Raw genomic sequence first — 59,065 nt, 5'->3', positions numbered from 1 at the left:
GATAAATACTGCTGCTCCCACCACTACCACTCATGTTAGTGCTCTTCCTGCGGCTATTCCTGCTTTTGTCGCTGTCACTGCTATTACCACTGCTGAGAGGAGACCCTGGAAGCTACTCGTCAGTGAAATCTTCTCCTTGACAGTTTTCCTGGCAGTCCATCCGCACTGTGGTTATTTGGAACTTTGTGTTCTGTTCCCAGGTCTTGCAATACATTTCCCTGAACTGCTGGGTGGAGGCTGTTCTATCACAGCGCCTCAGTTACACATGGTATAATTCCCCTACCTTGGGAATGAGTGTAGTTCCGCATAAAGGCCATGAAGTGACACTGCCTTGTTGAGAACTAGTTTAGCAGCCAGTCTGCTTTGGAGAAAAACATGTCTTTTGGGATTAGAGAATCCTTTCCTTATGGGAGGCTTTTTAGTAATTATTACCAGGAATTCATTTCCAGGAATCTCGGCTACTTGTCCAATACTATTAATTTTGCGGGAAAGTGTAATTGTAGATACCAACAGAAAAGTGGCCTTTTTTTTGTAGGACTTTGAAATGATTAAGAAGTTCCCTTTTTTCAGAGGTTAAAGATACTGTTACTCAGTCTTGGAATTGCCCTGTTTGCCCCTTATCTCCTTCCCACTTTCCATCTTCTCCAGTATATCTACCTGACTAAATTAATTATAATGTAGAAGGAACATTTAAGTTGTACAGGTTTCTTTTCTTCATAAAATTTTTGAGAATACAATGGGATAATTCTATCTAGCAAATCTTCAGAGCCTTTGAGCATAAGAATTCTTTTAAGGTTTGTTTATTATTTGAGAGAGAGAGAGTGCACATACACGCAAGTGGAGGGGTGGGGCAGAGGAAGAAGGAGAGGGAGAATCACAGGCAGACTCCTTGCTGAGCGCGAAGCCTGATGCCAGGCTCAGTCCCACAGCCCCGAGGTGATGACCTGAGCTGAAACCAAGAGTGGGATGCCCAGCCAACTGAGCACCCGAGCACCCCTGTAGCATAAGAATTTTTGAGTGAATCAGTAAATATCTCAAGCTTAGAAAACTAGGCTATTTAACCAGTTGTTTTATTGATTAAATCAAATGTCCTAAAGACCACAATGTGAAGTGATTTTAAACAGTTGTCATTCTGAAAATAGTATCAGGAAGTACTGACTTGTTCATATTACAGAAACACTATCCTCCCTGCCCCAGTTTAGTCAAATCTGAGCATTTTCATTAATAAAAGATATGCATGATTTCAAAGCTGACTTCTGATCTGCGGACAAATAGGTAATCCTTATTCAGAGGCCTAAAACTGCATTATCTTCATAGGTGGCTTAAAATACATGTGGACATTGAAAAAAAATTAATGCGTGATCACACTGTTCGTTGTTCACAGGAATGGAAAACTGGAAAGCATCTTAGGGGTCGTTTCTTCCCAATTCAAATGGTGCAGGAAGCTCTTCTAAAATACCTCTTTTGAACAAAAACAGTTCCGATTGTTAGAGCCAGCCCATTCCTAGTCTTTCCATCTCCCTATCCTGCCCTCCCATCCAGGGGAGTTTGGTCCTTGGTTACCTACTCAGTCCCTGTCCCCAGGTTCTGGGCCTTTACCTGAGCAAATAGTGATTAAACCAGTTCAAGACCTGGCATCTACCATCAACTCCCAATTCATCTACTACTTAGTCCTAAATGGAGCAGGGGTGGAGCCCTTAGTCCCAGGCGCAGGAACACACCCTCCTCTTGGGCTTAAGAGAAATAGAGAAGAATAAGAGAAGTTAGCATTGTGACTAGCTCTGCAGTTAGATCTTGGTCATACCCTGCTCTAACCATGGGCAGCATTATGACCCTGGGCAAGCTACTTTGATCATCCAGTGCTTCACAGCTTATTGTGAGGATTATACATGATAGTCCATGTTAAGCACATAACTGAGTACTTGGTGTATAGTAAACAATGTTGGGCAACAGGGTGGCTCAGTTGGTTAAGCATCTGCCTTTAGCTCAGGTCATGATCCCAGGGTCCTGGGATCGAGTCCCACATTGGGCTCCCTGCTCAGTGGGGAGTTTCTTTCTCCCTCTGCCCCTCCCCTCTCCTCATGATCTGTCTCTCTCACAGTCTCAAATAAAATCTTTTTTTAAAAAGTTAGCTGCCATGGGGCACCTGGGTGGCTCAGTGGGTTAAGCTCCTGCTTTTTGCTCAGGTCATGATCTCAGGGTCCTGGGATCATGCCCCACGTCGGGCTCTCTGCTCAGCGGGGGGCCTGCTTCCTCCTCTCTCTCTGCCTGCCTCCCTGCCTACTTGTGATCTCTCTCTCCATCAAATAAATGAATAAAATCTTTTTTAAAAAAAATTAGCTGCCATTTATAATTGTATTATTTCAGTTGGAGGAATAGAGGTTGAAAACTAGGCTAGGTCTGATATTCTTCCCATATAATGACCTCCCTGGAAGGATAGGCAAAATCACAATACCTGGGGTGCATCCTCTTTATCTGAAACATTGGGATTTCCATCTGGGATTGGTGGGTAAGGATCAGGTGTGCCACATTTCTTATCCATTCTTTACCTGACGCTTCCTCCAGTACTTCAAAATTAAATGCAAAGAGTCACAGTACTTACTTTATCACTAGGAAAGGGATTAAGTACCAGCTATAGAGTCAGCTCAGGTCCTGAGGTCCATTTTGCAGTTCATTTCAGCTGGTGTAGAGGAATATTCTTGTGCCCTCAATGGTATCTTCTACGACTCTCAGGGTTCCTTACCTACCCAGCTTTAAAATCTAGCTCCCTGGGAAGGTGAGGTGCTTTGCAATGTCTCTTCTTCCTCCTTGCTGCCATGCTAGTAGGTCCTACCAGGGTCTGCAGATTTCCCTTGGGAGAGGTGAGCCCTAGTTTCGGTAGAGGTAGCTTACTTTGTAGAGTAACCCTTAACATGAGATCTCCCCTCTTAACAAATTTTAGGCATTCTTACCACACACACAAAAAATAAGGGCACAAAGAAACTTGGAGGTGATGGATATGTTTATTACCTTGATTGTGGTAATGATTTTATGGGTATGCCTATGCTCAAACTCATTACATTGTGTAAATTAAATATGTTCAGTTTTTTATATATCACTTATACCTCAATAAAGCTATTTTTTTAAAATTAGTAACCCTTCTAGTTTCAGGTGTCTATGTGCCCAGACTGAGACCAGGATTAGCTCCTTCTGTATGGGCTTCCAACCGAAGAAATGGTCAGTACCAGTCAGAAAAACTCCTACTGGTATACACTTTCCAAGCTTCATGAATTTTAACCAGCAGAGGGCACACAGCAGATGTGCAGTCTCTATTGAATTATCAATCTGTGTCTTGTATGGAGTGGTCCTCGGAGCGGCTGGGTTCTGTGATAGCCCAGATGACTAGTTTTGAAGCTCTGGCTTGGGAAAGGCAGTTTCTGATTTGAGAGTTCATCAGGAAACCTTGGGGACACCCGGCTACCCACAGAGAGAGAACATGCGCCAGAAAGAAGAGACCTGGGAGGCCCATGAGAAGCAATTATGGACATTCCTGAGCCCTGCCCTGAGATCTAGTAGATCAGAGTGTCTGGAGCTAATATCCCAGGAATCTGCATTTTAACAGTTTGCCAAGTGCGTTCATGCAGTTGGCTATGAGCCTACATTTGGGAGTTGCTAATCTAAGGGAATTTCTGGGACCCTTATCTTGGTCCTGTTGCCCCAGCACCAGTTGTTAGGGTCATGGATTTTCAAGGGGACTTGGAGTCAGAACAAGATCTGAAACCAGTGCAGCCTAGGCCAGACCTTCCAGAGAAAACAAGGCCTCTCTCCCAGTGCCGGCATGAGGGATGGTGAGTGGAGGAGAGCCTGTAAGTTAAAGCAGTGACTCTGTCCCCTCAGGTGTTACAAGAGGATAATCACTGACCTCTTTCTGCATCTTCCACTTGAAGTTGCTAGAGAAGCTGAGCCTTGTGATCCAGGGAGCTCTCAGCACATCTCCATACCCTCCATCCCCACCCCACACACAGGTTGGGCTTCTCCAGCTATTCTGGGCTGGGTATCCCTCCTGGCCACTGCTCTAGGTGGTGGTGCTCAGAGCAGCTTCTGCTCTTGGGCCCCTGACTGAAGGATCCCACTGAGACAGTCCTCAACTTCATTGAACTTGGCCAAAGCAAGTCATCAGGCTGAATCTGGGGGCCTGAGCAAATGCACAGATACTGGGAGAGGGATAGTTTTGGGGGTAGGGGACCAGTGACAATACCCTGCAGCCCCAAAGGCTGAGCAGCAGAATCCAGCTGTCTGTGTGGTTCCCAGCTCTTGTCCAAGGCAGGGCTATCTTGGGACTTCTTTAGCTCAGAGCTGACAATTCCGCTAGCCACTTGGGCTTCTTGCAGAGACCTGGTCGGGGCATCCCATTCAAGGAGGAATGTTCCCTCCTGGATATTGAATGACCTGCTTGCCAAACCCCCATGGGTCAGTGGGACCAGCTAGAGTGAACCCGCAATCCCTGCAAGGATTCTGGAGCTTGGAACTGGCTAGAAAGATAGTATAATATCATAGAAAGAACCTAGACTTAAGTAAGACAGATCTCGCTTTGCCACTCTTACTATATCGGACAAGTCACTAAATCTGTCAGCACATCTATATTCATATATGTAAAAAGGAAATCATTATCCCCACCTCATAGGGTTGAGGGAGCATTAAATGAGCTAGTGAAGGAACGTAGTGTTTTAGCACAGAGCCCAGCATACAATAGGCATTCAAATGTTGGTAGTTATTACTCTGGGTCCTGTCTCTGTTACACAGGTGAAGACTCAAGGGCATAGCTCTGAAAAGTAAAGAAGAGCTATACAGGAGACATCCTGGCCGTCATGGATCATTCCAGAGACATAATGAGGCTGAATGCGAGGCCTGGAAGTACCTCACTTCACTTGATTCTCTCTGCTTCTCATCACCCTCACGACAACAAGGGTGTCACGGTTCTCTGGCCTCCTGAGTCCCCTCCCTCTGGTTGCATTCTGGGAACAGCCCATTCCCAAATCCTTTTGCTCAATCTGATGGAGGCCTGAGCACCATTGTGCACCCTGCTGATGCCAGCAGAAAATTCTAGGGCTAGGAGACTGGGTGAAGCCTGGAGATTCTCAGGATTCTCTGTTCCCAGGTACCTGGGGGAGAGCACAGTCATTACTGCAGGAAAGGGCAGGATCAGGTAGGATCGGTGAGTGCCTCCTAGTCACAGCAAAATTACCAGAGCCTTGGCAGGACCAAAAGATGATAGTCTCGGGAAAGTTCAGAGTCTGGTTTTTCAAGATGGGGGCGAGCCAGCATGGAAATGACAGCCCTGAGGTGCATAGTCAGGAGTTACAGACGAAGGGTGTCTATTCCTCTCAGAGGAGCCCAGAAAAGTAGAGGCTTTTCCCTCTTTCTTGCTGGTCAGCAAGCCTGCTGAATCTTTGCAAAGGTTACTGGTTCTAGATTATGCTAAAACTTTCCACTGGCTTCCCACTGCACTTAAATAAAATCCCAGCCAATAGATCTGCCCTTACCTACTTCTCAACCTCTCCTCCCATATTTTCCCCCTTGCTCACACTAGACTCTTTGCTGTTCCTCAAACATGCCAACCTCACTTCTGCCTCAGGGCCTTGGCATTTGCTCTTTCCTCCACTTAGGGTTCTCTTTCTGATGTCATTCCTGGTTGCTTTGCTTCATTTGGGTCTCAGCTCAAACATTATCACTTCAAAGGTATCTTTTGTGTTCACTTTGTCTAATACATTGCCCTCCCACCCACTTCCTCACTTCCTATCCATTTACCCTATTTTATGGCCCTCAGACTCCTTATTACTCTCAAATTCTCTCATTATGGATCTCATTTCTTTTTTAGTATCTACCTCCTTTATGAGAGCAGGATTTTATATTGTTCATCTACATATCCCAAGGGCTTAGCACACTGGCTTATAGTAGATCCTCAATACATGTTTGTTGAATGCCTAAAAGGTGTCAGAGGCAATTCAGGTCTAGAAGAGGCAATCCTGGTTAGAGGACTTGGAATGTTATTTGTCCCTGTTACAGCAAAGAAGGTCCTTGACCAACACAGGTCAGGACCCAGACTGAAATGTCAACGCACTAGAATGGACAAGTGTACCTGCGGCCACTGAGAGATGGCCCGGCCCTGCAGCCAAGTCAGGAGCCAAAAGACACCACAAGAGCAGTCCTGGGTAAGGAGCCAGTATCTGAGTCTGAGACAAGACCCAAGGTGGTTCTGTTGGGGAGAAGCATAGCAACAGGGGTTTCAGCAGGCAGTTCGCCAACAGACAACAGGCTCCCAGCACCTTGGGTGAGATTTCAGGGTAGGGCATTGGGAAGGGACAACTAGTAAGAAAACACAGCCCTAACCAGGGTACAAGGCAGGCTCCAAAGGTGGATCCAGGCAGAAGCCAAGTGATGAAAACCAGACTGGGGGCTTAGCCTGAGGCCAGGTGGGGATTGGGGTGGAGATGGGGTGGGGAGTTAGCCACCTCTGGAGGAAGAGCATTGTAGGGACAACTAGGCAAGACCAGGCAGGCTACTTTGTTTGGGTGGGAAGCACATCTGGTATGTATTAACTTTCACTGGGCCGACGGGGAGGAGGACGGGAGACAGATCTGAATTCACCTACCAGAGGAAAGTGCTTGGGGGCTGTCAGCCTGGGACCCTCTTTCTGTGGGCTTCTGACAAGAGAGGAGCCTTACGGAGCACCCCTGAAACAACGAAGTCTACCTGGGGCTATGGTAGCTATGCCGTCATAGCCATTCTTAGTTGCTTTAACAATTGGACAAGGGGCTTTCACATCCATAGGACCAGACATTTTGGAAATAACCTACAGGACTCCTGCTGGAAAGCCACCAAAAACTCCCAGTGACTCAAAAAGCAACAAACTGTCCTGCATCTTGTGTAGGCTTCCTCATCCTTAGCTCCCCACTAGGGCTGCTCAGCTCTTGTCCTTTCACTCAACCCCCAAAGTCACTTTGTCCCAGTCCCCTCCTCTTTACCAATCCAAATGTAACATTTTACTCAATATACAAAATAAGGTCAGTTATTTTTCAGTGACTCCTTCCTAATGTTGAGTACATAACACTCTCAATTCCCAGAGCACAGACTCGAACTTGGTGAGGTCATTGTCTAATTTTTGTTCACAAGTAGTTCGTGTCTTTTCCCACAAGATCAGAGGGTTTTTGAACATAGGGGACAAATCCTTTTCTTGCTGTTTCCTCCATAGCACCCAGCACGGATCTGGGGGCATAACAGATTGTTGGCTTGAGCCCTGCCCTCTTCAAGAAATACCACTCCGGGTGTCAGAGACTGTGTGGTAAAATATGGGAAGCAGGATTTAGCTACTTTGGAAGCAACTGAGCCCCTTGGGAAATCTATACTTCTTATTTTTAAGCTTTGGGAGATAAGGAGAGAGCCACCTACTCTCGACATCCAGGCAACCTAGGAAATATTTATGAGTCAACATCTCCTTTCAAGACTTCTCTATCCTCCACTTCCATGGGCGCCATAGAAAAACATATCTGGCCTGTATCCCACCCCCTCTGGGTGTTTTTGCCCACTGATAACACTGAGTGACAGAGCGAATTAGTCCTGAAGAAGTGACTCAAATGATTCAGGTGACATAGAAGGCTGGTAGGGAGGGTGCCTTGGCCAAGTGTACCGCTCTAGGAGGGCGGGCTGCTCTTCTACTCAGCACAGTCAGAAATGTCTTCCTGGAGGAAAGCAAGACATGAAGGCATGTGATAATCTATACAAATTTTATTTTAATATCAATTTGTATGGAAACAAGCAGGTGTCAGCGTTAGGCGGGCACGGAAAAAAAGGGAAAGAAAAAACTCCAGTAATAATGGATCTTGTATTTACACCATTTGGTTTCAACAGGGACAGGAAGTCTTACTGTTAGCTTCCTGTGGGAACTCCAGTTTCTGCACCTTCCCCTGCTGCCTCTCAGCATCACGATAGAGCAGGGATTTCTGAGCCTTTAATCGGCAAGCCAGGCACATGAAAATTGACTCCACATTCTGGCTCTCTTTGGGGTCCTTGGCTGAAGTCTCAAACAAGAGCATGTTGTGGGCATCGGCAAATTTCAGGGCTAAGTTGGAGGGCACCTGGATCTGTTCCCTCAAGTCACACTTGTTGCCCACAAGCACTTTGGGGACTAGTGGGGGCACAGCATGCCCATTGCATTCTTGGATCCACATCTTGAGGTTGGTGAAGGACGTCATCTTGGTGACGTCATAGACGAAGACCACTGCATGCACATTGCGGTAGTAATGCTCCACCATGCTTTTGCGGAAGCGTTCCTGACCTGCTGTGTCCCACACCTGAACCTGGAAGATACAAAACCCATATGTGGAGTCAGTAAAGAAAACAAGAATACATAGAAGAAAACTCGATTCTGTTATCTTAAACGTGGTAAGAGGGACGCCTGGGTGGCTCAGTCAGTTAAGTGTCTGCCTTCAGCTTGGGTCTTGATCCCAGAGTCCTGGGATGAATCTGGAGTTGGGCTCCTTGCTCAGCAGGGAGGCTGCTTCTCCCTCTGCCTGCTGCTCCCCCCTGCTTGATGCACTTGCTCGTTCTCTCTCTGACAAATACAAATCTTTAAAAAACAAAAATGTGGTGAGAAGCCCTGACACAGACTGGCAGAGTAGACATATCAAAGTGTAGAGAGAAGTTTCTCTCAGGGTTTATAAAATTTTTCTTAAAAGTTCCAGTTGAGGGGCGCCTGGGTGGCTCAGTGGGTTAAAGCCTCTGCCTTTAGCTCATGTCATGATCCCGGGGTTCTGGGATCGAGCCCTGCATCGGGCTCTCTGCTCAGCAGGAAGCCCGCTTCCCCCATCTCTCTCTGCCTGCCTCTCTGCCTACTTGTGATCTCTCTCTCTCTCTCTGTCAAATAAATAAATAGATAGATAGATCATTCTAGTTGAAAATCTTGAGTCAAAAAATCTTAAGGCACCTGGGTGGCTCAGTTGGTTAAGCGTCTGCCTTTGGCTCAGGTCATGATCCCAGGGTCCTGGAATTGAGCCCCATGTCAGGCTCCTTGCTCAGCGGGACCCTGCTTCTCCCCCAGCTTGTATTCTCTCTGTATGTGTCAAATAAATAAATAAATAAATGGTTTTTTTTAAATCTTAAGGCTTTTATTTGAAAAATGAGTGTAAATTGGTGAACTTTTCTGGAGGGCAATTTGGCAATATTATCCAGAACCTTAAAAATATTCAAAATTCTTCAAGCCAATAATCTCACTTCCAGATATCTATATGAAATAGCAGAGATGTGGTCAAAATTCTGTACAAAAGTCTTAACTGCAGTATTATTTATACTTTTTAAAAAACAGGAAATAATCTAAAAGCTCAGTAAGAGAATAGCTAAAGTGTATGTACATATCTATACAATGGACCATTATGCAGACATTAAAAATGATGTTTTCAAGGAATAAATGGTGGAAATTTTCAAAAAATATCAGGAATGAAAAAAGCAGGATACAAAGTTTTCATGTACTATGGTTCCAGTTTTTCAGAAAAATATTAAATATAGACCTATGCCTAGGAAAGACTGGAAGTGTACTTACCAGGAGATTAATGGTTATTTATGGGTCATGGGTGATAAATGATATTTTTTTTGTATTTTCCAAATTTTCTACTAAAAACATATCACTTTGTCTTGCGGTTTTTGCATGACTTTTTAAAGTTAGTGTTAAAAATCTCACCTCTTAGCTTATTTTAGCTTATTGTTTGGTATATAAAAGGTAATTTAGTTCACTGGATTTTTCTTCTGCCTCTCACCTTTTGGGATGAAGGCCAAATTATGAAGGAAAAATGCTGATATCAGTAACAAAGTTTCCAAAGATGCAACTCCCAAGGGATACCCTCGAATTGACACACATTCAGCCCCATCTATTTCCCTTTATACATCCAAAGTCTTGGACAAGAGAAATTCATACTCAGAATGATGGTCCCAAGGCCCTATATAATTTTCAGTTATTAAAGAGAATTGGGTTATGGTCACTAATTGACTACTACAGCTCTTAAAACCAAGTATAGCCTTTATTTGGAGTTAGCAGTCAGTCAGTCAGTATCTGGTAAATATAATTGAATCTCTTTGCTGAATGAAGATCTTACAGGGCCCCAGAGTCCTCATCATTTTGAACACCAGTTTTCATTGTCCAGGCTCCCCTTCTCCTCTAGGGACATGACTGCCACATTCCTTTGGCATGATTGTCAAATTCTCCCATTCTATTTTGATTTTCATGTCTCTAGGCCAGACCCTCCTCTCCTCACTGCTGGACTACAGCAGAGTCTTTTGGATTCTAGAAGTCTCCACTCCAGTGCTTCCTACATACTGCTTCCAAACTATACTTCCTAAAACCCTGCTCCTATAAGCATGACATCCCCCTCTTCAGGAAACCATGACAGCCCTCTTCTGCATGTGGCATCAAATGGAAAAATCTCTGTCATAATTTGGCCCCATCCAGCCTGGTTTTGGACTGTTGGGCTACACCCAGTTCATTCCCTCGTGCTAGTCTGTCCTTCCCCAGCAGAAACTGGGCACCGCCTCATCGGCCTGCGTCTCACTCATCCTTCAAGGCTCAGCTCACATCTGCCTTCTTCCTAAAACTCCACTTTTCTCCAACTTCTCTTTAATTTTCTTTTCTTAAAACTTTCTATTGCACTTTGAGTCTGTACCACACCATTTTTTTTTTAAGATTTTATTTATTTACTGTGGGTGGAGAGAACAAGCAGGAGGGAAGAGGTGGGGGAAAGGGAAAAACAGGATCTCTGCTGAGCAGGGAGCCTGACACAGGCCTCAATCTCAGAACCCCAAGATCATAACCTGAGCCAAAGGCTGATGCTTAACGACTGAGCCACCCTGGCACTCCAGTAACACACCACTTAGAATATATTATTTGTTCTCTGGTTATTTCATCAGTGCTCTTGGCATTTCTCCACCCAAACTTGTAAGCAGTTGTTTTTCTGCATCAGATCACTTGTCACCATTGTTGCCATCACCATCATCATCATCGTCATCCTCATCATAATCATCATCAAAAAGCAGTACTGGCCTGAGCCACCAAAACTACGTATCTGCCAAGGTGATTTCAGAGAGAACATTCGAGTTTGGTTAAGCCGAAAAACAGGTCCTTGAACACTGATTTGCATCAGAAAGCAGAGACAGAAAAGATTTCATTTCTTCCACCTTGCCAGTGCTCTGAGCAGGGAGAAAGGGAGAGCGGGCCAGGAAAGGAATAGAGGTCAGTGGGAAGAGAGCGGGTATAGCACAAGAATATCATTACCGCTTGGCTCCAGATCCCCACCCCCACCCTCCAGTAGTCCTAACTCCTGCCTCTGAGTAAGGCTGAATCCCGACCAGCCCTCAGGCATGTGGCAGATGCTTTAACACCATGAGCTCAGAACTCTAAAAATACCTGCCACTAGCAGGAACACGGGTGGGCGTGTGTGAGGTGTTTGGGGCTGAGTAGGTTGGCTGTTTGGCTTTTCTTTGGCTCCAGAATTGTATACCCCATCCAAACTGCCGGAGCTGCGGGGAAGACCCTTTCTGCTATAGACCTCCCTCACCTTTCCAATGCCATGAGGAGCCCTGAAGCTTTCGTTTGGAGGCTCAGAATTTAAACTGTAGTACTGCTCCCACTAAACCTCCTTGTAAACCCCACCCTAAAGTTCTCTGCACCCCTGTCTATGGCCAGCAGTGAGCCAGTTAGCAGGTTGCTCACAGCAGAAAATCGGAATGGATGGTGTGGCCTCAGAACCATCAATCACAAAGGGAGAGCACAGCAGCCGGATGGCTGCACACAAATGACCTCATTTTGTTTGGGGGTTTGGTGTCCGCGTTCTTAGCATCCTCCCAAACCTCCCATCCCTGCCAGACAGTGAAAACATCTCCTTACGCTTCCCAGGGGGTACTCTCGTCCATTCTTCCTTTCCTGTGGGCACTGTGTCCGCACAGTAGCCAGGGGTGGTGACTGCCCCTTAGCCACACACTGCTCCCCATCTTCTGTCCTCTCCAAAGCCTAGTGGGGGCGTAGTGGAGGAAAACCAACTTGGGCACAAACCTCAGCACAGTCTCGTGCTATTACTAGTCAAGTGTCCTCAGTCAAGTTACTCTATCTTCAGTGTCCTCCCTTGCAAACTGAGGATAACCTCAGCAGTCTTGTGGAGATGCTGTAAGGATTAGTGTTTCTTGTAAGTACAAGACACAATGCCTAATACACATTCTCCCTTCCTCCCTGGCCCAAAACCAAGTCTGGTCTGACAACTAATTGAGCAGGTGCTATGGGAAATGCAGCAGCAGTAGCCTTGGAATTGAGAGACCTGGTTTCCACCTCCTTTACTTAGTAGTGGAGTAAATGACTAGGCAAATTAACACACAAGAAAGAGCGTTTGCAAAATACAAGTGTTCTGCAAGTGCCAGTTGTTGCCATTGTCTCAGAAGACCCATTGGCCATCCTAGTGGCACCAGTCCTTGGATCCACTGTTCTCCTCCTGGAAAGCACGGGAAGTTTGGTTTCTTGATGACTGGCTAGAGCCAAAGCAAAGGCAGCCACTTGGGAGGGGGAGAAGAGAGTAATGCTAGCAACATGCCATGGGTGGCTTGGGGGTAGGCCCAAAGTGACAGGGGTGTTCGAGGAGGGTGGAGGGGCGCAGTGTGGGGAGCTGCCAAAGATAAATCTAGTCTTTTAAACCATTTTCCTGGGGTTATCGCTGCCTGAGCAAGTTTCAGCAAGTCCCCCACCCCTGCACGTGCTCTTAGCTGACATGGGTATTTCTTTTCCCTGAGGAACATATCTGGCATCTTTCTATAGATGAGAGATGAATGTCCTTTTGTTGGAGGCCGGTGGGGGAGGGTAGAAGTAGAAAAAGGGAGACAAATACATCTGTAACCTTTGGAGGATGCCCGAGTGGATGATGGGAAAAGTCTAAAACAAATCTTTTTTTGAACTAGCTGGACTGTCCCATATGCATCTAAGATACACACCCATTCACACAAGAGACTGACACAGAGAATGGCAAAGGAGGAGAGAGACAAAGAGAAACTCACGCGCAGAAGGAGAGGCAGCAAGGCAGACAGAAAACACACACTGATAGATAATTAGCCATTAAGTGAACTGCCAGAAGATGGAAGTTCAGAAGCCCTAAGGAAGACATGATGTCATTCTGACTGCAGGCAGCTTCTGAGGGAACACTTAGCTCAGCCTCCATCCGCTCAGTAATGTAACACAGGAAGGTGTTGGTCCAAGTGCTCCCAGAAGAAGAGAGTCCGCAGTCCTGGGCAGCACCTGCCCACAGCCATGGCTACATGCAGTTTGCCTGGTCTGGAGGGCTAGGGCAGAGGGGGTGCCCAGCTGTTGGGGGGGACCAAACTAGCCAGAAGCATGGGTAAATTCCATGAGAATTTACAAAGAATGGCTCAAAAATTAGTTCTGAGCCTCCCCTCTCTTACCTCCCCATTCCATCCCACACACACTCCTATTTGGCATTTTCCAGTGCTTTTAGGCTGAGGCAAGCTCAGCATGATTGAGCTAAACCTGTAGGAGATGGACATATCATGTCAGTAAAGGAAGCTCCACTCTTCCTTAGGGGTCGAGGAATGCCTCCACACTTCCTAGGCTGTCAGGAAGAGCTGTGATCTTTCCTACATCATGCCCCTCTGTGTTCCTGTCACAGGTAACTGCATGGGTTGGGCACACCATGGGACTAGCCCAAATTGCGAGAGAAGAGCACTGGCCAGGGAATGGGGAGACCTGAGTAGTAGGCCTGTCCCTGTGTGATCTTGGGCAAGTCACTTTCCCTCTCTGAGCCTCAGTTTCCTATCTGTTAAGTGAGGACATTGGATTAGAGATTCTTTAAGGTCTCTTCCATCTCTGAACATTCTCTGATTCTCCACATGCAAAGGGAGACAGTCAAGATGCAAAAAGTAAAACCCAGGCACTCAATTCGGTATCTGGGGTGGAGCTGAAGGAGACGTCTTGAAGGCTCCTCAGTTCTAGGGCTATAACCCTGGGCCCCTGGCCTACAAGAGCCCACAAGGCTGGCTGCCCCGCCTGCCACCACCCTCTGAGCACACTGCCCTGGGCCAGAGATCACCCCCAGAGCAGAGGGCAGTAGTAAAGAGCACGGGCTCTGAATCCATGCAGAAATCCTGACCCTGTCCCAGGGAAAGCAGGGTAGTGAGACAGAGAAGTGCTTGGGCTCAGCGTTCAAAGACTGGAGCTCCGATCCAGGCGCCTTTTAGGCAAGGTATTTAACCTACCTTTGGTCTCTGCATCTATAAAATAGGAATGATAATAATAGCCTGATTTGCATAAGGCAGCTGTGAAGATCAAATTAGACAGTTCATGCAAAGCGCCTAGCCGGGGCTCTTGGTTTAGTAAATAAATAGCAGTTGTTGTTATTATTATTATTACTATTATTATGAACTCATTGGAAGCTTTCCTGGATGTTCATGTTAACCAGGAAACACTGGATTATAAATATTGTGATCAAAAGGGGGCAGGGATCCATGGACTGGAGACACCAAATGGGGCTTTGAAGCCCTAAAAATGGCTCTGGTAATTATGAGAGCAGCCCCCAATCCGATAACTCAGTCATCCATCCCCCTGCACAGGTTGGGACCTAGGGAGACAGCCCAGTAGAGGCCACACCCCACCCCTGGGCCGAAGGAAGAGCCAGCAGAGACCTCTCCACCATTCGTCTGTGGATGCTGGCACTTGCGGCCTCCCAGCCTCTTATCTCTGGCTATGGTCTAGGGCAACTTCAGCCTGTCACACTGCACTTCTCTCCCTCCCCCAAATGGGAAAGGCTTTCACAGTCACCTCCTAGCAGGGGTTTTGCATTTGTTCCCTAAAAATCTCCAAGCCAGCCAGAGTGTGGGGCAAAATCTCCTCCTCTCTAGATCATGTGCTAGCTGCTGCGCCCTGCCATCTTCCCACGGACATGCTGCTCTCACCGGCTGCCTTGGGCCCTGGCTGCAACGGCTTCACAGGGGACAGGGTCACCCAGTCCCTACCCCCGCCCGTACCCTGAGCTTCTTCAGAATCTGCACTCGGAGGGCTCCTCTGTGAGCAGTGTCACAAGGCTCTGCCCTCTTGAAAATATCATCTTCCCAAAAAAGCCTGTATTAAGCACTTATCAGCACATGGTGTTATGCTGAGCTCTGTATCTGGTGAGTCACACTGTCACAGGCTCTGTCTGCCCTCTGGGAAAAAGCCTGGAATCTTTGGCCAAGACTGTGAAATCCAGTTTCACTAAATACTGGGGTGTTAGAAGGGAAGGAGTCTTAAAAATCTCTCCAAGGCCACTGGGCAGTGGCCCTCTTCCACTTCTTTTGCCCTTCCCATTTCCCACTTTCAGGCTTCCTCCTCTCCTCTCCTCTCCTCTCCTCTCCTCTCCTCTCCTCCCATCTTCTCTCCTCCCTCCGTCCCCCAAACTCCCAAACACTTCCTTTTTCTGCCATATGAATTTCAGGTAGACTTATTTCCCCTCTTTTAAATCCAGAAAACTCTTTGCCTCAATGGGACACTTGATTTTAAGCAAGCAATAGCATTAAGTGTTAAGGTCTTTGAGGGTTTAAGAGCACATCCATAAGTATATTCCCACTTTGGATTTTTAAAAAAGGCATGTTTTAGAAATTCCAGAATCTTAGAACCTTGCATGAAAGAAGTTAGACACACCACAGAAAGTCCAAACGAAGTAAACCTCAACAGATGAGCTCTAGGAAAGGATAGAGACAGATAGCTACTTTTGACTTAGAAAGGAAATGTAGAAATTCCCTTCAAAATGCAAGGGACAAAAAGGTCACTATCTCAAAACAGTGCCCTATTTTCCTGACCCTAGGACTCACTTGTTCTCCAGAGCTCTCCCTTACCAGGACTGAGCTGCCCATCTTCCTGACGTCTAGTGCCTTGGCCCAGTCTCTGAAGCCATTTTAAAACACATTCATTCAAGAAATAATAATAATAAAATAAAACATATTCATTTTAATAATCAAGGAATCCAGAGCTATGTACAGTTCAGAGGGTTTCATCCTTCTCCCTAATACTACTCAGCCCTTCTCTTCACATCACCCAGAAGAGGGGCCTTGGGGTCACTTGGGCTCTTTGACCAGCAGGAGGGATACTGACCTTCACCTGATAGGGTCAGACCATAGCCTTGAGAAAAGCCCAGCTGTGGGCCTAGGGGAGTTGGCCTTTAGTACCCAATGCCTTTTGAGGTACATTCCTGCCCATCATCCTGCCCCCTGTGCTCTCCTGTCACAGGAAGCTGCCCTTGCCATGTCCTCCTTCTGCACATAGAAATATTTCTGCATATTGAACTATTTCTGTCCTATCGGGTTTCTACCTTTTCTGAACTAAAGTGAGCATAAGTGGTCAGACAAGAATATCTGTACTTAGCCTACTTGATAAATAAACTAATGAGGGGGGAGGAGCAAGACACTTTTCCTTGGCCTCCAGATAAGTTGCTCTGCATTTTTACAAAGGCCTGCTGAAGACAATACCAACAGAATGAGTAATGAAGCAGTTCATTCATTGGGTATCACAGACAAATGAAGATATCATTGGAGAGAGACTGCTCCAAGAGAACAAGTTTGTTATGTGGGGCTGGTGGTGTTATGCAGGGCTCTATTTTGAAATAAAGGGGTTCTCATTCACTACGGATTTCTGTCTTTTCCCCCTCTCTAATGCCTCAGGGCTAAACCCAAGTAGGTTCTTGCAGCCCATTTGCACCCAAGAGGTAGAAGAGACCTCAGGATGTGTAAAGGGCTTTGGGATCCATCCCACAGACCAGAACCAAGAGATGCCTCATGCCTCCCTCTGCCCACAGGTGCCACTGCTCCTGGCTCAGGGTCAAGGATGGTATCAGACAAGATTTTCCTGTGGCAGATGTCAGGCAGGGGCAAAGGGCAGGAGTGTAACCACTCCCGCCAGCCCTAAAAAAACAAAAAAAAAAACAAAAAAAAAACACACAAACAAAAAAAAAAAAGGGTGAGGTGGGAACCAGGCCACTGAGAGAGGCGAAAGGGATCTGAGGAGCTGCCAGGTCTTGGGCTCAGCCAGCGGCGACACAACCACGCGCTGGACGTTTACAACCACCAGAGCGATGCCTCAGCGGAGGCCCCCTCCCAGATCCCTCCCTTCCCGGACCTGACCGTCTGGATCACCTTGATCTTCTCGCCCTCGATTTCCACTGTCTTCTCCCTGAAGTCCACGCCAATGGTGGCCTCAGTCTTGTCCGGGAAGGTCCCCCCGCAGAAACGGAAGGTCAGGCAGGTCTTGCCCACGTTGGAGTCCCCAATCACGATGATTTTGAAGATGCGAATTTGCACGTACTGGTCCAGCGACGAGTCGAGCTCCAGGGACGCCAGGCCAGTGGCCGAGGCGGGCTGCAGGCTCCCATGGCCCAGGATGGGCTGCGCCATCTCCCCCGGACCGGACCCGGGCCCCAACCCCCCTCGAGGGCTCCACACAAAGAAAACGGCCACGTTAGTGCGCTCGAGGCGAGCGAGCTTTGTGCGTGTGTGTGTGCGTGTCTGTGAGTGTATGTCCGCGCGTGTGTGCGTGCGCCGGTAACGTGTGCGCGCGCGCGTGAAGGGGGTGCCTCTCTCCCCAGGCCCCCCTCCTCCGTCAGCGCACCCTCCTTGCAGCTCACAAAAGCCGGCGAGCGGGAGAGAGATGGAGGAGAGTGGGACGGCCGCGAGCCGCCTCCTCCTGCCTGCGCCCTCCGACAGGACGCTCGGGCGGGCGGTCCTTTGGCGCTCCCCAAGCGCCTGCCGCCGCGCCTTTGCCTAGACCCTTCCCTGCCTGGACCCCAGGGACACACCGGAGGGAGGAAGCCTAAGGAGGGAAGGGAGGGGGTGAGGAGAGCGGCACACGCCGCCCCGGGAAGGTCTTCCTTCCTCCTTGCCCCCATTTATTTTATAGGTTGCGGGCTCCCCGCCCCCACGTCTCGGAGCGCGCGGGGTCAGTGGGCAGGGAGCACAGCTGGAGAAGACAAAGAGAGCTGCACCCTAAGGCATCTCTGGAGCACTTCGGCCCCGAAGCGGCACGACTCGGCGGGGGCGTGGGGAGGGGCAGAGATACCGCTTTCACCTCCCGCGCCTCCTCGGCCCCCTCCAAAGCCCTGGGATAAAGGGATGCTCTGTCTTATTGAGTAAGCAGGTGCACTCGCGCGCCCTAGGGAGCCAGGGAGGGCGCTGCCAAGATACGCCCGTGGGCCGTGGGGGCCAGCCAGCTGACAGGAGGGAGCTGGGGGCACGGGGTGTGCGTGTGTAGGGGGAGTTACTGTCTCTGTCACCGACTTGCCAGATGTAGGGGGGCGCGTGCCAGGCGCCAACCTCCCCTCATCACACCACGAGCACCCATCCTCTGAATGTTCAGGAGAGCGGCTTCCATTGGCTGTCGCAGTCGGTTGTGTTTGGCTAGCCAATAGGGAAGTCCCGCCGCCGGAGACGGCCAAACGCGGGGTAGGAGAAGGGGGGAAGCTGGTGGTGGCAGCGCCAGCCAAAGGGAACCTTGTTTCCGGGGCTAACCGTTACAGACCCAGGTGGAGGGATCTTGGGACATGGCATAAACCTCACAGTGTCTCCCATAGGATATAATGTCCATATAACCATAAGTCCTTCCAGAATAGTGGAGTTTCTAAAAGAATTGGAAACCCCTAGGAGGGTTCACCCCTCTGCAACTGAGTGTAGAGCAAAGTGGTTGGGTCTAATTTGCCAGAAGCCTAGATTATGCTTGGAAGATGATAAATGAACAGAACTTTCTTACGATATTAGGGGGCAGCTTCCCAAAGCTTACTAAGCATCACACGTCTTGGTGGAGACCTGCATTCCTTCTCTTGAGGGTGATTCAGGTTCAGAATTTACTTGTTTGAAATCAACTTTACTGAGGTACCAATTAACATACAATAAAATGCACCCATTTTTAGCTTTTAAGACTTTATCCCTCCTCTCACACATTTCATAGGCAATATTGACATATGTCAGTAGCACCGACATATGGGTTATTTACTAATGCCAGCAGAAGTCAGGGATTCCAGCGGTGCACATGAGCTGCCATCTTATTTGTGTGTGAGGCTGAGCGGCCAAAGAGACAAACGTGACCAATTCCCTTCCCACTATGAGAAAAACCATTCAGTGACTCGGTCATATATCTGTAAGCAAATTGGAATGTGACTGCTCAGCCAAGTTGAACTTACTCAGAATGGCTGAGAAAACTTGGGGTCTTCTAGTTAATAAGCTGTTTAGCTGAGTTAGCATATTTACAGATCTTTCCCAATATATGTGAGTCACCCATTTCTAAAACCCTAGATTATACTATTCAATATTAAAACCATCTTGAGGGGTGCCTGGGTGGCTCAGTGGGTTAAGCCTCTGCCTTCAGCTCAGGTCATGATCCTAGGGTCCTGGAATCGAGCCCCACATCTGGGAGCCTGCCTCTCCCTCTCTCTCTCTGCCTGGTTCTCTGCCTACTTGTGATCTCTCTGTCAAATAAATAAATAAAATCTTAAAATAAAATAAAACCATCTCAAGAAGGATTTAATCTTAAGTGGGTAATCCAAGGTCATCATTATGAACACCAATTATTATTGTACAGTGTGAATAGCAATCTCATTGTATAGTATTTTGGTTTTTTGATTGGCTGATACCTAAATACAGTTTGCTGCATCATTCTCCTCTGTATTTGTAATGCTCCTGGTGATCATTATCTACAGAAGAGTAGTTATAAAAGGGGGGGAGGGTAACTATTAATTAGGCATACCCACTAGGCAGAATGGAAAGAAGCTTTGCCAACTCATAGCCAGAATCAATGCTAACTTTCTGAGAGATACAAAAACTGTTACATCCACATGAGATTATTGAATCTCATCTGATGTGAATCAGATGTGCACTTCCAGCAAAAACTTGTAACTGAGTCTGAGAGTTTATATTATAGCTCTAAGGTAGAAACACTGATTTCTGGAAGTATGGTATCTTAAAATGGCACCATGACCTTATAATAAAAATGGCTTCTTACTTATGTGGGGTGAGGTTTTGGGGACATTTCACTTATATTTCTGGAGTTAGTTTGTTGTGTGTGTATTGTTTTTGCAAAAAAAAAAAGATGAACTATAGTTTTTAATTAATTAGATTTTTTAAGAGATTTTTTTAAGTGCCTCATTGCACCTATTGCAAAAATAAATGTGCTATACAGCACCTTTTCTTTGTGTTAATTGTGCATCACTAAATGATTGTCTTTCAAATATACCCAGCCCTTTTCATAGGCACCTGATCATCATGATTTTGACAGGGTTTTCCAAAGCCTTTTTCACCAACAGATATGATTAATTTTGTATTCCATGTTTATTGTTGTTATTGCTTTTAGAAATAGCAAGAAATATCAATGTCCATGAGGCCTTTAATGTATTAATATAAATAATTTTACCTTATTGTGAAATTGATATTTTCAATATTTATCCCCCAAAACAGCCCTAGGTAAAAAGTCACCCATTACCTGCACTTCTGAACGTTAAGAGAACCCTGATCTTTTTCACCCAAATAAGACTGTTTCCTGAGTTAAACTTCCTAAAATGAGGTCTTGTGATTTCATTCTCTACCCCTATTGCACTAGAAAAAAAAATAAAACTTCATCACCTACAAGATTAGAACCAAATTCTCTTGCCAGGTCAGCTCTAGCCCCAGAATATTAACCTGTACTTATCTACTTCCTAGTATGTATTCTCTGCCCTTATCCCCCCAAAATGTGCTGGGGCTTCTTTGTTTTATACCTCTAAGCCTTTTAAACAGCATGGTGCTTCCTCTAAAATACTTGACAAATATTAGCTCATTCAATTTTCATAACAACAACCCTAGGAGATTGGTAGATGAGGAATGTGAGGCACAGTTAAGTGACCTGCCCAGGTGATAGCCAGGATTCAACCTGGGCAAGACTGGATCCAATGTCAAGGGGTGCTTAACCACTAAAAATATTGCCTTTGGTCTCAATGTATTCACCATCTGAAATGTCATTGCTCCTCCTCCACTGTCTATTTGAATTTTACTATACATCCCTCCAGACACAGCTCAAGTAACACTTGCATGAAGTCTTTCCTTAGCTACTCCATCCTATACACTTTCTCTTGCTCTGGCACTTTAGGAAACACTCTGTATTGTTTAAATGTTAATATGTGTCATCTCCCCAACTAGTAACTACTTCCTATACTTTCCACATGCCCCAAAGACCCTTACATAGTATAGTCCAAGTGGCAAGTACTCGTTAAATACCTGCTAAAAAAATATGTAACCCCAAACTTTGAAAGAGGCCTATGTTCATGTTTTGCAAAGAGTAAAAAAAAAAAAATTATTTCCAACTTATCTTACATTTGGGAGAGTCAGAACACCTATTTACACTCAGCCCCTCACCCTACTCCTCCCACAACTCAAAAGTCCTGCTTAGAATTTCTCTGCAAAGGACAAATTCTTTTTGCCAGCATCCTTGCTCTCATGCACAGAAGCCATAATAGTAAGAAATTATCCGCATCCCCTGATACAGCATCGAGGAATAGAATTGCACAATATAAAAAAACGGTACGGGGAAAGAGAGCAAGGAATGATTACTTCTAGAAAAAGGGGCTAGGTGGGAAAGTGCCAGCAATTTGCAAAAGACGGAAGTGCATTCCAAATCTGGGAAGCCAGGTGTTCTGGCTTGGACCTCATGGAAAGACTGGAAGTGGAATATAGCCAGAGAATCCGGAAGGCTTAGTACCTAGTAGCCTAAAACAGGAGAACAAAATGTGGTACTATGGCCAAGCTTTGTAAGGTGTTGTTATCAGTTCCCGCCCTCGACACAGCGGCAGCACCGGCCACAACCGCCAAGCAAAGAGGCCCCATGGCTCCCTCCTTGGACAGCTTTCTAAACTCGCTCAGCGGAAAGCGATGCTACCAAGCCGTGGAAACTGGCTAACACCTCCCGCCGCGGTCTTTGCAACCGAGCCGGCAGCAAGGCGCAGGCGCAAATCTCTCGCCGTAAGAGCCAATCGCAATGCGGCGCTGAGTATTACGCCTGCGCAGTAAGCCTCCAGCCGCGCTTCCCCTTCCCCTGCTCTAGCAGGCCAGTTTAACTGGCCAATGCCCTCCCGGAGCTGGAAGGAGGAGCCTGCGTAGAGTGCGTGTGAGGGGAGCTGGGGGGTGGAACGGGCTGGGGCCCATGGTGTTTGACCCGTCGGTCGATCCGTGAGAAGAAAGGCAAGGAGGTGGTACAGAGTACCGGTTGCCGAAATGTTCCGGTGTGGAAGCCTGGCAGCAGGTGCTTTCAAGCAGAAGCTGGCACCCTTGGTGCGGACAGTGTGCGTCCGAGGCCCGAGGCAACGGAACCGGCTCCCAGGTGACTGACCCATTCCGGGCAACCCCAACCTCGCAGACCAAGGGCCTGGGTTCCGTAGGCTCCCTGTGCCTCGTAGTCCTTCCCCCTGCCTCCTTCCCGGGAAAAACTTAACCCACTCACAGCCGCGTGAATTCTGAATTGGCGGGATCCAGACCATGAGTTTCGCAAGCCGTGCCGACCTGACCTTCAAGGGATTTGAACCCAGTAGTCCACTTGAGGCCTTTTCCTGGTAGGGTTTGCTCTTCAGGGGTAACAGAACAGTTGGCTTTCTCATATTGTCCAGTATCACCTCCCGGCCACCTCCAGTCTGTCTTTTTAGAGCAATGAGGTCAAGTAGACTTTGTCGTTTACCGATTGCGAGACTTGAAACAAGGCATTTAAGCCCGATGTCTTAGTTCCTTCTGTAAATGAGTATATTACCTGTTCTGCTTCCCAAACTCCAGATGAGATCCATAGATTTGAATGCCCTGTAAAAGAGAAACAGTGCAGTTCAAGTAAGGAGTCAGTCGATTGTGCGCCAGAAACCAGGAGAGTCCGCCCAGAATTAAACCAGAAACGTCTGGTCCTTGTAATTCTTGGTGGTCTTTAATGCTTCAACGAAGCAGTTTGCAGCACGCATTGTATTTGCTCTCCGTGAAGTTGTTGCACCAGATTTTAGAGCCGGAAGGGATTTTGTGGTGAAGCTCAACCCACTCACTTTATAGATAATAAATGGAGACGCAGAGAGGTGAAATTATTTGCCCAAGGTCACATACCTAATTAATGGGTAGAGCAAAGGATAGTTTGCCAGTCTCTCGGCCCCTAATCCATTTGCCACAACTTTACATGCTTCCTAAATTTTGACCTCAAAAGGTTAAGAATGTGTCCAATTCCCCTTTAGCCCACTGTGCATGAGATATCCACGAACTTAATCTTGAGCATGTCTTGGGCTTGCTCATTTTCAAACTGCACAATTTCATGGGGTAATGAATTATCCACCCGTAGGAGGTGCTGGGTTTTTTAAAATCTATTTTTTAATGACCACCTGGGGACATTCACATTTGCCATGTCAGAAGTTATCCTTGAGGCCTTTCCAATGTGGAACCACCTTCTGGGTGCTTTAAAAAAATAAAATGTGGAAAAATACTCCTTAGAGTGTTCGCCAATGTGCATTTGAACAGTTTTTCCAGTTGCTATGCCTCAAGAAAACGTTTCCTAATTTGTGTATCTGAGGACATACCCTAAAACAAATTGTTCTTGGAACTTAAAAACCTCTGCCTTAGCTTTTAAAGTAATATCCCATCTATGGTGTCATCTGTATGGATTTTATGCGTTGAAAATGCATTGAAATGATAGTGCTCTATGTAAGCTGTATAGAAATTTACACAGAAGCTTAGGTAACCTGAAGATTTTCATCCATGCTAGCCTTTCAGACTTTGTGTGCTTATTTTGATTAGAACTCACAACTTTTACCAGCGCTCAGAAGCCTAACCAAAAGTTCTTATGTAAATAAGTATAGATTTTTAAAGTTATCTTGATTTATTAGATATTTGAAGGTGGTTGGTGATATTAGAACTACTGAAAAATACAGACCCAAAATGGTTTTTTCCACTGCGTGATTTTGTTTGAAGACAGTCTGCTGTAGAATGTATTTTGACTTCTTGACATAACCCATCCATCTCTTTGCATACACTTATTCTTTGTCCTTTGGACATCATACGCCTTTAGAAATGGGCGGGATGGGGTTACAATTCAAAAAGAAATGATTCTGTCATTTTGGGGAACTAACCCTGTTTTGTAGCTTGATTAATAATGGCTTATAATCTAATTTCTTTTTCACATTGTAGCAACTGCCATATGTTTTTGCATAGATAGGGGAGAGGCGCTTTTTGTTTATATGCCATTTCCCCTCCTCTTTTTTCTACTCCCATCTCTAATTCTTTGTCAGGATGTTAGCAAACTTGACACCCACCTTGAAATGATCTCATCCACATCTGTCAGCATTGTCAGATTCATTTTCATTATACGCTGCCTTTTGCCTTAAAACCTAATTGTTATTATTTGTTTACTTACTTTATTTGGATGCTCTGCCTCTTTCCAGAAATGATTGAAGGCGATTGATAGTGACTACTTTATGTCTGCATTGGGCACTGAGGAGCAGATAGGTTAAGTAATAGATATTTTCTGTTCTGTGGTATTTTATTTGGTTACCAAACATTGTGCTGCCCGTGTGATCAAACTGATCACTGACCCCTGACCTGAGGGTCAAATGTTTAAACATTTTTCTCTACTCCAGAATCCTTCTCACCTCCCTAAAAAGGAAGCTGGACTCCTCGTGGGCAAGGATCCAGACTCCTGGGAACTGCCAAATGACACTTTTTTTCCAAAGCCTAGAAGCCCCACTTTTTCTGCTGAGGCAAAGCTTTCCAAAAGAAAATCTGTGGCAAGTCAGCCTTTTCTGCATCCAGTTAATAAGTTGTATTTTCTAGACATTTCCTAACATTTTAAGGGAGTTGCTGCATATTGTAACTTTTTTCTAGATCATGTTTCCAAAAGTTACCTGGCCCAGTAAATCAAGTAGAGAGCTGACCCCAAACCTACTGAATGCGAATGTCCTGGAAAGAGCCCTGGGAATTTTTATTTTAACAGGCCCTTGATGTAATTCTTATGATCAGGCAAGTTTAGAAAATACCGTTCTAAGGCTTAAACAGATTGAGCAACCTTGAGTCTCTAGTGATTTGTATTAAGCCCATTTTCTGATACTCAGTATAATGGCAGCTGTTGTCCCCTCCTATACTGCACGTTACCTGAGACCAAGGATTAGGTCCTGTTTTTGTGTCCTCAGTGCTTTGGATAGTCTCTGGCACATGATAAATTCTTAGTAGCTGAACCTAGTACTTTGAAGGACTTAACTTTGTAGAACACAGTGAGATTGCTTTTTTGTCATCTAAATCATTTTTCTTCTGGTGCCTTTATTCAGAGTGGTTCACACTACACTCTAGTTATTACTACTGTGATTCATCTAAAATAACAGCAAGGGGGGCGCCTGGGTGGCTCAGTGGGTTAAAGCCTCTGCCTCTGGCTCGGGTCATGGTCTCAGGGTCCTGGGATCGAGCCCCGCATCAGGCTGTCTGCTCAGCGGGGAGCCTGTTTCCCTCTCTCTCTCTCTCTGCCTGCCTCTCTGCCTACTTGTGATCCCTAGCTGTCAAATAAATAAATAAAATCCTTAAAAAAATAAAATAAAAATAAAATAACAGCAAGGGTGATGCTAAAGAAAAGTTGGGGAGATGATAAAGGGATATAGTTGCTACATTCCTTATAGAGGTACATAGTTACAGTAGGCAGGTCAGTAGGCTTGTCCTGTCTTGTGTTTTATCCATCTCAAAAACAGTTTGACATTCAGAAAACAAGACTCAAGAGCACATGGACCTCTTAACGATTTGAGAATCCTAGGAGCCTCGACTGTGTGGAGGTATTTCTGGAAAAGGCTTTCTGGGAGTATGAAAAAACCCAGGAGATTATGAAATCTACAAAAATGAACTTGCTAATTTAGGTACTATTCTAATGCTAGTCACTAGTGTTTGAGGTTACTAATTCATTATTAAGCAACCTGAGATAAATGAGACCTGACTAAACTTCTTTGCAAAGAATTCTTCAAATGTGCAATCCTTATCATAGAATTGGAAGGAATTTGTTTCCTTCCTTCCTTAATTAGCCCAACAAATATTTATCAAGCAAACACCTACTATGTGTTAGGCACTCAATACAGTTATAACAAGAATTGAGTCCTTGAGCAATATAGTGAATATAGACAGAAATACTGTATTCTAGTCAGACTTCCTAAGAGACTAGATCTTAATTATTCCAGCCACTAAAAAGAAATGATAACTATGTGATAGAGGTGCTAATTATTGCTACAATGGCAATCATAATATAAATGTGTCAAATTAAAAAAAATTAAATCCCAAGTGTGAGGAAGAAAGTGCCACCTCTCTGTGTGGTCTGACTGTGGAAAATCTAAAGGAGAATCTAAAAGAGACTGGTGCTGTAATGAGAAGTCAAGGAGTGAGTTGGCTTCCCACCTAAGCAAGACAAGTGAAAAGACATGTTTAGCCATGATACGAAGTTTTCTAGAATCTTGAAGCAATGGGGGAAAGGTGTAGGAGTAATTTTATGGGTAAAAGAAAACTGGGGGTGGGAGGCAGGGAATATAAACATCCATATAACACTTACCACCTCTTACAAAATTAAAGTCAATTGGTAAGTATGTAAAAATTCGGTTTCTTTTTATTAATTTTTTTAATTAACATATAATGTATTATTTGCCCCAGGCATACAGGTCTATGAATCGCCAGGCTTACACACTTCACCATACGCACTCACCATATCACATACCCTCCCCAATGTCCATAACCCAAAAAAATTTGGGTTTCTTAATAATAATAGTATATTACATTTCTTTTCAAGCAGTAGTTTAAATGTTAACCAATTTACTTTTTTAAAAATTAATTTACTTTTAAATGTCTTTTTTTTGATAAATCAAGGCAGAAACTGCTGAACTTTCCCAAATCTACACTCAGTTTTATTTGTGAAAAGCGAGCAAAAACAGAATAAACATACTAGTATTACATTAAAACTAAGTTGTTGCATCTGGATTTAGGATCTTCTAGAAATTTTTTGAACTACTTATTTTCAGTAAATAAACTTGGGATAGAGGTGGGGGGACACAACTAAATTCATGGAACTAAACCACGTGGGATTTTTTTCTACCCAGTTTCATTTATCAAGCTCTGAAAGTTGACAGTCTCTACTTCTGGTGCTTAATCATTTTATGGGTTTCTGAAAATCAAAAGCTTGCCCAGATCAAGATAAGTTTCTCCATCCTTGCATATTTTCATTTTCATGACTTGTTATTTCCAAATATAAACCATTTTTTTTTCATGTGGTGATGAAGGATTCTAAAGCAGGTAAGAAAAGTAGTAAAGAAAAATACATTTTCACTTCTAAGAGTGTAAGTTTATAGTCTCTTTTCTGTAGTTCAGAAATGAAAATAGAACTAAAAATCAGGTTTTTATAACTCATTTGCCACTGAAACCTGACCTAAACTGGACAGAAAGGCTCCTTGTAATCTTTTGTTCATACCACTCTGAAATTTTTCACGGAGACATTAATGTGTGTGACTGTGGATTGCTGCTTCTTACTGTGCTGGGTGTTATTTACTGTATGGTGTATATACTATATACTTAAAACCAAACAATTCTGAGCTCTGGAATATCCATGTTCCCAAGGATTTCAGGTAAGAGACTGCAGACCTGGTTTGGACCTGGTTTTACTCTTCTGTGCCCTGAAATTGTGAAAGCAAGGGGGAAAGCTCCATATTTCTAATATGAAATGCTACTTCTGTTGCCTATTCTGTTTACCTTTTAATGCCTGGTCAGACCAGGAATCTACCTCTAGACCGTTGGTTCTCAAAGCAGGATAAGCATCACCTGGGAACCTGTTAAAAATGCAAATTCTTGGGCCCCCATTCTAGATATCCTGACTCAGAAACTGTGGGGGTGGGTCTGGCCATCTGTGTTTTAACAAACACTCCAGAGGGTTCTGATACATGTTCAAGTATTAGAACCACTGCCCTAGATCAGGATTGGCAAATTGCAGCCCACAGGCCAAACCCATGTGCTTTTTGTATGCAAGCCCCTTGAGCTAAGATTGGTTTTTACATTTTTTTAAAGTGGGTGAAAAAAATTAAAAATAACTTTTGAGACACATGAAAATTATTTAAACTCCACATTTTGGTGCCCATAAAGTTTTCCTAGAAGACAACCGTGCCCGTTCATTTATAAATTGTCTGTGGCTGCTTTTGCACATCAGCAGAGACCATATGGCCTGAAAAGCTGAAAACATTTACTATCTGCTCCTCTACAGAAAGAGTTTGCAAACCCCTGCTCTAAGTCACAATCAACATGAGGAGTATCATAAGCAGAGAAGGTAGTACTGAGACCTTCCTTCATTTCCATGTGTGAGAGTTGTTCTAATCATCAGAAATTCTTTAGTTCTTTGGAAAAGATAGATCCACCTAAATTTTTTTTTAAATGTTGTGCTTTAGCATTTCTATCTTCCAGGATATGTTAGCTTTCATGAAAGACTGAACTGTGTCCTGGTTAGGTTGTGTTGCAGGGTTTTACTATTTTGTGCAAGGTTTGAGCCAGCTCTTTAAATTACCCCTTACATGGTGGTTATAATGCCCCCAGGTGGTCTGTAGTTAACTTTTTGTATCTGTTCAGCCATCTCTCTGTGATTACTTCATTTATGGTGAGGATGTGAAGAGAGAAGTGTTCTGATGAACTGCCCATTTGTTTTTCATTATCTTTTCTGGGAAGCTGTGAATTTCCTCCTGTTAAATTATATTATACATTAAAAACTCCCAACAATTAAAGTGTGTGGAATCTGATATCTGCAGTTATTTGTACAGTTTTGATTACTTTTTTTCTTAGTCATTTAAAAGTGAACATCATGTAGCCCAGTGGGCAGTAAGTCTTTACGTGTACAATGCAATGCCCTCTAGTCATAAACATGTATTAACTATTTTATTTTTGTATGTGTGTGTGTCTTAATAAATTGTGTTCCTTAGGCAACTTGTTCCAGCGATGGCATGTTCCTCTAGAACTCCAGCTGACAAGACAAATGGCTAGCTCTGGTGCATCAGGGGGCAAAATCGATAATTCTGTGTTAGTCCTTATTGTGGGCTTATCAACAATAGGAGCTGGTGCATATGTAAGTAGAAAAGCGGCTTGTGTAAAGAAGCTGCCAAACAGCTCCCATTAGTAGACTTGGTACTACTCTGCTTTAAAACTTCTGCAACTAATTCCCCTTTCTCCTTTTGGAAAAATTTCCAAAAGCCTTCTTTAAAGTGCCTACTGTCTAATAATCCTGTGAGAGCCAATTTGGGAATGACTGAAATTTAATCTCCTGTTGGTTAGCTTTGCTCTTTTCACTTGTCTTTTTACTCATTACTTGGAAGCCACTGTGTTTTCTTAGATTTGACTAATCCACAAAATTGTTACCTTTTTCTCTTGGATATGACATACTAACCTGTGAATAGGTGAGAATTCATTGCAGCTCCTTAGCACAATATTTGATTTTGCCCCATTCATTAAATATTTTATTTTTTCCTCAGCTTGGGATAGACATTAAACAACAATAACAACAGCTTTCAGTCCAAAATATTAAGTCTTCCTAAAAGAAAAGCTATCCCTGAATCTCACCCAAAGAATCTCACCCAAAGACTAAATTATAGAAGTTGGCCTAGTATCTCCAATTTTAGAATGGAATCTGTGTGAGGTGAGAAATACGGTTTTAAATGCTATGTAATATTAACACAGTTATATCTCCTTAAATGAACTCTGAGCAGCTTAGTTGGTCACAGAGGAATTACTCTGTGGTGCTCTTTTTTTTTTTTTTTAAACTTAGCAGGGTTTACCGTGACTAAGCAGATCAGTCTAAAGTTGGAGCATGTAAGGTTGAGTGAACCAACTTAGATAACACCTAATAACACCCTTGATTGAAGGAAGCTGTTTGTTTCACTCCTCAAGAGCAAATGGTTGGATGCCATTATAATTTTAGTTCTTTCCACATTGGTAAGACGGTGAAATTATCTCGTTCCTTGGTCACTAGGTTGTAAAACAGGGAGGTGAAAACGACTTGAAGTTACGTAGATTGTCATTCGCTCACCTGACTCCCAAATGCACAAAGAGACAGTTTTTGCCTGTTGTGAATCAGCCCAGAGTAAGCAGGTGAGCTCTGTCCACTAACAGACTCTGGGGAAGTACACATCCTCCTGCAGTCCTGGAGCAGCACTTTTTTCTTTTGTAGCACAGGGTAACCAAAACTGCTTCCCTGCCTTTGTGTTGAATGTTTCTTCATTAATACTTAGTGCTTTTTCTGTTTCCTTTTGTTTCTTTCTTGGCCTTATCTTTACCTACAGTTGTGCAGTGTCATCATCTAGGATCCCCTTCTAGATCACTAGCGTCTACAGGTGCTTCTGTGAAAGATGGCAGCAGCCTAGTATACTTCTTAATTGTAGGAGCAACAGTCACTGGGGCAGGAGTTTATTATGTAAGATGCTTACACTAACATATATTTCGGGGTAGGGTGGGTGAGACCATGGCACTAATGAAAACTTGATCCATTAGAATACAACGAAATATTCACAGCATGTGCTTTCTAAGTATTTATTAAAGGGACATTGTCAGTCACTAGGAAGCCCTCAAACCTCATCTTTCAAACTGTTGGAAGTCCTAACAGTTATATGTAAAGCCATACATTTAATGATTATTTTTAAATCCTCATCATTAACCATTCCTTTGAAACTTTTACCGAGTTCATAATTCTTTTTAAGATGCTAAATTATATTGTGCTCTAGTGCTGCATACCTAACAAGATAGTCTCAAAGAGTAAATGTCAAATAAGCAAGTAAAAGTAACCTGAATACCATCCATTTTGGATCCTTTTAGGTAAAATGTCATTTTTGTGTTTTGTCAGAAACAATCAACCCTGCTTTTATTGTGAAAAGGCATTTTATTGAATGCTTCTGAGGAGGTCCAAAAAGCCATAGAATGCAGTATTCTCCCCACCCACCCCCCGCCTCTGTTTCAAAGTAAATTCATTTGGCAGTGTCCCTTTTGTAATCTCTAATTTGGTCAAACTAGTGGCTGAAGTGCTACAAGCTAACACATTCGTGTAGACTGCTTTGGTAAATGCCTCTCATTCATAATTTAGATACTACCCTCCAAGCCTTATTGCATTCCATTTCCTAGCTCTCAACTTTTGCCATCAGTTCCACCTCATTCATTCAAAAATAGATATAAAGTGTTTGCATCTGATACATTTGTAACAGCTGAAACCTATTAAACCTCTGGTTTATGTTGCTGTACCAGAGTTGGATGGCCTTCGCAGAGCTGGCCAGGCAAATCTCTTGATGCCAGGCCACAAGACAGGGCCACAAGACACTGTTGCTTTCTTCCACCTTGGAAATATCTACGAAGCGCAAGTTCCTCTCAAGCCATTCACTTAAATGCCTCATTGCCCTCTGTGTTTATCCAACACTGGTAATAGTAAAGCTACTAGATTATAGTGGTTTCAGGTTAAATGATAAGCTTTTGTCTACCTACAGCTGTTACTGAACTATTCTGTAAAGTTTTATATTGGGTTTTAAGTTGTTTCAAATGTGATCTGAGGTAGCTTAGGTTTTTAATCCTCTGAAATTGGTCGTAGTCTCACAAGAACCGTTAAAACTGTGGAGTTCAGATTTGATGAGATGTGGCTTTAAGCTATTTAGTTTTTGTTAGCCTGCTCTGACTGCCATAACAAAATAGCACAGATTGGGTGGCTTAAACAACAGAAATGTATTTTCTCACACTCTGGACACTTGGAAGTCCAAGATCAGGCTGCCAGCATGGTCAGGTTCTGATAGGAGCTCTCTCCCTGGCTTGACCACCTTCTCCTATGTCCTCACACAGGAAAGAGAGAAGGAGGGTGAGCATGAGCTCTGGAGTCTCTTATTCTTTTTTTTTTTTAAATTTATTTGACAGAGATCACAAGTAGGCAGAGAGTCAGGTGGCGGGGGGGAAGCAGGCTCCCCGCTGAGCAGAGAGCCCGAGCGGGTTCGATCCCAGGACCCCGAGATCATGACCTGAGTCGAAGGCAGAGGCTTAACCCACTGAGCCACCCGGGTGCCCCTGGAGTCTCTTATTCTTATAAGGGCACCAGCCCTATCAAATTAAGCCCTCCACTTATTTAACTTTTATCACCTCCCTAATGCTCCATCTGCAGATACCATCACATTGGGACTTAGGACTTTGACCTGTGAATTGGAGGGGGACACAGATGTTCAGTCCACAGTGGTGTTCCTTCATAACCTTTCTCTCTCACATGAGGAAGTGGTCCTAATTTGAGTACAAATACTACTTTAGCGACTCCTGAGTTGGGAGCTCTTTACCACTACCACCACCCCCAACCCTCCCAAACTACGAGAGCAGAACTAAGGAACAAGGGAAATTTTTCTGAAATGTTTGCTCTGGGTCTGTACTTTTTTTTTTTTAAGATTTTTTTAAAGACTTTATTTGTTTACTTGAAAGAGAGTGAGTGAGGGAGAGCACAAGCAGGGCAAGAAGCAAAGGGAGAGGGATAAGCAGACTCCCAGCGTGGGACTCCATCCCAGAACCCTGGGATCATGACCTGAGCCAAAGGCAGACATTTAAGTAATTGAGCCACCCAGGTGCCCCTAGATTTTTATTTACTTATTTGAGAGAGAGAGAGAGAGAATGCAAGCAGGGGGGGAGGGGAGAGGGAGAAGCAGACTCCCCACTGAGCAGGGAGCAGGACGTGGACTCTGGATCATGACCTGAGCCAAAGGCAGACCCTTAACCAACTGAGCCACCCATACGCCCCTGCGGTCTGTACTTTAAATGAGTGGTTTTTATGTTTTTTACCATAGTTCACAGAAAATTATGTTTTATCTGGCAACCCGTTAAATAACTATAAATATATAAAACTCAAAATTCAAAAATAACACTTAGTAGGTGTGATATACTTTGATAGTTTTATTCGTGTTTTTTTTTAAAGATTTTATTTATTTATTTGACAGGCAGATATCACAAGTAGGCAGAGAGGCAGGTGGGGGGGTGGGGGAGCAGGCTCCCTGCTGAGCAGAGAGCCCGATGTGGGGCTCCATCCCAGGACCCTGAGATCATGACCTGAGCTGAAGGCAGAGGCCCCACCCACTGAGCCACCCAGGCACCCCTCATTCGTGTTTTTTAATGCTGTTTATAGCCTTACTTAATTGATTTGACAGTCCCTAATGGGTTGCTACCCCAGTTTGAAAAGCACTGATCTGAACAGCACTTCTTTGGCTTAGGCTGCAAATAGGAACTCCTGATTGGCTTGGATGTGGGCATTCCTCCTCATCTTGCTTGTGACTTTCTCTACGATTGTAGACAGATCTGATCTCAGTCCTATTATTTGTCAGTGAGCAGAGCCTAAGTGGCCTTTAGACTATTTTTTAAAGATATTATTTATTTATTTGACAGACAGAGATCACAAATAGACATAGAGGCAGGCAGAGAGGGGGGGAAGCAGGCTCCCTGCTGAGCAGAGAGCCCAATGCAGGGCTTGATCCCAGGATGCCGATGCTGGGATCATGACCTGAGCCAAAGGCAGAGGCTTTAGACTATTTAATGAGATTTAGTATTGGGGCCCTTTGCCCAACTTGTTCAGCTGGTGGTTTAACTGGTAAAATCATATTGCCTCATTAAATGACTTTTTTCTTTTCAGATTTCTTGAAGGGAAATAAACACCACCATATTACTCTGTTAGAAAAGTTGTCTCCAGTGTATTTTTCACAGATTTGTAGTTTTTCTTAATCCAACATGTATTCATATCACTAATTCAAAATCTGTGCAAACTTGGAATACAGTAACACTTGGGGGAAAAGTAACTTTTTATTTAGTATGTCTATAAACATTTTTGTATCAGAATATTTACTTAAAAACTAGATATATAAACATATATGTATATAAATATATGACAACCCTCATTTTTGTCCTTTCTCCATTAAACCTCAAGATATTTGGTGTGTGTGTGTATACACATACATACATATACATATACATCTGCTCTACTCACACGTGAAGCTCTTGGGTCTAGCTTTTTTGATCTCTCTCTAGCGATAGAGATCTCGATTATCTCTAGATAAATCTAGGGATCTAGATTTTTTGATATCTCTCTCCATCTGAACATGACCCCAGTTCATTTCTCTGTTCACTCATGTTGACTAGCTTAAGCCATCCTTTTAGGTAAAATTCCATTTCTCAAAAGAAATTTTTTTTTTAGGTGTGGGTAAATACTGGAATCGTGTATAGTATCTGATGGCAAGGTAAAAACTTTTTTCCTGAAATTGATGTCAGTTGAATTCAGTTTATTAATGTGATGAATTTAGTGGTGAATTCATGGAACAGCCATTCACTTTCAATATAGTGTACTTAGTTTTCTAACCCATTCATACCGTATGGTAGATATTTCTAGGCTGAAAACTGTTAAGTCCTCATCTTAGGGTCCAGTTTCCTCATTACAGCCCACTGCTTAATGTGCTGCTCTGTAAAGGGCTCATAGAACTGTTCTTCAGGGGGACCTGGGTGGCTCAGTCACGTAAGCGTCTGCCTCTGGCTCAGGTCATGATCCCAGGGTCCTGGGATGGAGCCCCACGTCAGGGTCCCTGCTCCATGGGGAGCCTGCTTCTCCCTCTCCCTCTGCCTCTCCCCCGGCTTGTGTTCGCTCCCTCTCTGTCAAATAAATAATAAATGAAATCTTTAAAAAAATATTCTTCAGACATGTTTTGTGACACTTCTGATGTCCTTACTTTCTCCTCCAATTAGTTAATGGCCTGTGATTTCAGTTAACATCTGTTACTTAAATTTTCATCTTGTTGAGCCTTTGGAGTACAAAACAGCAGAAGTAATTAAAACCAGTCATTCTTGCCTGCTCTTTTTAAAATCTCCAATAAACTCAAACACTGTATGTTAAATAAAAATAGTCATAATGCTAATAGACCCTTCTTCAAGTTGAACAGCTGGGGAAGATACAGAGTTGAAATAGGTGATTAAGCAAAGTGTTTGACTCTTGGCAAATATCTAAGTGTCAAAAGCAGGATAGACCATTGAGGGAAAGATGAGTTACTCTATAAGACTAGGAAACAGGTGTCATGTTTCAGGGCATTAGCAGAGTAGCCAGCAAAACTTGAGACGTCTACCAAGAACATATAATGTCCCAGAACTGTATAACTTGGTTTCACAGCTAGTATCCACCATAGTCCCAAACCCCTTTTACAGAATTTTAACCCTGGGGCTTCTGGATGGCTCAGTCGGTCAAGTCTTTGACTCCAGTGCAGGTCATGGTCTCGGGGTTCTGGAACTGAGCCCCACATTGGGCTCCCTGCTCAGCAGGGAGTCTGCTTCTCCCTCCCCCTCCCCCTCTGCCACTCCACCAACCCTGCTCGTGCTGTCTCTCTCTCTCTCTCTTAAAAATAAATAAGTAAAACCTTTAAAAATAATAAAGTTTATCCCTTTATCCTTCTAGTATAAAATAATTTTCTTAAAAACAAAGATTTAAAAAAGATGGTAAAGACTGTTTAAGAGGGGAGGAAAGTCATTCAGGTATTCATGAATATACATTTGTTGATTTTCTTTTTTTCTTTAGCTGTACCTTCAGACTTAAATATAAGGAAAATTCTTTACATAGCTCCTAAGGAAATTTGAAGCTGGCACCTCTTCTTCTGCATGCCTATGTTCTTTCTAGGCCAAGTGTGTACATACCCACTATTTTTTTTCTTGAGAAAATAATTTTAGCATAGAACTTACTTCATGTAGACAAAAGCTTCTCATTTAATTAAAAGATAATGATATTACTTATGGTATAAGCTAGATTTATGATGACATTTTCTCCATGTTTGGATCTGCAGGCCTACAGGACTATAAAAGACGATCAAAAAAGATATGATGAAAGAATGTCAGGGTTAGGGCTGACACCAGAAGAGAAACAGAAAAGGGCCACATCACCTGGTGAGTACTATTTGAGACTCAATATATGAAGGGCAAGTTAAAAACAGTTTGGGAGCTGTGCTTTACAGATGTCTTACAGACGTGACAACACTCTGAGATTGTAAGTTTCCAGAAACTGTGGAATTACCCCAGACCTGGGAGCAATTTGTTAAGGTATTTGACTGGAATTTGAGTTTGAGAATAGTCCCTAATGATGATGGTGATTGATTGGTTGTTTTTTTTTTATATTAGACTCTTAAAAGGCAAGTTTTAAACTCAGAAGACAAGATTGGTGAGGAAAGTTATTGGAAAAGACATAAAGGCCCTTTTTTTTTTTTCAATGAGAAAATTCTTTTGGTCTGTTTTTTTCCCCTTTAGAGTCTTTGGAGTTTTCAAGTTGTTAAAGATAAATTTGTTTTCCTAAAGCATATAGCACTGGCCGTCACTTCTATCCCCATAACTGGCTTGATTTTTCAGAGAGGAATGTTTTAATCCCTTAATAAGCCCCACAGCTCTGCGCGGGTGATTTATGTTGCTTTCTTCAAAACATGTCCTGTTTCTTAAACATTGTGTAATAATCCCCAATTGACCTGCTGGGTTTTCCCCCTTTACTGCTAACAAAAGGTGAAACTGAAGTTGATATTTTCCTATTGGTCATTAGGAAGTTAATGGGAAGAGGAGAAGCTTTCTGATACATGTTTTCTGATGTATTTTAGAAATAGCTAGACATTTAAGCTAGGTTCTAGTTCTGACAGACATAATGGATGAATGATGTTGGCCAAATCATTTGCCTCTTTGGGGGGTATTTTTCACTTACGAAATGAAAAAGATACTTGCTTTTCTTGTCCCATCAGGCTGCTGTGAAGTTTGTCAAGATTAATGTAGGTACAGTGTTTGCTACCTCTATGTGTAGGATTGAAACAAGTGCAAGGTGATTTTTTTTTTCTTAATAGTGGCCAGGAGAGGCGCCTGGCTGACTGGCTCAGTTGGAGGAGCCTGCGACTCTTGATCTTGGGGTCAGGAGTTGAAGCCCCATGTTGGGTGTAGAGATGACTAAATAAATAAATAAACTAAATAGTGGCAAGGAGTCATCTGCGATTTTCAGAAAATTCATCCTGTCTGGTGTGTTGCTTACAGCTCCAGAAGGAGAACCAGTTCCTCAAGTCAGGGTACCAAGTCACGTTCCATTCCTGCTTATCGGGGGAGGCACCGCTGCTTTTGCTGCAGCCAGATCCATCCGGGCCCGGGATCCTGGGGCCAGGGTAAGGCACACACTCTTCTGCTTGGCACGGAGGGCAGTCTGCTAGCACTTAGCCAGGGGCAGCGCTTTCACATCCCGCCTCTTAAATGACTCAGCTGTGATGAGTATCATTATTTTCTATCCCAAGGTCCTGATTGTGTCTGAAGATCCCGAGCTGCCGTACATGCGACCTCCTCTTTCAAAAGAACTGTGGTTTTCAGACGATCCGAATGTCACAAAGACGCTGCGATTCAGACAGTGGAATGGAAAAGAGAGAAGGTGCGTTCACCTCTGTAAAATGGGCCTGACCGGCACCTTGAACAAAGCACAGGGCATTGGTCAGGAGTCTGCACAGACCATGTGTGGCGCATAGGAGAGCTGCCTTGGCTGCACACCAGAGTCCGCTGTGGTGCACACTCGGCACAGCGTAGAGGCAGCAGGCTCCCGTGCAGGCGTCCTGGATCCTGTTACCCGATCTGCTGACAAGTGCAGCTGTAAGGTTGGCCTCTGCAGGACTAATGCGCCTATTTCCAGGACCTTTCTTTTAGACTTCTGCCATGAAGATCGGCTTGGCTGTGTTGTCACTTCTTATGTTACACTTGCTGAGGCGTCTCCAGTAAAAGCAAAAGACAAGACACTGTTCTCTGGCATTTTCCTTGACACCCTAGCAGGCATGCAGAATTGTGGTAGTAGAGCGGGAACACCGTTGGGAAGAGCCTCTTTATTAAAATGTCTGCCTGAAAGACTTGGAAAGATGGGTCCAGAAACCTTCTCCCTCTATAGGACTCCATGAATCTCTTGATTCCAGTACCATGTTTTTGGGTTCCAGTTTTTTTCTTACTAGTGATCCCTTTGATACCGGACTAAGTTTTACAGATCTACCCACCTTCCTCACCCCCATTATCATGTTCTATTCTCAAGCAGGATGCGTACTGTCAATTATGTTAACCATCCCTTAATTAGTATCTCACAGCTAATGTGTGCTCTTTGAGGCAAACTCCTCTCAGGACCTAGACCTAGCTATCCTTTCACCAGCACCATTCCGAACAACTCATTTAGGTGGATGTGTGAATACCAGCTCCCTGGGTGGTGTTCTTTTCTAATTTGGGGTGGGGGGGTTGTTATTTTCTTTCAGATTTATTTAAGAAAAAGAGAGTGTGCAGTGGACAGAGGGGCGGGGGAGAGAGAGAATCTCAAGCAGACTCTGTGCTGAGCACAGAGCCTGACACAAGGCTTGATCTCATGACTCTGAGATCATGACCTGATCCGAAAACAGTAGTCAGACACTCAACCAGCTGAGCCACCCAGGTGCCCTTTCTTGTTCTAATTTTGAACCTAAATCCAGAGCAGGGTTTCTCAACCTTGGTGCTATCGGCATTTAGGGCTGGATAATTCTTTGTTGTGGGGGCTGCTCTGTGCATTGTACCATCTACAATGGTATCTAGTGGGTATCTCTACCCACTAGATACCAGAAGACTCCCTCCCCTTAAGCTGTTACAGTCAGAAGTGTCTCTAGACATTGCCAAATTGTCCCCAGGTGAGAACCACTAGTCTAAAATACCTCTGTGTAAATAAGGCATGACCAAGATTTAGTGGGCTTGGAAACTTACTCTGCAAAATGTTCCTAAAAGTTTTCATGATTGAAACAACTTTACTAAAGCTATGGGAGAAGTTGATGGCAGTTCCAGGTGTTTATGGTATTTTCTCCCTCTTCTCTGTACAGCATATATTTCCAGCCACCTTCTTTCTATGTCTCTGCTCAGGACCTGCCTCATATTGAGAATGGTGGTGTGGCTGTCCTCACTGGGAAGAAGGTGAGCTAGTAAGCCATTTCCCTTGTCAAACTCCATGTGGGCCACAAGAATGGAGACTTGTATTCCCACTACCATTTATGTCTGTCCTGCCATTGTAGTTCATTAAAGAAAGATCGAGTCATTTTAGATTTGCTCTTGCCTGTCTTCACTGCTTATTTTTTCTTCCTGGGGTAAGCACTAATCTCAAAGCCTAGAGTAGCATGTCAACTAAACTTTCCCAGGGAAGTCAAACCACTGGGGTCATTGACCCTGAACCTGTTCCTTCTCCAGGTTTGCTCCTCTGCCCTTCCTTTGTCTTCCTATTTTCCACACTAACATTTCTTTGGGATTATTGATGACAAGAGATTGACAGCGGTATATTATTCAGGGTAGTAAAATAATTTAGGCATTATGTCAGCATGGGAAATATCGTTAGACTTTACAAAAGTGAATGCCTGAGTAATGGGGGCAGTTACTGGAGGGCATTTGTGGGGTCCAAGGTGGGTTTTATTTTGCTGTGGTATGTTTCATTTTTGTTAATGGGAGGTGCTAGAGTGTATTTGTAAACTAATGGCGGCGTTCCGGTGGAGAGGGAAGGGTTATCAGCAGGAGTAAAGTCCAGAGTAGATGGGATCCAGAGCACAAGTAGAGGAATTGACCTTTGCTAGGCATAAGCCTACTTCTTCTATGAGGAGACATAGGCAGATGAGGTGGATATAGGTTTATGGATAAGCTGGTAATGAGACGTTAGGTATTAAGTATGTTCTGTGTGTAAATAACACACCGGCCCTGCCCTCTAGTGCCTAACAGTATTTAAGCAAAAACGAACAGATAATCATAACACATAGATATGGAGTAAAAAAAGATAGGCACAGTGTATTGTGGGAATTACTGGGAAACAAGCCCGGTATAGAGGTGATTTCAGGGAAGGCTTCCTGGAGGATGAGGTCTTATAGGATGGAAAATTGTATGGAATGACGAAGAATTCACCAGTGGTAAGTGAAGCGAATTCAAGTAGAAAACAGCATAAGCAAAGATACGGGGGTATGAAAAAGCACCTTTGGTGCAGAGAAACAAGCAGCTAGCTACTGACAGAGCAGCAAGTATAATAAGCTAAAGAATGGCAAAAGATGAAACTGAGAAGTTATGCTGGGGCCTGACTGTGGAGAGCTCTCTTGTATAGAAGAGCTTGACCTTTACCTCATGGGCACTGAGGGTCTCTTGCATTTTAAACACGGTTATAAAACAGACTGAATTTTAAGTAATCCTTCTGTTGGTTCTGAGGAGGATGGACCAGACTAGAGGTAGACCATTTTGAAGATATTGTAATAATCTAGGCGAGAGATGATAGAGCCCAAATTAGGGCAGTAGTAGCAGTGGTGGTGGTGGTGTTGGTGGTGGTGACGGTGATGGTGCTGATGAAGTAGCAGTAGCAGTAAACATAATTTTAAAATGCTTTACAGATATTATCTCATTTTCTCATAATAATCTTATCAGGTAGGTACTATAATTATTGTCATTTTATAGAGAAAGAAATTGAGATTAAAAAGAGGTAACTGTGGGGCACCTGGGTGGTTCAGTCAGTTTAGTGTTGGACTCTTGATCTCAGCCCAGGTTGTGATCTCAGGGTTGTGAGTTCAGGCCCCACACTGGGGTCCATGCTGGGCCTGGAGCTTACTTTAAAAAAAAATGGTCAACTAACTTGCCTATGATTATATAGCTAATATGTGGGGGAGACAGAATTTGAGCCCAAATCTGTCTGACTCCAGAATTCTGACTCCAGAGCCCAAGCTCTTGATAACACCATTGTATAGTTTCCTGATAGGTGACAGAGAGTGGGAGACAGACCAGAGACATGCTTAGAAGGCAGCCTCGATGAGGCTTGGTGATAGATTGAAGGTGAAACATGAGGGAGAGGGAGGAGGCAATGATGCCTTTCTGATTTCCAGCTTGTATAGTAGGTGGTGGTATAGCCCCAGCTGAGAGAGACGTTACAAGAGGAAGACCTCATTTAAGGGGGAAATAAAACTTAGTTTTGGACTGTTAAGTGTGAAATGGAATATATTTGTGGAGATGGCCTGTGAGTTGGATAGTTGACTGTGATGCTTAGAGGAGAGATCTGGGCTCAGGGATCTGGGAATGTGTAGGAGTTAAAACCATGAGAGTGGGTGAGGCCATCTGTGGAGAACTTTGCAGTCAGAGGGGAGTGGGACAAGGATGGAACCCTGGGGAACCCAACTTTTAGGAGGGAGGCTGAAGACGAGACCACAGAGGAACTAGGAAAGAAGTTGAAGAGAAAGCCCAGGACAGGGGCTGAGTGAGGTTGGAGAGAGTTTCAAGAATGATCCCATCCTCCTTCTTGTAGCAAACGGGTGTGGCAGGAAAGAAAAACTGTACAATGAGCCATATAGACTTGGTGACTCAGATGTCATCGTGAAGTCAGAAAAGAGTATAAAGGACTCCTTCAAAAAGTTTAAATGAGAAAAGGGAGACACCAATTGGTAGGAGCTCGAGGAGGATGTAGAGTCAGAAGTGGGACTCTGAGGACGGGACAGACCAAAAGCGAAGTCCTCAGATGTCAGCAGAGAAGTGGGGGATGAGAGGTAACTACCAGGAGATGGTTCTGGGCAAGAAAGGAAGGGAATGGGGTTCAGGCACAGAAACAGCACAGAAAGGACACCTCATCCCGGAAGCTGGAAGGAAGGAAGTAAAGTTTTTCTTCCAGGGGTTGGGAGGTGGGAAGCCGAGGAAGATCACATCTAATGGCTTCACTTGTTCTTGCAATAAACTAGGGTACCAGGTGGTTGGTTATCTGAGAGTGAACAGTGTGATGGTTGAGTTAGTGGGGTTGGGTTGAAGAGATAGCTTACCCAAGGACAAACCAGAGGCTAAAGAAGCTACTCACCCATCCAGTCAGTTCATGTCTTTGCCTCCAGAAAGCTCAGTGGAGGGCCCTGTCACATGTTTGTAGAGCTGCCCATACTGCCCTTATCAGAGCGTTTCTCCCTCTTGATTGTATATGTTAAATGGTCTGCCTTGGCTACTAGACTCTGGAGACAGGGAAGGTATCTGTTTATCTCACCATCATGTCCCCAACACTTAGCACAGTCCCTGACGTGGTAGGTGTTTAATAAGTATGTCTTGAACTAATGGTCTCACAGCTGGGAGAGAGGAGAGCAGAGACTGGATCTCTAGTCTCTGTAACTCCAGATCTCAAGCTCCTCACCATAAGAAAGAGGAGGGTGCGAGGAAATTAGAGGCGGTAGCAGGAGAACAGTTTGGGTGGTCTAGCATGGGCCCAGATTGGTTGGAATGGAACAGCCTACTGGGTAAGCAGAGAAAATCAAAAGCAAGGATGGGTGACAGCGGGACTGGAAAAAAACCTGGAAGAATGGAAAATTGTGACCCCCAAAATGGGAAATTCAAGGTAGAAGTAGAGCTTTAAGGGATGGGATCCCAGATGTGGCTCGGAGGAAGAGGAGGAGCCAGCTTCCAACGTCTTCAGTGACTGAGGTGACCGGGAGGCGGCTGCATAGCGGTGACTGGTAGCATGTAGGTGGGTGCTTCTCAGAGGGGTGTGAGGGCACACGAGTCCAGAAGCCGCAGGAGTCAGCACCCCTACCCCTGGGTGTGCTGGGGGAGGAGTGTGGGTGAATGAGCAGTTTCTACATGTGAGCTGTCCTTGGCAGGAGAGCTAAGTTCTAGCGAAGGGTAGAAGGTAGACTAAATATCCTGTAAAAAATGTTGAAGATGCAGGAGCATTGTTAACAAAAAAGTAAGGTTTCCATAAAAATCAAGCAGAAAAGTCTGTCTCTGTTCTCCATTTCCACAAATTGGACAGGGACTTTGGGGGACTGCAGGGATTTGTTTTAATGTTGGCTGCCTAAGAAGCTATGACCACTTGGAGAGGCTGGGTACCAGAGACTGTGGTGCCAGTGGTTACTTAGAAATGGTTTCTTAAGGATTGCCCTAGGTCAAGAACGAATTCCTCTCACTGGGCTGATGACTGAAGGTACAGGGTTCCGTTGTGGGGTAATGGAAATTATCTGTAATTATAGTGGTGATGGTTGCACAACCTTTCAAATATACTGAAAACCGCTGATTCGTACACTTTAACGTGGTAAGTGTATAGTGAATTATGTCTCGATGAAAAGACGTTTACAGCTAACTCATCTGTCTGTGTGTGTCCCAGGTAGTACAGCTTGACGTGAGAGGCAACATGGTGAAACTTAACGATGGCTCTCAGATAACCTATGAAAAGTGCCTGATTGCAACAGGTGAATATTTCTCGAGGTGGATTTCTTCGCTGGTATAGTTCATTTGAGTTTTAGTACAGAAGGCATTACTTAACCTTAAGAAAAATAAAACCCAGTCTCTCTGAAGTGGGTGTCTTCTCTTGGTGCAAAGCCTAGCTAATGACAGGCCTCTGATCAGCAGCCCTTCTGGAGTATCCTTGCTGCCCCTTTGGGTAAGGGCACGGATGGCTATTGAAGAAGATGGCCTTTTTCTCTCCCCGCTTAGCCCTTGCCCTCTGCTCTCTGCCCTGCACCCTGGAAGGGATACAGCCTCGTGGCTTCTTTGCCAGTTCCAATCAGAAATCAAGAGAGGAGACTGAAGCAGTCGCTTAAAGGAACATAGCGTGCTTTCTGGTGATGCCCCTAGAAGGATTTAGGGAAGCAAAAACAGAACCTTGTGGCCATCTCTGGGGAGGGCGGGCCCTTTGTAGAGAGACTCACTAATGGCTTCTCCAGGGAAATTGACAGAAGCCTGCAGAGAAGCCAGGTAAAGGGACACAAAGTCTCTGGGCCCTGTGGGTGCTGAGGGGGCCACAGTGCCACCTTCGTGGGGGTGGGGGTGTTGGGACTAGCTTCCCACTTGTTGGGCTAAAAGGGTTTTCCTCCTCCTATTTCCAGGAGGCACTCCAAGAAGTTTGTCTGCCATTGACAGAGCTGGAGCAGAGGTGAAGAGTAGAACCACGCTTTTCAGAAAGGTAATTGTGTGTTTAGTGCTTTCATTGTTTTGGTTTTTGAAGAGGTAGCATAATCAGTGGTCCCCAAGTAAGCCCCCAGGAATTGGGAGATGGGAGTTCTATTTATGGGAGACTTGATCTCTGGCCTTGAGCAAGTCACTTCCTCTCTCTGCACCTTAAATACCTCACTGGAGGGTTTTCAGCTCCTAGGCAAAAAATACATCTAGTGTTTTTGATTGCTTGCTGTAGTTCCTTCCGATTGTCCTTCTGTATTTTTTTTTTTCCCTGATGCTTTTGAGTCATTGGAACTCCTTATAGCCTCTTGGCATTTTGCATTGCAAATGCTACTGCAGAGCCTTTGAGGAGAAAACTCTTGAGTACCTAAGTGAAAAAGGAAGGGGGAGCTTTGTTTCTTAAGATTGTGTTTTACTCTTGACCCCTGCGGAAATTTTCCAGGCACTCTTACGGGTATTTGAGAATACTGGTATCATCTTTTCAATTCTTGATCGAATAAAGTTTATCAGCCTTTGGCGCCATCGACATTTTGGGCTGGATGATTGTTCCTTGTGAGGGGCTGGCCTGTGCAAATAGGGCATTTAGCAGCATCCCTGCCTCTGCCCATTACCTGCAAGGAGCACGTCCTTGCCCCCAGCTGGGGCAACCCGAAATGTCTCCAGAAATTGCCAGATGTCCCCTGAGGGAGAGGGGGCAAAAGTGCCCCCGATTGAGAACCACTGATGCTAGAAGGAATGTTCCAGTGGAGAGAGAAATTTATGTCAGTAACAGAGGCTGTAATTGAGCCACTTCATACAAGGAGATTTTATGTGCAAATTACATGTCAAAGATCTAGCAGAAAATATTTCTTGTTATTATCCTATGTCCCTTTGGGAAATCAGTGGACTAAACTGGTGTGATCCTGCAGATTGGAGACTTTAGAACCTTAGAGAAGATTTCCCGGGAAGTCAAGTCAATTACGATAATCGGTGGGGGCTTCCTTGGGAGCGAACTGGCCTGCGCTCTTGGCAGAAAGGGTGAGTACTGGGCTGTGACGCTGATTTTTCTTTCTCTGGTTTTATATCCTGTTCTTTCTGGGGCTCTAACAAATTCCAGGGTTGCATTTACCAGGATCAGTAGAAAGAGTTTGATTAAGATTTATGTGGTAAGGGGTGCCTGGCAGCCTTAGTCGGTAGAGCATGCAACTCTTGATCTCGGGGATATGAGTTCAGGCCCCACGATGGGGGTAGAGTTTGCTTTTAAAAAAAGAAGAGATGTATGTGGTGAAAAGCTAAGTACTGAGCTTAGTTCTCTTGAGGAATCCCTTAGTGACCAAAAAGCTATCATCTGAGCAACTGAACAGCAATGCTTTCTTTCCCTTCCTCTAGCCTCTAAGCCAGGACTCCTCAGAAATAAAGTATTAAAGGGATGACTGGCTGGCTCCGTTGGTAGAGTGTGTGACTCTTGCTCTGGGGTTTGTGAGTTCGAGGCCCACACTGGGTATAGAGATTACTTAAAAATAAAATTTTTCTTTTTAATAAAATTTTTATCTTTAGGGGCGCCTGGGTGGCTCAGTCAGTTAAGCATCTGATAAATCTTTTTTTAAAGATTTTATTAATTTGTTTGACAGAGACTCAGCAAGAGAGGGAATACAAACAGGAAGAGTGGGAGAGGGAGAAGCAGGCCCCCCGCTGAGCAGAGAGCCCTATTGATAAATCTTTTATTTTTTTATTTTTACTTTTTTAAAGATTTCATTTATTTGAGAGAGAGTCCGGGCACACACACAGGGAGAGGGAGAAGCAGACTCTCTGCTGAGCAGGGAGCCTGATGTGGGGCTTGATCCCAGGACCCCAGGATCGTGACCCCAGCCAAAGGCAGATGCTTAACCAACTGAGCCACCCAGGCGCCCTCTGATAAATCTTCAAAAAATCTTTTTTTAAAAAAAAGAAAATATTAAGGAAAGTAAGTTATGGGGATGATAAGGGCAATGTAGACTACAGAGTTGTATGTATGTTTGAATTTTTATTCCTTGTAAAAGTCACACTTTCTTCAGACATATGATGGTTCCCAGTTCGACCGATCTATATATTCTGGTTTGAATGTTTGATGGCAGCCATTTTCCTCAATGGCGGTTTTCGGCTGTGTGAAATCAGGCCATCTTCTCAGGAGGGTGCTTCCTGTTCACAGGCCAGAGGCGCAGGCGTGAGCCTGAGCTGCTGCCTGCATGTAATGAACTTAGTTCTGACACCTGTTGTATTTGCCTCGTCAGTGCCCTCGTGCCCCAGTGCCCCACGAATAGGAGCTCTGGCCTAGATCACAGCGTTGCCCTGTGTGTCACGAATGGCTACCTGCTGCTCCATCGCTTCTCTTCCTGTCCTCGCGGGATTGGCTTCTGCCTCCTGCTCTACCTACTCTCTTTCTTCTTCCCAGCTCGAGCTTTGGGTACAGAAGTGATTCAGCTCTTCCCTGAGAAAGGAAATATGGGAAAGATCCTCCCTGAATACCTCAGCAACTGGACCATGGAAAAAGTCAGACGAGGTAGAGAGACTTTCCATATGCTATTGCTCTTTCCTTTGAATGAGCCCTAATCCAAAGTTGGCTTCTTTGGGAACCCCCTTGACATACGCCATATCACCTGGCAGGTGAACTATTTCCACCATTCTCCTCTCAGCCAAGTTCCTGTAGGTGTTCTGAATTTGATGCACAAAATTCCCGGAAGTACTGAAAATGAGCTGTGGGTGTGCGTTCTTGTGGTTCCCCAAGGCTGCCTACGTACTGATGATTACTGGTTTTATGATGAGGGGTGCCTTTAGTCATCTTCCCTTCTTGTCATGAAGGTGGGACGCTCTCAGGCTCAGCCTCAGGTCTTGTTTGCCTTCACAGAGGGGGTTAAGGTGCTTCCCAATGCTATTGTGCAATCAGTTGGAGTCAGCGGTGGCAAGTTACTCATCAAGTTGAAAGACGGCCGGAAGGTAAGGAGGGGAAGGCTGCCAGACCTTCCAGCTCTCCCCTCCCCTTTCCCCGTTATTACTCCTTCATTCGATAAGAGTAGTTTTCATGGCAGCCACCATTAACACTCTCATAATTTTCTGAATGAACTGTTCCTTCCATTAAAATAAGAATGATGAGAGCCAGAGTAGACATCTGTGAACCACTTTCCCCTCTCTTTTGTATCACAGATTTTTTGAGACCTTTCAAGGGTGGCAGATTTCTGTTCTGACAATGTGGGGTATATTTGTGTTTGGAGGAATTTTATAAAGTAGACCTTTAAATCTGTTTACCAGAGTTATATAAGTTAATCGGTGATTTTTTTTTTGTAAAGCTCCAATTCCTAGTAAAATAATGTGCAGTTGTTATGTCCATAGACATACATGGAAACTGTGGTAATTGGCTGAATTATTTCTTTTTCCCCCCGCAGGTAGAAACTGACCACATAGTGGCAGCTGTGGGCTTGGAACCCAACGTTGAGTTGGCCAAGACAGGCGGACTGGAGATAGACTCAGATTTTGGTGGCTTCCGGGTAAATGCAGAGCTCCAAGCGCGCTCCAACATCTGGGTGGTAAGTGTGCTACAGCATGAGCAGGAATGGTTCCTTGTCCACAGCCCGTGAGCGAGTCTGCCCGGCAGTGTGCAAAAGCTCAGTAGCACCTTGCCCAGATAGAGGCAGAATGTTTGGAGGCTGAGGGTGAAGAATAAAAACTTTACTACTTGATTTACAAGATCAGGTATGGCTTCATGCCACAAGCTAGTGGAAAAGGAAATGAACAGTGTGTGCACCTACAGAAATAGAGTTCTTCCCGTTCTATGGTTGGCAGTCGCCATCGGCATTGCCCTGATGGGCATGTGCCCAGCTTTCAGATGGATCTGCTGTTCCCTTTGCCCGAAAGTGAGCCCAGGGAATGGAGGATGAGGCAGTTTTATAAAATTCTCTAAGGGGGAAAATAACTCAGTTTTTGTTATCCTCGAGCACTATTTTTAGCTGTTTTAAAAAATCTGTTATGACACAAACAAGACTATAGTATGTAGGAACCATGAGGTAATTTCCCCATTGTTAGATCATTACAAATGTATTGTGTTTGATTAGGTACTCTGCAACTAAGGACATAGGAACTTTGAAGGTTTTTTTTTTCCCTTAAAGCTTTTTTTTTTTTTAAAGATAAAGTGTACTGGGTTTTTTTTTTTAAGATTTATTTTATTTTAGAGCATGAGCAGGGGAAGGGGCAAAGGGAGGAGAGAGAGTCCTAAGCAGAGTCCCTGCTGCTGAGTGCAGAGCCTGACTTGGGGCTAAATCTTAGGACCCTGAGATCATGAACTAAGCTGAAATCACGCATCAGATGCTTAACAGACTGAGCCACCCATGTGTGCCTAGAGTATACTGGATTTTTAAAAACTTGTTATAAAAGCAACATGTAGGGGCACCTGGGTTGCTTGGTCATTGTCTGTCTTCGGCTCAGGTCATGATCCCAGGGTCCTAGGATCAAGGCCCACATCGGGCTCCCTGCTCAGTGGGGAGTCTGCTTCTCCCTCTCCCACTCCCCCTGCTTATGTTCCCTCTCTTGCTGTATCTCTCTCTCTCAAATAAATAGACAAAATCTTTTAAAAAAAGGCACTATGTAGGTGCACCTGGGTGGCTCAGTCCGTTGGGCATCCGACTCTTGATTTTGGCTCAGGTCATGATCTTGGGGTTGTGAGATTGAGCCCCGCATGGGGCTCCCTGCTCTATGGGGAGTCTGCTTGAGGCTCTCTCTCCCTCTCTGCCCCCTCCCCACCTCTCTAAAATAAATAAATCTTTAAAAAAAAGCAATATGCACTCAATATGGAAGACACAAGAATGAGAAAGGGGGAAGAAAAAAAAGGGGGGGAATCACCTACAGCAGCCACCAATATTTTGGTGTATTTCCCTCCCTTCATTTTCTTCTGAATAGTTTTTTTTCCCTTTGTTCTAGATGGTCGTGGTGAGTGTACTACAGTAAACATTTGTGTTCTTTTTTTTTAACTTACCATTCTAAGGTATTTTCCATGTTGCTTCAGATCCTAAAGACTGTATAATAGACCACCAAGTGGATTTCATAGTTTATTTCAGCATTGCTCCCATGCTGCTGGATTTTTGAGGTTGCCTTGGGGGAGTCTGAATAGCCACGAAGGGTTAGAGCACTCACGTGCCACATCCTTAGTGAAGTTGGCCTTGTTCACCTCCAGTCAGAGGCTCTCTCTGCTTGATCTGTACCTGTCACGTGGTACCCTGCATTGCACTCTAGTGAGGAATGATGCTGCATCTTCCTCAACTAGGTTATATGCTCTTTGTGGGCAAAGTGGAGGTCAGGTTTGTCTCAGCCACCCAGACAGTATAATGCTTTGTACAGAAATAAGGTTTCCATAAATATTTGGTGAACGAAGGAATAGATACTGAATGACCAAAAGAAAATCTTACCTTGGAAAAGATTTCTTAGGTGAGAGGCGGTCTCACACCTACAAACTGGTTTCTGTGCATAGGAAAGAATGTTTTGCAAGTCATGGTTATTAAGTATCGGTCTCTGCTAAGGGCAGAATGAGAGAAGAAATAGGTGTGTGCCACAGCATAGAAGATTTAGGTGTACTTTGTGGAAGCATAGAATAGTTTTTGGTTTTGGGGGGTTAGCATAGAATAGTTTTTTTAAAAATGGAATCTCAACTTTTTTCAGTAAGTGTAGGTGCGATTCTGGCCTGTAAATAGAAAACACTAATTAGTTGGGGCGCCTGGGTGGCTCAGTGGGTTAAGCCGCTGCCTTGGGCTCAGGTCATGATCTCAGGGTCCTGGGATCGAGTCCCGCATCGGGCTCTCTGCTCCGCGGGAAGCCTGCTTCCCTCTCTCTCTCTCTCTCTCTCTGCCTGCCTCTCCATCTACTTGTGATCTCTCTCTGTCAAATAAATAAATAAAATCTTCGGAAAAAAACCCACTAATTAGTTAACAGCACAAGGGCTCTTTTTAAGCCCTCGAAACGTATGTTCTGTCTTTGTTTTTGTTTTTGTTTATCATGTGCTCATGTAACGTGTCTGTTTTCAAAGGCAGGAGATGCTGCATGCTTCTACGATATAAAGTTGGGTAGGAGGCGGGTAGAGCACCATGATCACGCTGTTGTGAGTGGAAGATTGGCCGGAGAAAATATGACTGGAGCTGCTAAACCATACTGGCATCAGTCGATGTTCTGGTAATAGTTCTGTGCTTTATGGACTGAACTGGTTAGAACACAGAAGTAATGGAACCAGAGTTACAGTTTGGTTTCCATGTGGGCCAGTTAGCTTCATACAGAGGGGAGAAGACTTCCATCATGTTCCCATGCATTCTACACCTAAGCAGCTTTCTGGTAAAAGGCCCCACCTGTAAGTTAAGCTCGGTGAATGAGTGGAGGCGTCATCAGCACTTCTGGCAAAATCAGCTTGGAGTTTTGAGCTATGGTAGGCGGTACAAATGTGTACTCTTAGCTAGAGCTGGCGCTGTATTTTCATTTGTTCCTTGGTGCTAATGAGCCCAACGTACTGTCGGAGAAGACAGCCCATGGGCAAACCGGCTGGCTCAGTGAGTGGAACATGCAACTCTTGATCGCGGGGTCATGAGTTTGAGCCCCATGTTGGGTGTAGAGATTACTTTAGACAGCCCACTCAAGACCAGCAGTTCAAAGTCAGGCATCCATAGGCAGTTCTCTGGATTGCAAAAAGTTAACAAGGGACATTCCTGAGTGCTGGCATTGACCTTACTTGGCACACTCTCCTCTCGTTGCTTTGAAAGATGGGATACATAAAAATCTTCAGGGTTTCAGAAGCCTCTAAGCAGTTTCTGTTGGGGAAAATTTTCAGCTGGAGAATACATTTTAGGAAAATCACACACAGTTTTGTGAGCAGGCAGCAGAATCATAACAGCTGGGTTTCAGGGTCAATACCTATATGATAACCTTTTGTTAGCAACAAAAGGGTCCATAGCTAGATAATTATCAGTTAGGTCTCCGGACCAGCATCCAGGAAGTCATTGTAGACGGTTCCCTGAAGATACCAGTCCAGTGAGCTTCTGTGGTCAAGAAAGGACAACATGGGAATAAGGAGCAGAGCATAAGGAACTTAGTCCACGATATTCAAGTAGCATCATAAGGGGACAGACAGTAGCTTATGCCTGTGGTGAGCACTGCACCGTGTGTAAACCATCAAATCACTAAGTTATACACCTGAAATGAGTGTAACACAGTATGTCCACTATCTTTAAATTTTACTTACTTACTTAGTTAATGATGCCAAAAGGTAGAGCACCAGAAACAAAACCATGAGTAGTAGCCTCACGTGATTACAAAACCATCGTGTGTCTGTGCCACAAATACTCTTTGAAGTTCCTGGCATAGTAAAAAACTGTGTGATGATGATAGGAAAAGTTTCCAAGAAGATTAAAATAAAACCTTGAAAATGAAGGCTCAGAAGAAATACTGTCCATTGATGAAACTGTAAAAGATCTCTGAATTCTGTAAATACGGAGTACCCTTTAAAGCGTCAGAAAGGCAGTTTTAGGTTGAGTTGAAAGAAGGTAGTGAATAGTAAATTTGAAGAACCCTTCACCCCCCAGGGGGTAAAGGCATGGATAAATTTCAGAAAGTGTAGATCATTGTATGGGTATGTGATAAGTATAATGGCTTCTTAAGGAAAATTAAAGCTGCTTTGGGATAGGAATGCTTTCTCACCATTGTCCCCAGACACCCTGGCAAGCAGACCAATCAGTTTGGCATTTCCCTTGCTGCACATACCAAGTTCTTTGGTTGGCACGAACCAAAGTGTGGTGTCTTGGAAAAAATTAAAAAACGTACCACCATGTCATTCTTTGCAGCCTCTTGACAGAACACCCTCTTGTCTCTCCTTCCTTAGGAGTGATTTGGGTCCCGACGTTGGCTACGAAGCTATTGGTCTTGTGGACAGTAGTTTGCCCACAGTCGGTGTGTTTGCAAAAGCAACTGCACAGGACAACCCAAAATCTGCCACAGAGCAGTCAGGTAAGGAAGCCTGACTAATTCTCTGGGAAGAGTGTTGAGAAGCGCTGGTCCAAATTCTCCTGAACAAGGGGTTTCTGCATTGACCAGCGGGAACTGTCAGTGAAAGCCTTTCTTCCTGTTGTGCTTTAAAATAAACCCAACCCGAAGTCCTCACTTTTTGGCGGTCTGAGAGCTGGCAAAATCAGGTATCCTGGTCCGAGCGTAGACTCAGATGTGGTGGGTGTTTACCCTAGCCTCTGGGCAGTGGCTCTCTCGACGACACTGGTTTAGTTTGCCTCGAGGGACTGGGAAGCCCTGTGCACTGAAGAAAACCGGAAATTTTACGATTTTTATTTTTTTATTTTTTATTATCCTTATTACTATTAGCCTCCTACTAATCCCAAGAACTTTAGTGTAGGACCTGTTATTCTCCACAGACCCTGGGCAGTGAAAAACTGGGCTGAGTAATTCTTGAGCTGCCTGTAATTCCATTTGTCATGTCTTACTGCCAGGTTTTCTTCAGATGGGAGGCATCTCTCAAGGAATGAACTTCTCTCCCACACATGACTCTTTCATTAACTCTTAGACCTGTTCTCTCTCCCTTCCATGACCCCAGCTGAAGTTACTTAGCCTCCATGTCCTCTTGTCAGAGGCGTCTCAAGAACACGTTGCTCTTGAAGGAGAGAACAAGACATTATATGGACATGTAGGTCCTTTTCCTGTGTAATCCAGGTGGATGACATACACCCGCTCCTTCATCTGGCGCTCTCCAGAGAAGCGGATCCAGGAGAGGGACCTGGGGACTTAGAAACTCTGGGGCACTACTCTGTATCCTGGGCAGAATTGTTCAGAGGACAGCATGCCCCCTCCCCAGGAGGAAACCCCTCCGCTGTTGTTTTTCCATATGGAAGTGCGCTGTCCTGCTTTGGCCAGAGAGCCTCTCTAGCAGCACTGTCCAGTGGACCTTTCTGCTCTGTCCACTACCTTAGCCCCTAGCTGCATGTGGCTTTTTAGCACTTGAAATGTGGCTCGTGCAAATGAGTACTGAATTTCACATTTGATTCAATTTTGGTTAAAATTGATTAAATTTTCATTAACTTTTAACGAATTTTAATTGAAATTGCTGTTTGTGGCTAGTGGCTACTGTACTGAATCGTGCAGCTCTCAAATGTTCCTCAGAGGATAAGAGCAAGTCTTCTGCAGTTTGAAGAAATCCAGATACCAGGAAATAATCCACAGCATACATTTAAAATGAAATGGTGGGGCACCTGGGTGGCTCAGTGGATTAAGCCTCTGCCTTCGGCTCAGGTCATGATCTCAGGGTCCTGGGATCGAGCCCCGCATCAGGCTCCCTGCTCAGCAGGGAGCCTGCTTCCCCCTCTCTCTGCCTGCCTCTCTGCCTACTTGTGATCTCTGCCTGTCAAATAATAAATAAAAATCTTTAAAAAAATAAAATGAAATGGTAAGGGAGACAAGTTCTGGGTCAGACTGACGCCGTGCCCTGGAGCCAGCAAGGAAGAGCTTTTGTCGGCTTTGCCAATGGAGAAGAGCTGGAGAAGGCTTTACTTTCTAAGTGCTTACTACGGGAGCTTAAAAACAGATCCTCTAGGAGCAGCTTGAAGCAGGTGTCAAAAGATACTTGCCTTCTAGAATTTCCTAAGTTCATAACTGACTCTCATTTTGATTTTGTTTGTTCTGGGGATTGGCCACAGGGACTGGTATCCGCTCCGAGAGTGAGACAGAGTCTGAGGCCTCAGAAATCGCCGTTCCTCCCAGCAGTCCTGCAGTCCCCCAGGCCCCTGCCCAAGGGGAGGACTATGGCAAAGGTGTCATCTTCTACCTCAGGGACAAAGTGGTGGTAGGGATCGTGCTGTGGAACATCTTCAACCGAATGCCAATAGCAAGGAAGGTGGGTACCCGTCAGAGCTCCTTGAGGAAGATGGGACCTGTGGGCCAGAAAACGCGCCCGGGGGGCGCCTGGGTGGCTCAGTGGGTTAAGCCTCTGCCTTTGGCTCAGGTCATGATCTCAGGGTCCTGGGATCGAGCTCCACATCGGGCTCTTCGCTTGGCGGGGAGCCTGCTTCTCCCTCTCTCTCTCTGCCTGCCTCTCTGCCTACTTGTGATCTCTCTCTGTCAAATAAATAAATAAATAAATAAAATCTTTAAAAAAAAAAAAAAAAAAAAAAAAAAAAAGAAAACGCGCCCGGGACATCATCGGGTGCCCTGCTGTGCGTTGTCTACCCGGGTCAGACTGTGCCTAAGCAGAACAAAGGTGTAGCCTTGGCTCGGGAGCATTTCGTTTTTAGTTAGGACTTGGCTGGGTGGCCAGGGAGTTGGCATACACTCATTGGGGGTTAACAGAGGGCTATTCCCACAGTCCCAGGGCGATGTGGGGGCTGGCCCAGGCCTCCCCATTGTGCAGGCTGGCCTGGCGCACACAAAGCAAGTCGGCGACCCACTGTTCCTCTCTCCCTCAGATCATTAAGGACGGTGAGCAACATGAAGATCTCAATGAAGTAGCCAAACTCTTCAACATTCACGAAGACTGAAGCCCCCCGAGTGCAACAGGCAAGCACTTTGCTGTCCCTGACAGCAGCTCGGATGAGTAAAGGAGCATTTTTTATTCGGCACACTTCCTCTGTATGTATGAGTTTGAATGGTAAAGTCCTTTGTGAATATCTCAACCATGTAGGCAGATTCTTAATGTTCACATCACTAAATAAAACCTGATTCTTCTAAATTAAATTCTGTTCTCTTTGAAAGGGAACGGGTGGGCGAGGGGAGGAAAGTTGTGCATCTCAGCGAGCAAGCACACTGGAGCTCTTACCAAGTGCATGATTTTTCTCAGCCTCATATTCCCTGCTCCACACTCAGCTGCTTTCAGTTCCCTGAATGTGTCTCTGGCCCCATCCACTGTTAAATGAGTGAACACAGAAACACATGGAGCAGACTCTGCTTTCCCTGGACCAATTCCTGTTGTCCTGCTCAGAACTGGCTTGGACCCACGAGGGGCCAGAAAGGTCACTTACTGCCGAAGAAACCAGGGTTCAGAGACCTGGTGCTTCATGACTAAACCTGGAGACTGAATCCTTGAGGGATTGTCATCTCTCAACTCCCCATCTCTCAATCCTTCATGCCCTGTCCCTCAAACTGGAAATCTGCTCTTCCCTCACCCTTTTTACCTAAAATAGGCTTACAGACACACCTCATTTTACAGATGATTTCCTGAGAACAGAAGTGAGAGTTTCATAAATCAACTCATTTTTTATATTTCAAATGAACTTTTAAAAATCAAATCTTGGGGCACCCAGCAGGCCCAGTGAGAAGAGCATGTAACTCTTGATCTCAGGGTCATGAGTTTGAGCCCCACATAGGGTGTAGAGATTACTTAAAATCTTTTTAAAAAAAGAATTAGCTGCACTAGGACAGGTTCTCACTATGTATGCAGGTTTAGTGAAATATGATCTGATCCATGGCACATCCACATCCATATGTAGAAAACTCACTGAGCAGCCTAAGAAATAGGACTGATTCCGCGGTGCTCATTGCTACTTACAAAGACGGCTGTGGTTCTAAGATCCCAAAGCAGTTCACAAATCATCTTTTCAAAGATCAAATTGCGATTTGTCTTTCTTTAGTGGTATGTGCAATTTAGTCTAATTTTTAGACAGTTGTTATCCTTGTATAGCATGTCACTGTACTTCAGTTAAGTAAAACGAAATGATTTATTCATCTAGTCAGTGTTCGTTGACTGCCTGCTGTGAGTCAGGTAGATGTCAGAATAGGAAGATGAAGGAAACATGGCCACTTCAGGAACTCCTGGCTTCAGTGAGGAAGGCAGACACGTGAACACAGGAGTATCATACAGTGGGATGTGTCCATAGAAAGACGCAAACTACTGTGGGCACGCCAAGAATGGAGATCAGCCAGAGCAACCGTCCTCAGTCAACTACTGATGCTAGATCACTTCCTTTTTTTTTTTTTTTAAAGATTTTATTTATTTGACAGAGAGACAGCAAGAGAGGGAATACAAATAGAGGGAGTGGGAGAGGGAGAAGCAGGCTTCCCCCTGAGCAGGGAGCCCGATGCGGGACTCGATCCTAGGACCCCGGGATCATGACCTGAGCTGAAGGCAGCTGCTTAAGGACTGAGCCACCCAGGCACCCTGTTAGATCACTTCCTAAAGCGTCAGTTAGTCCATGTCCTCCCAGCTGCACCCCCAACCCCCAGGTGAAGAATGTACAGTGACTCCTTGTCACCAACCATACTGGGTCCAAAGACTTCCACAGAGCTCCCGACCTCAGCACTCCCTGCCCCCATCCCGCCTCCTTTCCCACAACAGACTCATGCACACATACACATCTGGTTTATTCACACCCTTAAACTGTTCGTGCTCGCCACATCTGGAATGTCATCACTGCTCCCTTTCACCTATCCCCTCCTGCTCCCCTCCCAAGGCCCAAATGAAATTGCACCTTGGTAACGTGGTATCAGTTGGATTAGTGCCTGTGCATGATTTCATGTCTGAACTCCAATTGCACCTACTACCTTTGAACTTGATTGTTCATTAAGTCATTCTCCGCATCATTAAGGTTCACTCCCTGAATCGGTAGTAAGCTATCCCAGAACAGAGACTTTTTTTTTTCTCAGAATGAGGATAATGTGCCCCATCCCCCCAAACCTCAGCAGAGTCCTGAACAAGTCCTTCGTCGCTTGGTTGGATGAAGCTAGATAACAGGGCTTGCTGCAAAAATGACCCTCTGCCTTGTAACCTCTGTTCTCTATAATCCAGGTTACCAGTTCCCCATTACTTCACCCGCTGCTGAGACTTGCCACAGATACCCAGGACACATTTGATCTGCCCAGGCCCCCAAGGATTGCAGGGACCTTTTTCTAACCAGACAGAAGAAGAGCAGGTCCAGTTGAGTTCTGGCCCCTGAGAGCTGTTGGGAGCAGCTGGGCCACCGCACAGTGCAGTTCAGGGCCAGCTACGCCCTGCAGAGAAGGGTTGGGGCTCTGCCAAAACGCTGGGTGTTTGGAGCCCACCCACTTGACTTCAATTTCACTTTTCTTTGCCATTTTACGAATGCTATCTGATGGCACCTTGACACCACATCATAGTGCCTCTAAGGCACCCAGGAGACGTGCTCACACTTCAGCTGGAGAGATGGACCTGAGTGAAGGAAGCATGTTTGACTGGAAAGGAGTCAGAGTAAGGCTCTTAGTGGAGGATGAGGTCAACATACGTGACTTTGTTGTTGTTCTAATCAACAAGGCCCATTTGGGAGACAAGAGGCTTAAAGCAGAAAGGGATGGGGGTGGGGATCCACAGTGACCTACTGCAGGCTGCTTCCTTGAAGGAAAACCCACAGCTTCTCTAGAGACCCATTTATACAAAGGAACTCTCCCCTCCCTTCCACCCCTACCCCTTCCCTTTCCCGCTCCTCTAAAGTTTGGCCGCCACAATATCCCCTCTGTCCTTCCCTGACTCCACCTAAAGCAGGGCACCCTTACCACCCTGGAGATTGCTGGGACCCCACCCCAGTGCCTTGCTCTCTTGAGCAGAGGGCAAGTCCTGCTGTGCCCAGAGGTGAAGTAGAACCCCCCCTCTGGCCTCTTTCCCAACTTATCAGGGAATTTCTGGCGGGCACAGACACATGTACAAAAACCACACACACAGACACACAGCCCAAGCCAGTGATGACGTTCCCTTGCCTGGCTGGTTCTACAGATGGGTGTGACTGGGTCAGAGTACAGGGAGGGTCGAAATATTTAGATACTGGACTGCCAAGCCCTGGTTGGAAAACAGGGATCATCTCCAAACGGATAGTTTGAGAAAGAGAAATGCAGCCCCTGACATCTGGAGGTTGGCCTGGGACTGTCATCAGGCAGTGGTATTGCTCCGAAGGGCCTGGTGCTCACCGTTAGGCCAGGGTATTCTGTTGAATGTAAACAGATTCACAAGATGTTAGCATTGCACACAGCCACTCTGACCATGGTTGGATGCAGACAAAAACAAGGCCACTTCATAATCATGTGTGAACACAGACAAAAACACGAATGTTGCCCAAACCACAGAGATGACCAACACCCACCCACCCACCCCCATACTGTCTCATGTGAGCGATTGCTGCTGCCTTACCAATTACCACTTGAGCCTCACTCTCGTCTGCCCTCCTAGGGGGTAAAATGTATCGAATAAGGCACCTACTTGTTGGATGATTCGAGCTTCTTGACAGCATCCAGTCCAAAGTAGAGCCCTGCTTCCTTCAGCCCTCCCCCAAGTCACCCAGCCTGGCCCAAATCCTCTAATAAACCGTTCCTGGTACCCTGTTCCCGACACACCCTGTGCTTCCCCGTGGTGTGCATTCCCTGTACTGCAGTGAGCAGTAGACCTAACTTGTCCAACCCCAGGAGGGTCCTGGTGCTCTTTGGCTGGTAGGCGTTGGCAATTTGGAGGTAAAAAACCAATGTATCTGCCAGAAGCCCATTGCCAGGCAGAGGCCCTCATGAATTTCGCCTCATCTTGTGCCTTCCCCAAGACGCCCCAGTGAGGCCTCTGAGGTCTGTGTGTCACTTGGGAAAAGCCCAGGAGTCGCATCTGGTGTCTGCAGACAGAGGTGCCTGGCTTCCCGGGCAGGTTCCCTCCAACTCCGATGCCTTGGCACTTGCCGCGCAGCGCAGAGATGCTTCTGGAGGAGCCCCAGCCATGGGTGTTGAATTTACAAATCCACAGACTCGTGAATGCAGTTATTGGTAAGCTAGGAAACACGTGCCATACAGTCACTGCATGCCACAGTGCGGTAGGCCCTGGAGATGAGAAAATGAGTAACACATAGTCCCTGCCCTCACGGCCGTATAACCTAGTGGAGGCCACAGGCAGGGGCAGTGGGGTCCATCCCCACAACACCGGTGCTGGGAGTCTGCTGCGAGAGCTCAGAAGGGACCTTCGCAATTCCTCACAGTGCTGTACTGGTCTGCTTCTCTCTAGTCTGGGCTTTTCTTTCACTGACCAAAGCATTCCATCCTATATTTGTATCCTCTCTGTCATCTCTACAAACGAAATATGAATACGTTTACTATGCTTAAGTGAACTTGTATACGAAGCTTATTACAGAGTATGGACTGATGCTCT

At 45.0% G+C, this 59,065-nt stretch overlaps 2 protein-coding genes across 4 annotated transcripts; one reads left to right on the top strand and one right to left on the bottom strand.

The window, feature by feature from the left end:
- Window positions 1–7,746: 7,746 nt before the first annotated feature.
- On the bottom strand, window positions 7,747–17,767 carry RAB33A (RAB33A, member RAS oncogene family). Of its 2 annotated transcripts, none has more exons than XM_032843391.1 (2): window positions 17,167–17,767; window positions 7,747–8,336 (listed from the first exon to the last, which is right to left on the bottom strand). In XM_032843391.1, exons 1-2 carry the CDS (start codon window positions 17,434–17,436, stop codon window positions 7,881–7,883), a joined length of 726 nt encoding a protein of 241 aa, XP_032699282.1. In that variant the 5' UTR covers window positions 17,437–17,767; the 3' UTR covers window positions 7,747–7,880. The 2 variants fall into 2 exon arrangements, with proteins under 2 accessions (XP_032699282.1, XP_032699283.1); XM_032843392.1 differs by having other exon boundaries at window positions 17,179–17,761.
- A 4,368-nt stretch (window positions 17,768–22,135) lies between these two features.
- Window positions 22,136–54,675, top strand: AIFM1 (apoptosis inducing factor mitochondria associated 1). Of its 2 annotated transcripts, none has more exons than XM_032843351.1 (16): window positions 22,136–22,378; window positions 30,342–30,472; window positions 35,871–35,970; window positions 37,087–37,211; window positions 37,338–37,468; window positions 38,913–39,003; window positions 43,175–43,259; window positions 43,896–43,972; window positions 44,874–44,982; window positions 46,376–46,483; window positions 46,829–46,917; window positions 47,364–47,504; window positions 49,991–50,133; window positions 51,827–51,951; window positions 53,643–53,839; window positions 54,408–54,675. In XM_032843351.1, exons 1-16 carry the CDS (start codon window positions 22,273–22,275, stop codon window positions 54,477–54,479), a joined length of 1,830 nt encoding a protein of 609 aa, XP_032699242.1. In that variant the 5' UTR covers window positions 22,136–22,272; the 3' UTR covers window positions 54,480–54,675. The 2 variants fall into 2 exon arrangements, with proteins under 2 accessions (XP_032699242.1, XP_032699241.1); XM_032843350.1 differs by lacking the exon at window positions 30,342–30,472 and adding an exon at window positions 28,989–29,131 and having other exon boundaries at window positions 22,139–22,378.
- Window positions 54,676–59,065: the final 4,390 nt, after the last annotated feature.

Source organism: Lontra canadensis, unplaced genomic scaffold (assembly GCF_010015895.1).
Source record: "Lontra canadensis isolate GAN:19392208 unplaced genomic scaffold, GSC_riverotter_1.0 scaffold138, whole genome shotgun sequence".
Classification (NCBI taxonomy): Eukaryota; Metazoa; Chordata; class Mammalia; order Carnivora; family Mustelidae; genus Lontra; species Lontra canadensis.
This window is presented reverse-complemented; position numbering and strand designations above follow the sequence as displayed.

Excerpts from the sequence above, each read along its gene's own strand:
- AIFM1 (XM_032843350.1), top strand. The coding sequence starts at position 22,273 with ATGTTCCGGTGTGGAAGCCTGGCAGCAGGTGCTTTCAAGCAGAAGCTG. Across the intron at positions 22,379-28,988 it reads GCAACGGAACCGGCTCCCAG|GCAACTTGTTCCAGCGATGG; the intron begins GTGACTGACCCA and ends TGTGTTCCTTAG. Across the intron at positions 37,469-38,912 it reads TGGAATGGAAAAGAGAGAAG|CATATATTTCCAGCCACCTT; the intron begins GTGCGTTCACCT and ends TTCTCTGTACAG.
- RAB33A (XM_032843391.1), bottom strand. The coding sequence starts at position 17,436 with ATGGCGCAGCCCATCCTGGGCCATGGGAGCCTGCAGCCCGCCTCGGCC. Across the intron at positions 8,337-17,166 it reads AGATCAAGGTGATCCAGACG|GTTCAGGTGTGGGACACAGC; the intron begins GTCAGGTCCGGG and ends TGTATCTTCCAG.